We start from the raw sequence: 53,288 nt of genomic DNA on the forward strand, positions 1-53,288 counted from the left end.
CAACTGCCTGTAAACACACACAGTCCAGTTCAAAGGAAATGATGGCAGGTCCAACTGCCTGTAAACACACACAGTCCAGTTCAAAGGAAATGATGGCAGGTCCAACTGCCTGTAAACACACACAGTCCAGTTCAAAGGAAATGATGGCAGGTCCAACTGCCTGTAAACACACACAGTCCAGTTCAAAGGAAATGATGGCAGGTCCAACTGCCTGTAAACACACACCGTCCAGTTCAAAGGAAATGATGGCAGGTCCAACTGCCTGTAAACACACACAGTCCAGTTCAAAGGAAATGATGGCAGGTCCAACTGCCTGTAAACACACACAGTCCAATTCAAAGGAAATGATGGCAGGTCCAACTGCCTGTAAACACACACAGTCCAGTTCAAAGGAAATGATGGCAGGTCCAACTGCCTGTAAACACACACAGTCCAATTCAAAGGAAATGATGGCAGGTCCAACTGCCTGTAAACACACACAGTCCACCGGGGGTGTATATGAACAGATTTTAATACGATATAATGTTGCAGTTCCACTTTAAATGTAGGCATTCATTCTGAATGGTCAAGTTAAGGGTTAAGGTTTGGGCTGTGGTAGAAAACACACAAACCAAAAAAAGGACTGCCTTAACACTGGGACTGAACAGGCGACAGTCAGAGCAGGGGCTTCGCTGCTTACGCCCATCCACCATCCCCGTCTACAACGTCCGTAGTGAAACCCAGGCATACCTGATGCTGATAGGGCTCACTGTTGCCCCCTAGTGGCAGGTTGTGCAGTCATCAACTAAAGTCCTGCTTATCTGGAAGGACGTCTAATTTCCCAGTGGATGCTGAGAGACCTGGCTGGATAGTAAGATGGTTTAAGGTGCTGCTAAGGTTATGGTATAACGTGATGAGCGTCTTGTCTGGGTAGGTTACATGATACTTCAGTACAGAGGGGATGAAGCCAGAGCAGAGGGAGGTCATCACTGCTGGAGGAGAACACACACACACACACACGCACGCACGCACGCACATACACACACGCACACACACGCACACACACACTAGAGCTAGGGCGACAAACCCGGAAAATCATCGACACCAACCTTACCGATGACTTATCAAAGACATTTGATGATATGGTTCATTACGATAAGTAGCCTATACTAGAGAAATGTGACATTTGAAATGGAATGAAATAGTTGGCTAATTAGGGGGTTGTCAATGGAACAGTTGATGGCTTCAACCATCAAACTAGTGACAGTAGTTTAAAGGGTAACAAAAAATAAAACGATGGTGCAGATGAATGTTATAATCTATGGTGCAGATGAATGTTATTAACTATGGTGCAGATGAATGTTATAATCTATGGTGCAGATGAATGTTATAATCTATGGTGCAGATGAATGTTATAATCTATGGTGCAGATTAATGTTATTAACTATGGTGTAGATTAATGTTATAATCTATGGTGCAGAACAATGTTACAATCTATGGTGTAGATGAATGTTATAATCTATGGTGCAGATGAATGTTATAAACTATGGTGCAGATGAATGTTATTAACTATGGTGCAGATGAATGTTATAAACTATGGTGCAGATGAATGTTATAAACTATGGTGCAGATGAATGTTATAAACTATGGTGCAGATGAATGTTATTAACTATGGTGCAGATGAATGTTATAAACGATGGTGCAGATGAATGTTATAAACGATGGTGCAGATGAATGTTATAAACTATGGTGCAGATGAATGTTATAAACGATGGTGCAGATGAATGTTATAAACTATGGTGTAGATGAATGTTATAAACTATGGTGCAGATGAATGTTATAAACTATGGTGCAGATGAATGTTATAAACTATGGTGGAGGTAAATGTTATAATCTATGGTGCAGATGAATGTTATAATCTATGGTGCAGATGAATGTTATAATCTATGGTGCAGATGAATGTTATAATCTATGGTGCAGATGAATGTTATAAACTCTGGTGCAGATGAATGTTATTAACTATGGTGCAGATGAATGTTATAAACTATGGTGCATATGAATGTTATAAACTATGGTGCAGATGAATGTTATTAACTATGGTGCAGATGAATGTTATAAACTATGGTGTAGATGAATGTTATAAACTATGGTTTAGATGAATGTTATAAACTATGGTGCAGATGAATGTTATAAACTATGGTGCAGATGAATGTTATAAACTATGGTGCAGATGAATGTTATAAACGATGGTGCAGATGAATGTTATAAACTATGGTGTAGATGAATGTTATAAACTATGGTGCAGATGAATGTTATAATCTATGGTGCAGATAAATGTTATAAACTATGGTGCAGATGAATGTTATAAACTATGATGCAGATGAATGTTATAATCTATGGTGCAGATGAATGTTATAATCTATGGTGCAGATGAATGTTATAAACTATGGTGCAGATAAATGTTATAAACGATGGTGCAGATGAATGTTATAATCTATGGTGCAGATGAATGTTCTAAACTATGGTACAAATAAATGTTATAATCTATGGTGCAGATGAATGTTATAAACTATGGTGCAAATGAATGTTATAAACGATGGTGCAGATGAATGTTATAAACGATGGTGCAGATGAATGTTATAAACTATGGTGCAGATGAATGTTATAAACGATGGTGCAGATGAATGTTATAAACTATGGTGCAGATGAATGTTATAAACTATGGTGCAGATGAATGTTATAATCTATGGTGCAGATAAATGTTATAAACTATGGTGCAGATGAATGTTATAAACTATGGTGCAGATGAATGTTATAATCTATGGTGCAGATGAATGTTATAATCTATGGTGCAGATGAATGTTATAAACTATGGTGCAGATAAATGTTATAAACGATGGTGCAGATGAATGTTATAATCTATGGTGCAGATGAATGTTCTAAACTATGGTACAAATAAATGTTATAACCTATGGTGCAGATGAATGTTATTAACTATGGTGCAGATGAATGTTATAATCTATGGTGCAGATGAATGTTATAATCTATGGTGCAGATTAATGTTATTAACTATGGTGTAGATTAATGTTATAATCTATGGTGCAGAACAATGTTATAATCTAAGGTGTAGATGAATGTTATAATCTATGGTGCAGATGAATGTTATAAACTATGGTGCAGATGAATGTTATTAACTATGGTGCAGATGAATGTTATAAACTATGGTGCAGATGAATGTTATAAACTATGGTGCAGATGAATGTTATTAACTATGGTGCAGATGAATGTTATAAACGATGGTGCAGATGAATGTTATAAACGATGGTGCAGATGAATGTTATAAACTATGGTGCAGATGAATGTTATAAACGATGGTGCAGATGAATGTTATAAACTATGGTGTAGATGAATGTTATAAACTATGGTGCAGATGAATGTTATAAACTATGGTGCAGATGAATGTTATAAACTATGGTGCAGGTAAATGTTATAATCTATGGTGCAGATGAATGTTATAATCTATGGTGCAGATGAATGTTATAATCTATGGTGCAGATGAATGTTATAATCTATGGTGCAGATGAATGTTATAAACTCTGGTGAAGATGAATGTTATTAACTATGGTGCAGATGAATGTTATAAACTATGGTGCATATGAATGTTATAAACTATGGTGCAGATGAATGTTATTAACTATGGTGCAGATGAATGTTATAAACTATGGTGTAGATGAATGTTAGAAACTATGGTTTAGATGAATGTTATAAACTATGGTGCAGATGAATGTTATAAACTATGGTGCAGATGAATGTTATAAACTATGGTGCAGATGAATGTTATAAACGATGGTGCAGATGAATGTTATAAACTATGGTGTAGATGAATGTTATAAACTATGGTGCAGATGAATGTTATAATCTATGGTGCAGATAAATGTTATAAACTATGGTGCAGATGACTGTTATAAACTATGATGCAGATGAATGTTATAATCTATGGTGCAGATTAATGTTATAATCTATGGTGCAGATGAATGTTATAAACTATGGTGCAGATAAATGTTATAAACGATGGTGCAGATGAATGTTATAATCTATGGTGCAGATGAATGTTCTAAACTATGGTACAAATGAATGTTATAATCTATGGTGCAGATGAATGTTATAAACTATGGTGCAAATGAATGTTACAAACGATGGTGCAGATGAATGTTATAAACGATGGTGCAGATGAATGTTATAAACTATGGTGCAGATGAATGTTATAAACGATGGTGCAGATGAATGTTATAAACTATGGTGCAGATGAATGTTATAAACTATGGTGCAGATGAATGTTATAATCTATGGTGCAGATAAATGTTATAAACTATGGTGCAGATGAATGTTATAAACTATGGTGCAGATGAATGTTATAATCTATGGTGCAGATGAATGTTATAATCTATGGTGCAGATGAATGTTATAAACTATGGTGCAGATAAATGTTATAAACGATGGTGCAGATGAATGTTATAATCTATGGTGCAGATGAATGTTCTAAACTATGGTACAAATAAATGTTATAACCTATGGTGCAGATGAATGTTATAATCTATGGTGCAGATGAATGTTATAATCTATGGTGCAGATGAATGCAATAAACTATGGTGCAGATAAATGTTATAATCTATGGTGCAGATGAATGTTATAAACGATGGTGCATATGAATGTTATAAACGATGGTGCAGATGAATGTTATAATCTATGGTGCAGATGAATGTTATTACCTACGGTGCAGATGAATGTGATAATCTATGGTGCAGATAAATATTATTAACTATGGTGCAGATGAATGTTATAAACTATGGTGCAGATGAATGTTATAAACTATGGTGCAGATGAATGTTATAAACTATGGTGCAGATGAATGTTATAATCTATGGTGCAGATGAATGTTATAAACGATGGTGCAGATAAATGTTATAAACAATGGTGCAGATGAATGTTATAATCTATGGTGCAGATAAATGTTATAATCTATGGTGCAGATGAATGTTATAATCTATGGTGCAGATGAATGTTATAAACGATGGTGCAGATAAATGTTATAAACGATGGTGCAGATGAATGTTATAAACGATGGTGCAGATGAATGTTATAATCTATGGTGCAGATGAATGTTATTAACTATGGTGCAGTTGAATTTTATAATCTATGGTGCAGATAAATGTTATAAACTATGGTGCAGATGAATGTTATAATCTATGGTGCAGACCAGTGTTATAAACTATGGTGCAGATGAATGTTATAATCTATGGTGCAGATGAATGTTATAAACTATGGTGCAGATGAATGTTATTAACTATGGTGCAGATGAATGTTATAAACTATGGTGTAGATGAATGTTCTAAACTATGGTACAAATAAATGTTATAACCTATGGTGCAGATGAATGTTATAAACTATGGTGCAGATGAATGTTATAAACGATGGTGCAGATGAATGTTATAATCTATGGTGCAGATGAATGTTATTACCTATGGTGCAGATGAATGTGATAATCTATGGTGCAGATAAATATTATTAACTATGGTGCAGATGAATGTTATAAACTATGGTGCAGATGAATGTTATAAACTATGGTGCAGATGAATGTTATAAACTATGGTGCAGATGAATGTTATAAACTATGGTGCAGATGAATGTTATAATCTATGGTGCAGATGAATGTTATAAACGATGGTGCAGATAAATGTTATAAACAATGGTGCAGATGAATGTTATAATCTATGGTGCAGATAAATGTTATAATCTATGGTGCAGATGAATGTTATAATCTATGGTGCAGATGAATGTTATAAACGATGGTGCAGATAAATGTTATAAACGATGGTGCAGATGAATGTTATAAACGATGGTGCAGATGAATGTTATAATCTATGGTGCAGATGAATGTTATTAACTATGGTGCAGATGAATTTTATAATCTATGGTGCAGATAAATGTTATAAACTATGGTGCAGATGAATGTTATAATCTATGGTGCAGACCAGTGTTATAAACTATGGTGCAGATGAATGTTATAATCTATGGTGCAGATGAATGTTATAAACTATGGTGCAGATGAATGTTATTAACTATGGTGCAGATGAATGTTATAAACTATGGTGTAGATGAATGTTGTAAACTATGGTGCAGACCAGTGTTATAAACTATGGTGCAGATGAATGTTATAATCTATGATGCAGATGAATGTTATAAACTATGGTGCAGATGAATGTTATTAACTATGGTGCAGATGAATGTTATAAACTAGGTTTCAGAATTGTTATAAATGTATCGATATTTTTATCATTATCGCATCAATTCAGGAAATGTATCGCAATATGGATTTTTCTCCATATCGCCCATATCTAACACACACACACACACACACACACCCTGGTCTCCCACAGGACCATTAGAAGCATTTGACAGATTCTTTTTCAGCACAACTTGGCTACACAAATACATATTACACACACACACACACACACACACACACACACACACACACACACACACACACACACACACACACACACACACACACACACACACACACACACACAGTATAATGTTTTTGGGGGCGTCTTGTCATTGCAGAGTGCTCTCTCATATTGTTGTGTGTGTTTCCTGAGGTTCTCTCCATCTCCTAGTTAAGTAATGATGGCAGACAGATTTAGGTCAGGCATCAAATGTCCACGGTACTCAAACACACACACACACACACACACACACACACACACACACACACACACACACACACACACACACACACACACACACACACACACACACACACACACACACACACACACACACACACACACACCTCCAGCCCTCTCCCTACTCTCCCACACCCAGCCCTCTCCCTACTGCCCCCCACTCTCCCAGCATCACACACCCAGACCAGGCTGAGGACAAAATCCAGCCCCTGGTCAAAGTCTGGCCTAAATGGAGACAGAGAGCACAGGACACAGAAGAGAAAGTAAGACTGAATACGATAGAGAAGGAGAGAGGAAGGGAGAAGGAGAGAGGAAGGGAGAAGGAGAGAGGAAGGGAGGAGAGTGAGAGGGAGAGAGAGTGAAGGAGACTAGCCTCAGGATGAAGGACATTAGGACACAATAAAGGGACACAAAGACATGCTGGACGAGAGAGAGACTGTGTGTGTCTGTGTCTGTGTGTTAGTGAGTGAGCGTGTGTGTGTGTGTGTGTGTGAGCGCGTGTGCATGTGTGTGTATGGGTGTGTGTGTGCGTGCGTGTGTATGTTAGTGAGTCAGTGTGCGTGTGTGTGTATATTGTAGGTACATATGTAAATAGTGGTATAAGGGGACCCTACAGGTTTTATTTTCCTGCCTGATTTCCCTTGCAGACTGTATAAGACCCAACCAAATAAGCAGTGTGTGTGTGTGCGTGTGTGTGTGTGTGTGTGTGTGCGTGCGCGCGCATGTGTGTGTGTGTGTATGAAAATGAGATGTTTGTATCTGGTGGTTGATGTAAATGAATGGTATACTGGTTAGGTTTGCTTTGTTTTCCTATGACAGGCACACACACACACACACACACACACACACACACACACACACACACACACACACACACACACACACACACACACACACACACACACACACACACACACACACACACACACACACACACACACACACACACACACACACACACGCTTCTGCCTTCCTCTCTCCATCTATTTCTTACTATCCTTCTACCTTCTCTCTTCTCTTCCTCACCTCTCCACCTATAGTATCTCTCCCTCTTCTCTTCTCTTCCTCACCTCTCCACCTATAGTATCTCTCCATCTTCTCTTCTCTTCCTCACCTCTCCACCTATAGTATCTCTCCCTCTTCTCTTCTCTTCCTCACCTCTCCACCTATAGTATCTCTCCCTCTTCTCTTCTCTTCCTCACCTCTCCACCTATAGTATCTCTCCCTCTTCTCTTCTCTTCCTCACCTCTCCACCTATAGTATCTCTCCCTCTTCTCTTCTCTTCCTCACCTCTCCACCTATAGTATCTCTCCCTCTTCTCTTCTCTTCCTCACCTCTCCACCTATAGTATCTCTCCCTCTTCTCTTCTCTTCCTCACCTCTCCACCTATAGTATCTCTCCATCTTCTCATCACTCTTTTCCTCCCTTTCCTTCATCTTCATTTTCTCTTTCTTCCCCATCCAAGTATGTCTCTCTTCCCCTCACATCACCTGTCTGTATTCCATTTCATTCTTCTCCCACCTTTTCTGTCTCTCCCCTCTCTATATCTTTATACCTATCTCTCTCTCACTCTCACTCACTCTCTCTCTCACAATTCAATTTATTGACATGTGAAACATTTGTTTACTTTGCCAAAGCAAGTGAAGTAGATAATAAACAAAAGTGAAATGAACAATAAAAAATGAACAGTAAACATTACATTCACAAAAGTTCCAAAAGAATAAAGACATTTCAAATGTCATATTATTTCTATATACAGTGTTGTAACGATGTGCATATAGTTAAAATACAAAAGGTAAAATAAATAAACATAAATATGGGTTGTGTTTACAATGGTGTTTGTTCTTCACTGGTTGCCCTTTTCTTGTGGCAACAGGTCACACATCTTGCTCCTGTGATGGCACACTATGGTATTTCACCCAGTAGATATGGGAGTTTATCAAAATTGAATTTGTTTTCTAATTCTTTGTGGGTCTGTGTAATCTGAGGGAAGTATGTGTCTCTACAATGGTCATATGTTTGGCAGGAGGTTAGGAAGTGCAGCTCAGTTTCCACCTAATTTTGTGGGCTGTGTGCACATAGCCTGTCTTCTCTTGAGAGCCAGATCTGCCTACAGCTGCCTTTCTCAATAGCAAGGCTATGCTCACTGACTCTGTACATAGTCAAAGCTTTACTTCATTTTGGGTCAGTCACAGTGGTCAGGTATTCTGCCACTGTTTACTCTCTGTTTAGGGCCAAATAGCATTCTAGTTGTCTCTGCTTTTTCGTTAATTCTTTCCAATGTGTAAAGTAATTATCTTTTTGTTTTCTCATGATTTGTGACTCATCACCTGGATCAGGTCTTCAGAAGCATAATGTGAAATTGTGTTTTTTACATTGGATAACACTAGAGACTCAGAGCTACAAAATGGTATATCATGCACTGCATTTGAGGAACAATGGGGAAGTAATTCTGCTTTGAAAGTTGATCAACTTGTAAACTCACTTTTCAGAAAATCGCCTTGGTATCTAGTGAAGAGCTCTTCTTTGTCTACACCCATTCATTTTGGTATCTAGTGAAGAGCTCTTCTTTGTCTACACCCATTCAGCATCGTTCACACCCTCTTAAGCTTTAGCCCCACCCATCTTGTTTCGCACTCGGAGAACATACTTGACGAACTGGCCAATGATTTGTTTACCTCCAGATAACATAAAAACTGCCTAACCAGCTCTGCTGGTAACAATTTCATGACGTTTTTTTGCAGACATTTACTGACACCGGCCATATTCAACGGGTGTTGTACACAACGTTAGCTAATGAGCCAGCCAGCTAACGTCAGTTAGCTAGTTAAACAACAATGAACAAAGTGTCAACAATGCCACAGTGCAGGGAGCTAATCAACCAGGTTCAATGTTAGCTAGCTAACATTAGGCTCTAACTAGAAAAGAAAACGGCTCTGGGAAACAAATAATAATATCAGCTAGGGAGCCAGCCAGCCAAAGTTAGCTAGCTAGCTAACAGAAGCTTGAAATGAAACCACTTTCTGTCAAAATTAGAAACTGTCACGTCTGCTCCCGCTTTTCCCTTCCCTGGCGCTTGAGGGCGCCAGATTACCCTGCATCACACGCGCCTGCCATCAATCATGCACACCTGCCTTCCCTCGTCACTCGCATCAGCATTATTGGACTCACCTGGACTCGCTTATCTCCTGTTTATTTTCTCCCCTATATTTGTCAGTTCCACAGCTCTGTTCCCCGCTGCTGCATTACTTGTTTTTCGTCTTAGTTTCTGTTTGCTGACGCTGTTCCTGTCTCGTTATCTGTTCGTTATTTATTAAATGTTACTCCCCGTACCTGCTTCGTCTCTCCAGCGTCAATACATGTGACAGAATACAGCAGCCAAACATATGAAGCATCGGGGAGTACTGGCGTTCCAGTTGGAATGGTGGCAGCGGCTCTGGGACACCACCGATGGAACCGGGGATGCCTAGCCAGCTCGTCGGGCATCCACGCCCTAGCTGACTCGAGAAGTTTCCTTGCCCCGGTTGGCTCGGATGGCACCCATCCCACGTCGCACCTCAGCTGGATCGTCAGTTCTTATTCGCCCAGCTGGTCCAGGAGTTTTTGTTTTTTATTTTGTTGGTGACGTCGGGGTGGATCCCGCCACCGATGGAACCGGGTGTGCCTAAGCCAGCCCGTCAGGCTTTCACGCCCTGGCTGGCTCGAGAAGTTTTTCTGACTTGGCGGCTTCCCATCCCACGTCACACTCCACTGGATCATCGGGCTCCTCTTCTGCTGCGGGATCGACAGGCTCTCACGCTTATGCCGGTTCGTCGGGTTTTCACGCCCCAACCGGCTTGCCCAGCGTCCGTGTCTCGGCCGGTTCGCCCAGGGAGCCAGCCAGCTAAATTTAGCTAGCTAGCTAACAGGAGCTTGAAAGGAAACCACTTTCTGTCAAAATTAGAAACTGTCACGTCTGCTCCCGCTTTTCCCTTCCCTGGTGCTTGAGGGCGCCAGAGTACCCTGCATCCCACGCGCCTGCCATCAATCATGCACACCTGCCTTCCCTCGCCACTCGCATCAGCGTTATTGGACTCACCTGGACTCACTTATCTCCTGTTTATTTCCTCCCCTATATTTGTCAGTTCCCCAGCTCTGTTCCCATTTTTTAAAAAGCTGCGTTCGGCAGGATTACCAACACAGACTGACCAATCCTCTCTCCTCTCTCGGCATGTCCAGCCCACTAATTATCTCAGCCAATCATGGCTAGTGGGAAGGTTTTTGACTTTTTCTGTGGCTTAACCAACCAGGCTCGTAATTTAACAATTATAGTCGTATTTACAGATGGCATACAAGTTTGTTATCCTGTTAGGGCTAGGGGGCAGCATTGACACGGCTGGATAAAAAACATACCCGATTTAATCTGGTTACCACTCCTACTTAGTAACTAGAATATGCATATACTTATTACATATGGATAGAAAACACCCTAAATTTTCTAAAACTGTTTGAATGGTGTCTGTGAGTATAACAGAACTCAAATGGCAGGTCAAAACCTGAGAGATTCCTTTACAGGAAGTGGCCTGTCTGACCATTTGTTGAACTTCTTTTCCATCTCTATCATTTACTAAGGATCTCTGCTCTAACGTGACACTTCCCACGTCGTCCATAGGCGCTCAGAGCCCGGGAAAAAACTGAATGTCGTCATTCCAGCCCCAGGCTGAAACACATTATCGCCTTTCTCAAGTGGCCCATCAAGAGACACTAGCTTATGCGCGTGACCCCGACCGCCCCCGCTTTTGGGATTTTTTTCCTCTGTTTGCCGAAAAGGAGATTCCCTGTCGGAATATTATCGCTTTTCTACGAGAAAAATGTCGTAAAAATTGATTTTAAACAGCGGTTGACATGCTTCGAAGTACGGTCATGGAATACTTAGAATTTTATTGTCACGAATTGCGCCATGCGCGTGACACTTCTTTACTATTTCGGATAGTTTCTGGAACGCACGAACAAAACGCCGCTATTCGGATATAACGATGGATTATTTTGGACCAAACCAACATTTGTTATTGAAGTAGCTGTCCTGGGTGTGTATTCTGACGAAGACAACAAAAGGTAATGACATTTTTATAATAGTAAATATGATTATGGTGAGTGCTAAACTTGCCGGGTGTCTAAATAGCGAGCCCGTGATGCCTGGGCTATGTACTTAGAATATTGCAAAATGTGCTTTCACCAAAAAGCTATTTTAAAATCGGACATATCGAGTGCATAGAGGAGGTCTGTATCTATAATTCTTAAAATAATTGTTATGCTTTTTGTGAACGTTTATCGTGAGTAATTTAGTAAAATGTTAGCGAATTCCCCGGAAGTTTGCGGGGGGTATGCTAGTTCTGAACGTCACATGCTAATGTAAAAGCTGGTTTTTGATATAAATATGAACTTGATTGAACAAAACATGCATGTATTGTATAACACAATGTCCTAGGGTTGTCATCTGATGAAGATCATCAAAGGTGAGTGCTGCATTTAGCTGTCTTCTGGGTTTTGGTGACATTATATGCTGGCTTGAAAAATGGGTGTCTGATTATTTCTGGCTTGGTACTCTGCTGACATAATCTAATGTTTTGCTTTCGTTGTAAAGCCTTTTTGAAATCGGACAGTGTGGTTAGATTAACGAGAGTCTTATCTTTAAATGGCTGTAAAATAGTCATATGTTTGAGAAATTGAAGTAATAGGATTTTTAAGGTTTTGAAAATCGCGCCACAGGATAGCCGTGGCTGTTACGTAGGTGGGACGAATTCGTCCCGCCTAGCCTAGAGAGGTTATTAAGGCACATGAAAGTTCACATTTTGGAGAAGGCATTTCTGCCCCCCAAAAAACAATGTTCAAATTCCTCTCCTGTGAAGATGTGACTTGCGACAAATGCCTAGTTTCCTGAATCGGGTCACATTTGGTTGGGTCTAATTGTGTTGCTGTCCTGGGGATCTGTTTGTGTTTGTGTACAGAGCCCCAGGACCAGCTTGCTTAGGGGATTCTTCTCCAGGTCCATCTCTCTGTAGGTGATGGCTTTGTTATAGAAGGTTTGGAAATCGCTTCCATTTAGATGGTTGCAGAATTGAACGTCTCTTTTCTGGATTTTGATCATTAGCAGATTGCACAAATTCTGTTTTTCCAGAATTCTGCATGCAGAGTGTCAATTTGGTGTTTGTCCCATTTTGTGAATTCTTGGTTGGTGAGCGGACCCCAGACCTCACAACCATAAAGGGATCTCCGTGGCGGAGATCTTTGTGGGCTATACTCGGCCTTGTCTTAGGACGGTAAGTTGGTGGTTGGAGACATCCCTCTAGTGGTGTGGGGGCTGTGCTTTGGCAAAGTGGGTGGGGTTATATCCTGCCTGTTTGGCCCTGTCCGGGGGTATCATCGGATGGGGCCACAGTGTCTTCTGATCCCTCCTGTCTCAGCCTCCAGTATTTATGCTGCAGTAGTTTATGTGTCGGGGGGCTAGGGTCAGTCTGTTACATCTGGAGTATTTCTCTTGTCTTATCCGGTGTCCTGTGTGAATTTAAATATGCTCTCTCTAATTCTCTCTTTCTCTCTTTCTTTCTTTCTCTCGGAGGACCTGAGCCCTAGGACCATGCCTCAGGACTACCTGGCATTATGACTCCTTGCTGTTCCCAGTCCACCTGGCCGTGCTGCTGCTCCAGTTTCAACTGTTCTGCCTGCGGCTATGGAACCCTGACCTGTTCACCGGACGTGCTTGTTGCACCCTCAACAACTACTATGATTATTATTATTTGACCATGCTGGTCATTTATGAACATTTTAACATCTTGACCATGTTCTGTTATAATATCCACCCGGCACAGCCAGAAGAGGACTGGCCACCCCTCATAGCCTGGTTCCTCTCTAGGTTTCTTCCTAGGTTTTTGGCCTTTCTAGGGAGTTTTTCCTAGGGAGTTTTTCCTAGCTACCATGCTTCTTTCACATGCATTGCTTGCTGTTGGGGTTTTAGGCTGGGTTTCTGTACAGCACTTTGAGATATCAGCTGATGTACGAAGGGCTATATAAATAAATTTGATTTGATTTGAATGGGTTCTATAACTGAATCAAGTATTTTTAGCCAGATCCTAATTGGTATGTCGAATTTGATGTTCCTTTTAATGTCGTAGAAGGCCCTTCTTGCCTTGTTTCTCAGATCGTTCACAGCTTTGTGGAAGTTACTGTGACGATCGTCAAAAGGAGTAGACCAAGGTGCAGCATGGTTAGTGCTCATGATAAATTTATTTTAACTCAGAACACTAAATCAAAACAATAAACAACAGAAAACGACCGTCACATTCTGCAGGCTAAACTGAGCTGTACAAAAACAAGATCCCACAACTGAAGGTGGAAAAAAGGGATGCCTAAGTATGATTCCTAATCAGAGACAACGATAGACAGCTGCCTCTGATTAGGAACCATACTCGGCTCAACACAAAGAAATAGAAAACATAGAATGGAACATAGAAATTTACCACATAGACTGCCCACCCCACACCCTGACCTAACAAAATAGAGAAATAAACCGTCTCTCTCAGGGCAGGGCGTGACAGTTACCTGTGGCGCTGATGTTTAGGCCGGGGTACGTATAGTTTTTTTGTTTGACCTACGAGCCTGCTGTTAACCTCTATGGGACCGGCGGGACGAATTCGTCCCACCTACGTAACATCCACTGCCAGCCTGTGGCGCGATTTTCAAAATCTTCAAAATCCTATTACTTCAATTTCTCAAACATATGACTATTTTACAGCCATTTAAAGATAAGACTCTCGTTAATCTAACCACACTGTCCGATTTCAAAAAGGCTTTACAACGAAAGCAAAACATTAGATTATGTCAGCAGAGTACCAAGCCAGAAATAATCAGACACCCATTTTTCAAGCCAGCATATAATGTCACCAAAACCCAGAAGACAGCTAAATGCAGCACTCACCTTTGATGATCTTCATCAGATGACAACCCTAGGACATTATGTTATACAATACATGCATGTTTTGTTCAATCAAGTTCATATTTATATCAAAAACCAGCTTTTACATTAGCATGTGACGTTCAGAACTAGCATACCCCCGCAAACTTACGGGAATTCGCTAACATTTTACTAAATTACTCACGATAAACGTTCACAAAAGCATAACAATTATTTTAAGAATTATAGATACAGACCTCCTCTATGCACTCGATATGTCCGATTTTAAAATAGCTTTTTGGTGAAAGCACATTTTGCAATATTCTAAGTATATAGCCCAGGCATCACGGGCTCGCTTATTTAGACACCCGGCAAGTTTAGCACTCACCATAATCATATTTACTATTATAAAAATGTCATTACCTTTTGTTGTCTTCGTCAGAATGCACACCCAGGACGTCTACTTCAATAACAAATGTTGGTTTGGTCCAAAATAATCCATCGTTATATCCGAATAGCGGCGTTTTTGTTCGTATGCGTTCCAGACACTATCCGAAATAGTAAAGAAGTGTCGCGCGCTTGGCGCAATTCCTGACAATAAAATTCAAAGTATTCAATTGCCGTACGTCGAAGCATGTCAACCGCTGTTTAAAATAAATTTTTACGTCATTTTTCTCGTAGAAAAGCGATAAAATTCCGACAGGGAATCTCCTTTTCGGCAAACAGAGGAAAAAAATCCCAAAGGCGGGGGCGGTCGGGGTCACGCGCATAAGCTAGTGTCTCTTGATGGGCCACTTGAGAAAGGCGATAATGTGTTTCAGCCTGGGGCTGGAATGACGACATTCTCTTTTTCCCGGGCTATGAGAGCCTATGGACGACGTGGGAAGTGTCACGTTAGAGCAGAGTTCCTTAGTAAATGATAGAGATGGCAAAGAAGTTCCAGAAATGGTCAGACAGGCCACTTCCTGTAAAGGAATCTCTCAGGTTTTGACCTGCCATTTGAGTTCTGTTATACTCACAGACACCATTCAAACAGTTTTAGAAAATTTAGGGTGTTTTCTATCCATATGTAATAAGTATATGCATATTCTAGTTACTGAGTAGGAGTGGTAACCAGATTAAATCGGGTATGTTTTTTATCCAGCCGTGTCAATGCTGCCCCCTAGCCCTAACAGGTTGATGATATTGTAGAGGATTTTCCCAAGGTTGCTATTGACGCAAATCCCATGGTAGTTATTGAGGTCAAATTTGTCTCCACCTTTGTGGATTGGGGTGATCAGTCCTTGGTTCCAAATATTGGGGAATATGCCAGAGCTGAGGATGATTCTAAAGAGTTTAAGTATAGCAATTGGAATTTGTGGTCTGTGTATTTTATCATTTCATTGAGGATACCATCAACACCACAGGCCTTTTAGGGTTGGAGGGTTTGAATTTTGTCTTGTAGCTCATTCCATGTAATTGGATCATCCAGTGGGTTCTGGTTGTCTTTAATAGTTGATTCTAATATTTGTATTTGATAATGTATATGTTGTTGCTGTTTATTCTTTGCTATAGAGCCGAAAATATTGGAGAAGTGGTTTATCCGTACATCTCCGTTTTGGATAGATAACTCTTCGTGTTATTGTTTGTTTAGTGTTTTACAATTTTCCCAGAAGTGGTTTGATTCAATGGATTCTTCGATAACATTGAGCTGATTTCTGACGTGCTGTTCCTTCTTTTTCTATAGTGTATTTCTATATTGTTTTAGTGATTCGCCATAGTGAAGGCGTAGGCTCAGGTTTTCTGGGTCTCTATGTTTTTGGTTGGATAGGTTTCTCAATTTCTTTCTTAGGTTTTTCATTCTTGATCAAACCATTTGCAATTGCTGTTAATTTTCTTCGGTTGTCGGCTTGAAATTGTTAGATTTGATAGGGAAGCTGAGAGGTCAAGTATACAGTTTAGGTTTTCTACTGCCAAGTTTACACCTTCACTATTAGAGTAAAACGTTTTGTCCAGGAAGTTGTCTAAATGGGATTGAATTTATTGTTGCCTAATTGTTTTTTGGTAGGTTTCCACACTACATTCCTTCCATCTATAGCATTTCTTAATATTATGCAGTTCCTTTGGCTTTGATGCCTCATGATTGAGTATTGCTCTGTTGAAGTAGACTGTGATTTTGCTGTGATCTGACAGGGGTGTCAGTAGGCTGACAGTGAACGGTCTGAGAGACTCTGGGTTGAGGTCAGTAATAAAGTAATCTACAGTACTACTGCTAAGAGATGAGCTATAGGTGTACCTACCGTAAAATTCCCCTCGAAGCCTACCATTGACTATGTACAGACCCAGCGTGCACTTTACATTCTGTTTATAATCTCTTTGTCCACTGGTCTTTACTTCTCCCCCGTGAACTCTCTTTCCACCATCATAGTCCCCAGTCAAAACATACTGACACACAAACACACACACACACACACACACACACACACACACACACACACACACACACACACACACACACACACACACACACGCTCCCTACAGAATACCAACACAGAGATAACACACTCGTCAAAGAGTTGTAACACAATCATCACACCAACACACGCGCACGCACAGACACACAACATACATAGAAACACACACGCATGCACAAACACACACACACACACACACACACACACACACAAACACATTGATTTGAAATTTGATTAGAATGCATTTCAAAATCATTGGGACAGGAATGGGAGTGATTCACCACTCAGTAAGACAGCCTGTCAGTAAGCAAACCCCCTACTATCCCTCTTATCATCCTACTGTCTATTTGTCAGAAAACAGAAAGAGGGAGAGATTCTGAATGCCTGTTGGAATGTTCCATGGTGCATTAAAACAACTCACACACAGCAGGAGACGCCACTAGTCAACATGTGTATGACACACACACGCACGCACGCACACAGGAGTGTACATGCATGCGCCATACTGACAGGCCAAACCGTAGCCTGAGTCGTATATGTGTGGGAGTGTGTTTGTGTGTGATTGTACAGACCAAACCGTTCTTCATACATGTACCCTACCGTCGCCATTATTCCCGCTTACCTCGAACGCTCGAGTCTCCCTCCTCCTCCTCTGTCGGTCACTGCGTCTCCTCCTTCATCCCGCCTCTCCTCTTCTCTCCTCCGGTCCCCCAATCCTTCCCTCCCGTTGTTTATCCTCGGTTCTCGCTCCCTCTCCTCCTTGCCGATGCAGTAAAAATAAGCCCGTGTAATAGGCGACCCGGTTGCTCCCGGGCGAGGCCACGCGCACCGTGTGTGTGAGAGCGAGATGGAATAAAGAAGGGAGTCAACCGATCCCTGACGTGGGAATTATCCGACAACGCGAGCGTATCCTCCTCGACGAAAAACACACCACATGAGGAAAAACAAGCCACTTTAGCGTTACACATACGCTCAATCTCCCCTAATAGGACTCGGCTGTCTTTCCCGCTGTTGCACGTCACGTTGCACTAAAGTAGCTTATTATAATGATATCTCCCTCGGGTTCCTATGGCGATGACTGTAGCCTATTCTACAGGCTAGTACAGTTGGATGACAAATACAAACGTACAGATATAACATATAGCAAATGGAAGTCATATTATATTCTTTTTCGTCGATTCCAGTCAAAATGCAGTCGCACTGTTGAGGCTGGGCTATTGGCCAATGTAAAACACTTCAGTAGCGCATAGCCTAGTAGGCGACAGCATCCTTCCTCTCTCTAGCCTGGAATGCGGTGGGCTCCAAGATTACACACGGAGAGATATTATCCAGCACATTTAAAGAATGTAGGCCTGATAGTCCGTAATGCTCCATAAACCTCACGACAGAATAGAGTTGATATGACCGACGATCGAATGTATGGAATCGTTAGATACGCTAGCGTAATAGCGGAAAGTAACGTACGCACTGTTTCTCAATGGCACCGATTTCCGTTAAACGCGGCCTCGTCTAGCTCTGTCTCGCTCGCTCGCTCCCCCCTCTCTCTCTCCTCTCTCTCTCTCTAATTTTCATCAAACCAACAAATCTACACTTTCACATAGGCCTAGTGGTAATCAGACAGTATAGGCTCTAATTGTAGTCTATGACACAAAGTTATTTTTATTATTTTAAAACTAATATTTATAAGGCTTGAATCTAGGAGTCAGGAGAAAGCCTGGACCTAACCAATCCAATGCAAATTATATGTAAGATCACTTAAAGAGCTTGTTACAAAAACCAAGCGTATTGTAGTCTACAGTACACATACAATATGTTGGCCTATACTGCATATGTTGCCTTCAGACAGTATTCATGCCCCTTGACTTATTCCACATTTTGTTATGTAACAGCCTGAATTTAACATTGATTCAATTGATATTTTGTGTCAGTGATCTACACACAATACCCCATAATGTCAACGTGGAATTTTGTTTGTGGGATTTTATTTTATTAACAAAAAATTCAAAGCTGAAATATCTTGAGTCAATAAGTATTCAACCTCTTTGTTATGTCAAGCCTAAATAAGTTCAGGAGTAAAAATGTGCTTAACAAATCACATAATTAGTTGCATGGACTATTCCGTGTTCAATAATAGTGGTTAACATGATTTTTGATTGACTACACATTTACATTACATTTACATTTAAGTCATTTAGCAGACGCTCTTATCCACCATCTCTGTACCCCACACATACAATTATCTGTTAGGTCCCTCAATTTCAAGCACAGATTCAAACACAAAGACCAGGGAGGTTTTTCAATGCCTCACAAAGAAGGGTCCCAATTGGTAGATGTGTGTAAAAAAAAAAAGCAGACGCTGAATATCCCTATGATCATGGTGAAGTTACTAATTACACTTTGGACGGTGTATCAATACACCCAGTCACTACAAAGATACAGGCATCCTTCCTAACTCAGTTGCCGGAGAGGGAGGAAACTGCTCAGGGATTTCACCATGAGGACAATGGTGACTTTAAAACAGTTACATGGTTGAATGGTTGTGATAGGAGAAAACCGAGGTTGGATCAACAACATTGTAGTTACTCCACAATACTAACCTAAATGACAGAGTGAAACGAAGGAAGCCTGTACAGAATTAAAATATTCCAAAACATGCATCCTGTTTGTAACAAAGGCACTAAAAACATACTGCATAAAATGTGGCAAAGAAATTTACTTTTTGTCCTGAATACAAAGCGTTATGTTTGGGGTAAATCCAACACAACACATCACTGAGTACCACTCTTCATATTTTCAAGCATGATGGTGACTGCATCATGTTATGAGTATGTTTGTCATCAGCAAGGAGTAAGGCATTTTATAAGATAAAAAGTTGCTTACCAAGATGACATTGAATGTTCCTGAGTGGCCTAGTTACAGTTTTGACTTAAATCAGATTGAAAATCTATAGCAAGACTTGAGAATGGCTGCCTAACAATTCTCGTGTCTTTGGGCATCATTAAAACCGAAGACTTATTTTTATCAAATAACTCTCTGTAATTATTATTACGCGATTAACTGATTAATCGTGTAACTGTAATTAACTAGGAGGTCGGGGCACCAAGGAAAATATTCAGATTGCACAGTTATAATTTTCCTAATATAACTTCAGATATCATAATATCTGATCTGAGTCTTCTGATTTATGATGTATTCTTTACCTCGCGTCAGTCTCATTCCAAATGTCGTAAATTGTTGTTATCTGCACGAACCCAGTCTTCACTAAGTCATCCATACATCAATTGTCTTAAAATCATTTATTTACTAAACTAAGTAATTCACAGAAAGCATACAAAACACTAGGTATCGTTACAAAGCAATGGTAGAGGAATGTGCCCTAGTGGGCTAAACCAAAGACTTGTTATTATTCTGTATCGATAGTTTAACCACGTGGTATGGTTAAAGTTCAGTAGAGGAATGCATGGTCAAACCAGGGCCCTCTCTTCTCGAGGTAAGCTGGTCTGGAGAAAGAAACCCTGGGTGGGGGTTCATATACTGAACGTAGAAAAGGCTGTCACATGACGCCTTGTCCTGTCTGTGTCCCTGGGGGCGTGCCGGTGACTTGTTAAAACTTTAAGCAGAAAATACAATTCTCTCACATTAACATCTTACAAGCATCCCAACATATTCCAAATAGGTTTATCCTTATTCATTAATTGTATACAACCATTTAGATGTAAGAATCATAGCTGAGGCTATTATATAAACATTATTATGGTAATATGGCAATATTGTCTCTCATGAGTTTCATACAATTGTACCAAACGGACCAGTTCGTAGCTGGATTCTTCACCGATCTTTTATACCTTCTCCAGAACATAAATGTCGTTCGGTTCTCCAATTCTGTGAGGTGGAAGAATCCTTTGTTCTCTCCATGAAAACACTCTCTTTATACTGTGGCCATGAGGCAGGACATTCTCCTTTGGAATTTTACGACCCCTCTCACAGGGCCTTGGTAGGGGGGAGTAGGTAGGGGGATGGTGCATAGAAAACCCAGAGGGCAACGTCATGACACAATGATCAACAACCAATTTGACAGAGCTTGAAGAATTGAACAAATAATAATGGTCAAATATTGTACAATCCAGGTGTGCAAAGCTCTTAGAGACTTACCCAAAAAGACTAATCGCTGCCAACGGTGCTTCTACAAAGTACTGACTCAGTGGTGTGAATACGTATATCTGAAATCAGGATCACCGTCGACAAAATGTATCTGTTACAATGTCCATATCTAAAGTCATGATCACAGTCAACAACATTTATCTGTTACAATGTCCATATCTGAAGTCATGATCACTGACAACAACATTTATCTGTTACAATGTCCATATCTGAAGTCATGATCACTGTCAACAACATTTATCTGTTATAATGTCCATATCTAAAGTCATGATCACAGTCAACAACATTTATCTGTTACAATGTCCATATCTAAAGTCATGATCACAGTCAACAACATTTATCTGTTACAATGTCCATATCTGAAGTCATGATCACTGACAACGACATTTATCTGTTACAATGTCCATATCTGAAGTCATTATCACTGACAACAACATTTATCTGTTAAAATGTCCATATCTGAAGTCATGATCACTGTCAGCATTTATCTGTTACAATGTCCATATCTGAAGTCATGATCACAGACAACAACATTTATCTGTTACAATGTCCATATCTGTATTCATGATCACAGTCAACAACATTTATCTGTTACAATGTCCATATCTGAAGTCATGATCACTGACAACAACATTTATCTGTTACAATGTCCATATCTGAAGTCATTATCACTGACAACAACATTTATCTGTTAAAATGTCCATATCTGAAGTCATGATCACTGTCAACATTTATCTGTTACAATGTCCATATCTGAAGTCATGATCACAGACAACAACATTTATCTGTTACAATGTCCATATCTGTATTCATGATCACTGTCAACAACATGTATCTGTTACAATGTCCATATCTGTAGTCATGATCACAGTCAACAACATTTATCTGTTATAATGTCCATATCTGTAGTCATGATCACTGTCAACAACATTTATCTGTTACAATGTCCATATCTGTAGTCATGATCACTGTCAACAACATTTATCTGTTACAATGTCCATATCTGTAGTCATGATCACTGTCAACAACATTTATCTGTTACAATGTCCATATCTGTAGTCATGATCACAGTCAACAACATTTCTGTTACAATGTCCATATCTGAAGTCATGATCACTGTCAACAACATTTATCTGTTAGAATGTCCATATCTGTAGTCATGATCACCGTCAACAACATTTATCTGTTACAATGTCCATATCTGTAGTCATGATCACCGTCAACAACACGCCATCCTGTCACATGGTTGAGTTAGAACAGGTGTTCCTCCAGGACTCAGGAGTCTACTCTACCTGGCACAGGGACAATGAAAAATAGCCTGGCCACATGAACTAAACCCTGGGTAGAGGGGCTCAGCGAATGTGGTCTGGAATGTGTACAGGTGGGTCATTATGTTAGAGTAGACCCTGTAGAAGGACAGACTGCCGGCCAGCCAGTCCAGAAACACTCCTACTCTGGGGGGTGGGCAGCAGGAGGACTGGTCTTTCTTGCGTTTACGAGGGCTGATGAGGGGCAGAGTAGATATATGAGTCTTTTCATTATTGTGGAGGGCATAGTAATGATCCTCAGTGCAGTACAGACTCCAGGACCTGTCATTGGTTCCAAAGTCACTGGCAGAACCATCTTCTTTTCTGCTGTTGCCTTTATATGTCACTCCTATGGCAGCCCACCCACTGCACTCTACCTCCCAATAACAGCGTCCAGTCAGACCCTCTCCACACAGCACCTGGGGATGCAACTGAAATCTCTCTGGGTGATCAGGATACGGCTGCTCCTCTTTAACCCTCTTCACCCTTCTGTTCCCCTCAGACAGAGAGAGGTTTCTGTGTGCTGTGTTTGGGTCCAGTGTGAGATCACAGGCATCTGCAGACAAGAGGACAAGTTAGAGGAGAGGGAATTGGCTAGAATTTGTCAGAGTGTTAAATAATACGATAGTTTGTCAAATGTATTGGTCAATAAACGGATTCATTATAACTAGCACACTTACATTTCTTCATCAGCTGTGGTTTAACCCAGAACTCTTCATTATGGTCTACACTGTGGGAGACACAGAGGAACAGACAGAGTGAGTGACACACAGTCTGTATGAAGTGTAGTCCAGTCCAGCCTGTATGAAGTGTAGTCCAGTCCAGCCTGTATGAAGTGTAGTCTAGTCCAGCCTGTATGAAGTGTAGTCTAGTCCAGCCTGTATGAAGTGTAGTCTAGTCCAGCCTGTATGAAGTGTAGTCTAGTCCAGCCTGTATGAAGTGTAGTCTAGTCCAGCCTGTATGAAGTGTAGTCCAGTCCAAAAGGGGGATAAAGTTTGAGCTCTACACAATATCAAGACCTGACTGTTCTCACATCAGCAAGATAATCTCAAAGAATCTGCAGTTAATCAGTTATAGCATTAATTACAAGACTGTTTGTTTTTCTGTTTCTGGTCAGAAATCAAAGGTGGTGGATGCTACAATTATGAGAGAATTTAATGTACTTACAAAAATATAATAATTTTACAGTATCTGTACTAACTTGAGTTTCTCCAGTCTACAGTGTGGATCCTCCAGTCTAGCAGAGAGCAGCTTCACTCCAGAGTCTCCTGGGTGATTGAAGCTCAGGTCCAGTTCTCTCAGGTGGGAGGGGTTTGACCTAAGAGCTGAGGCCAGAGAAGCACAGCCTTCCTCTGTGACTCTACAGAATGACAGCCTGCAGAGACAGGTCAACATGATTTTACAACAGGACTGCTGCCCTCTAGTGGTGATAGCAGATACACAGTATATACATATTTCCAATAAAACCAATACTGTTTCTAAATACTAACCACAGTTGCTCTAGTTTACAATGTGGATTCTCCAGTTAACCCAGTATTTACCTTATTGGTTGAGCTGACTTGCTGGCTACTGTAATGATGTTGTGCTTTGACACATCATCTTTGTATTGAGCAGGTATGTTTCTAAGTACCAACCTCAGTTTCTCTAGTTGACAGTGTGGATTCTCCAGTCCAGCAGAGAGCAGCTTCACTCCTGAATCCTGCAGGTCATTGTGACTCAGATCCAGCTCTCTCAGGTGAGAGGAGTTTGAGCTGAGAACTGAATCCAACACTTCACAACATTTATCTGTCAGATAACATCCATTCAGCCTAAAGGGGATAATATATTGCAACATGATGAGTAACAAGTAAACAACTTTGAAAACAAAATCAACTAATTAAGATAAAAAACTATTCCATTTAATTATTGCTAATCTACCTGCACTGTCCAAATTACAGTAGCTATTACAATGAAAGAATACCATGCTATTGTTTGAGGAGAGTGCACAGTTTTGAACATGAAAAGTTATTAATAACCTGTTGGGGCTAGGGGGCAGTATTTTCACGGCCGGATAAAAAACTTACCCGATTGAAACTGGTTACTACTCTTACCCAGAAATGAGAATATGCATATAATTAGTAGATTTGGATAGAAAACACTCTAAAGTTTCTAAAACAGTTCAAATGGTGTCTGTGAGTATAACAGAACTCATATGGCAGGCCAAAACCTGAGAAGATTCCATGCAGGAAGTGCCCTGTCTGACAATTTGTTGTCCTTCTAGGGCATCTCTATCAAAAATACAGCATCTCTGCTGTAACGTGACATTTTCTAAGGCTTCCATTGGCTCTCAGAAGGCGCCAGAAAGTGGAATGAGAGCTCTGCAGTCTCATTCTCAAAAAGCAGGAGTTTTTGTGAGTGGTCAGGCAGGGAACACTGACACTGGAGCGCGCGTGCACGAGAGGACTCCATGTTTTTCTTTATCTCTTTGAACGAATACAACGTCGCCCGGTTGGAATATTATCGCTATTTTACGAGAAAAATCGCATAAAAATTGATTTTAAACAACGTTTGACATGCTTCGAAGTACGGTAATGGAATATTTAGAAATGTTTTGTCACGAAATGCGCCCGCACGTCACCCTTCGGATACTGACCTCAACGCACAAACAAAACGGAGCTATTTCAATATAACTATGGATTATTTCGAACCAAAACAACATTTGTTGTTGAAGTAGAAGTCCTGGGAGTGCATTCTGACAAAGAACAGCAAAGGTAATCCAATTTTTCTTATAGTAAATCTGAGTTTGGTGAGGGCCAAACTTGGTGGGTGTCAAATTAGCTAGCCGTGATGGCCGGGCTATCTACTCAGAATATTGCAAAATGTGCTTTTGCCGAAAAGCTATTTTAAAATCTCACACTGCGATTGCATAAAGGAGTTCTGTACCTATAATTCTTCAAATAATTGTTATGTATTTTGTGAACGTTAATCGTGAGTAATTAAGTAAATTCACCGGAAGTTTGCTAGTTGCTAGTTCTAAACATCACATGCTAATGTAAAAAGCTGGTTTTTGATATCAATATGAACTTGATTGAACAAAACATGCATGTATTGTATAACATAATGTCCTAGGAGTGTCATCTGATGAAGATCATCAAAGGTTAGTGCTGCATTTAGCTGTGTTTTTGGTTTTTGTGAAATATATGCTTGCTTGAAAAATGGCTGTGTGGTTATTTCTGGCTATGTACTCTCCTAACATAATCTAATGTTTTGCTTTCGCTGTAAAGCCTTTTTGAAATCGGACAATGTGGTTAGATTAACGAGAGTCTTATCTTTCAAATGGTGTAAAAATAGTCCTATGTTTGAGAACTTTGAATTATGACATTTTGTGGTTATAAATTTGGCGCTCTGATGTGTCACTGGCTGTTGAATAGTGCGGGACGATTTCGTCCCACCTACCCTAGAGAGGTTTTAATAAACAAATTAGGCACATTTGGGCAGTCTTGATACAACATTTTGAACAGAAATGCAATGGTTTAATCCGGCTAATCTATTTAAGTGCATTCTATGCAAAGAAAGCCTCTATGGGTAGTGAACATGAGGTGTCAAGGCTATCAAAAGTTTTAGTCTGCTAGTGTTAATATGCAGTTATACCTGTAGTAGGTATTCATCTTTGGACCAGAAAATGTATCTGCTCTCGGGTGACAATTTTACCTTTACAAACTGTACAACAATAAATGAGTTCTGGTCATGTGTGAAACTCTCCCAAAGTACTGACCTCAGTGTCTGTAGTTTACAGTGTAGATACTGACCTCAGTGTCTTTAGTTTACAGAGTAGATATTGACCTCAGTGTCTGTAGTTTACAGTGTAGATACTGACCTCAGTGTCTGTAGTTTACAGTGTAGATACTGACCTCAGTGTCTTTAGTTTACAGTGTTGATACTGACCTCAGTGTCTGTAGTTTACAGTGTAGATACTGACCTCAGTGTCTGTAGTTTACAATGTAGATACTGACCTCAGTGTCTGTAGTTTACAATGTAGATACTGACCTCAGTGTCTGTCATTTAAAGTGTAGATACTGTCCTCAGTGTCTGTAGTTTACAGTGTAGATGTTTCAGAGCAATCAAGAGTTTCAGATGGTAACACATTTAGTACATCAACTCTTATTGAGGTACATCTGGTATGTAGTCATGTCTGTAGGTATGTAGTCATGTCTGTAGGTATGTAGTCATGTCTGTAGGTATGTAGTCATATCTGTAGGGATGTAGTCATGTCTGTAGGTATGTAGTCATGTCTGTAGGTATGTGGTCATGTCTGTAGTTGTGTGTCTGTAGGCATGTAGTCATGTCTGTAGGTATGTAGTCATGTCTGTAGGTATGTAGACATATCTGTAGGTATGTAGTCATATCTGTAGGGATGTAGTCATATCTGTAGGTATGTAGTCATGTCTGTAGGTATGTGGTCATGTCTGTAGTTGTGTGTCTGTAGGCATGTAGTCATGTCTGTAGGTATGTAGTCATGTCTGTAGGTATGAAGTCATGTCTGTAGGTATGTGGTCATGTCTGTAGGTATGTAGTCATGTCTGTAGGTATGTAGTCATGTCTGTAGGTATGTAGTCATGTCTGTAGGTATGTAGTCATGTCTGTAGGTATGTGGTCATGTCTGTAGGTATGTGGTCATGTCTGTAGGTATGTGGTCATGTCTGTAGGTATGTAGTGATGTCTGTAGGTATGTAGTGATGTCTGTAGGTATGTAGTCATGTCTGTGGGTATGTGGTCATGTCTGTAGGTATGTGGTCATGTCTGTAGATATGTAGTCATGTCTGTAATTGTGTGTCTGGAGGCATGTAGTCATGTCTGTAGGTATGTAGTCATGTCTGTAGGTATGTAGTCATGTCTGTAGTTGTGTGTCTGTAGGCATGTAGTCATGTCTGTAGGTATGTGGTCATGTCTGTAGGTATGTGGTCATGTCTGTTGGTATGTAGTCATGTCTGTAGGTATGTAGTCATGTCTGTAGGTATGTAGTCATGTCTGTAGATACGTAGTCATGTCTGTAGGTATGTGGTCATGTCTGTAGGTATGTGGTCATGTCTGTAGGTATGTAGTCATGTCTGTAGATATGTAGTCATGTCTGTAGTTGTGTGTCTGTCTGTAGGCCTGTGAATGAGTATTACAATAATTGAATAAATAATAATAAAGGTTAATTTTTACAGATCATTTTACTCCAACAAACTGTCCAACAATGTTTAGGCTATTGTCATGTGATCAACCCTCCCATAGTACTAACCACAGAATGTGTACTTTACAGTTTGGATGTTTCAGAGCAGCTAAGAGTTTACTCCCACCACCATCAGACAGCTGACCGTTCCTCAGGTCCAGTTCTCTCAGATGTGAGTCTGCTGATTGGAGAACGGAGGCCAGTGATCCACAGTGCTCATCAGAGAGTCTAAAGCCACCCAGTCTGTAGAAACAAAGACAATATGACTCAGAGTGTGATGTAGTGCAGGTCAGAGACACATAACAGCATTATTCAGCCCCTGAAGTGATTTATCAACTGCATGGAAGGATTTCTCTGTTTTGTCTTAGGAATGGCTCTTTATCTCTCCAAACCCCATTCTGTCTCACCTCTGAGAAGCAGAGGTTCTGCTGTCATTACATCCTGAAGGTCTGATATCGGTTTGGAGGTTAAATTTACATTAGTACTTTTGGTAAACAATTCAGATTTTGAATCCAAACAACTCAGATGTTATAAAAGCATCTTAGATTCATTATCTATTTCTCTTTTTTGTTTTTTGTTTTTTGACCTGTGCTGGTGAGATACCAACACTCTCTCTCCACCCCAGGGACTGTTGGGGCATGACCTTTCAGGGCCAATTCGTTGAAGAAGGTGAGGCTTACGCTGCATCCTTGTCGCATCGGTGTGTTTTTTTCAAATTTTAATCGCACACTTGTTGTTTGTATACATTGATTTTACAATTATGTATGTTTTTCCCCAACACTACTTTCATCAATTTATATAGCAGTCCCTCATCCCAAATTGAGTTGCTGTTGAAGCATATCCCACGGTAGTTATTGGGGTCGAATGTCTCTCCACTTTTTTGTATTGGGATGATCAGATTTTGGGGAAGATGCTAGAGCTAAGGATGATGTTAAAGAGTTTAAGTATAGCCAATTGGAATTTGTGGCCTGTATGATACTATCAACACCCAGGCCTTTTTGGGTTTGTATTTGGTCCTGTACAGATGTCGGATCTGCTCTATAGGGCCATAAGCAAACAAGAAAACACACACCCAGAGACGGTGCTCATAGTATGTAATAATGGCCAGTGACTTTAACGCAGAAAATCTGAAATCCGTTTTAGGTAATATGTACCAGCATGTCACCTGTGTAACTACAGGCTACTCCACACACACAGAGATGCATACAGTACAAATCTCTTCCTCACACTCCATTTGGGAAATCTGACTCTATCCTCCTGATCCCTGCTTACAAGCAAAAATTTATGTAAGTACCAATACAGAAGTGGTCCGAGGAATCATATGCTAAGCTACAGGACTGTTTCGTTAGCACAGACTGGAATCTGATTCACCATCACATGTACTGGAAATTGATGTTAAATTATTAGTATTGAAATGTTTTAATTATTCCAATGTTGTAACGGTTGTCGTCGGGAATGGAGGACCAAAACGCAGCAGGAATGTGGATGCTCATTTTGTATTTATTTTAAATAAAAGTGAACACCAAAAAAACAACAAAAACGAACAACTCACGAACAACTCACGAACAACAAACAGTCTTGTCAAGCTCACACACACAAAACAAGAAACAATCTCCCACAAACACTACACCAAACAATTACCCATATATAGGACTCTCAATCAGAGGCAACGAGAAACACCTGCCTCCAATTGAGAGTCCAGCACCCAAACTTAAACATAGAAAACCTAAACTAGACAGAATGCAGAAAAACAACCTAGAACATACTAACCTAGAACATACACCCAAAACCCAGGAACACATAAATCAAACACCCCTCTACAACACACACAAAACCCCCACCATACAAAACAAACATCCCTCTGCCATGTCCTGACCAAAATACTAAACAACTACTCCCTCTGCTGGTCAGGACATGACAAATGTCTCGAGTACCAAATATCTTTATGAAATTGAGCTCATTGATATTAAGTAAATTTTGAATGACCGTAATAAAACCTGTACAGCCTATGGACTTTGTTTAATGTCAGTCTTCATTGGAGACGGCCTATCTGCCAGATGGTGCTGGCAGGCTTAAATAATACAATTTGAATGTCAAATCAATTGCACTAAGCTGTTGTCCTTTTTGTTTGCTATCACAGTTGACCAAATAAGGTGTAAAGAAATTACTATACAACATTGGTAACCAGTACTTAAGTACTTTTCTGACCGGATACTTTTTCACTCTTACTTGAGTAGTTTCTTAAGCGGGCTACTATTACATTTACTTGAGTAGTCTCTTAAGAAGGCTACTATTTCATTTACTTGAGTAGTTCTTAAGTGGGCTACTATTACTTTTACTTGAGTAGTGTCTAGCAGGCTTCTATTACTTTCACTGAGTAGTTTCTTAATAAGAAGGCTACTATTATTTTCACTTGAGTAGTTTCTTAGGAAGGCTACTGTCATGACTCTCCTGTAAACATCTGAAGGATTAGGTTACAGTGGGTCCACTCTACAGCGCCCTCTCTCTCCCGCAGAGGGGGAGAGGTGGAGCAGGCCACTTCATGGAGGTCATAAATACTTTGCCTTTGGGCTCTGTAGTATTGGGATTGGAATGTGTCACTGTGGGACACAGAGAGAGACTTGCCAAAACTCCTACATCCCCCAAAATCGGAGAATAAAACAATATTAATATTTTTGAGAATGTGGAACCGGTCAGTGGGAAATCAAGGAACAGTCATGTCGAGTTTGTTTCATTTGTTGACCACATTAAGGAGGGGAGACACACATTACTGTATCTTTGTTTGTATACACTTCTCAGTTATGGGGTTTGCATCTGAATGTTGTATAAAATACATGATTAAGTATAAGAAAGACAATGGGATGTTAGTCTTCTATAAGATAATCGTTTTTCCTAGTAACTTATGCTCAGTCAGTGGCCACACCTCCGTGAAGCACAGACATTATACCCAAACGTCATGGAACGCCCCCTTTCCACTGAGTTAATAAAAGGACTCGTGACAATTTACATTTAGTCAAGAGAACGCAGGGACGAGGTCCCCACGTTGAAATGGCTACCACTCTTTAGACCAAGCAGACTAAGGAGTGAGCCGGATGATGGAAAATGGTTTAAACTACAACTCTACTGAAGGACAAGACCAGAGGATGTGGGGATCATCCCCACACTGAAATGGTTAAGAAATCTACAAACTAAAGGCCAATTATTCAATCTGGAGCTATTTAAATCCATTTAGTCTGGTAAACGCATCCGTTCAAACGACCGAATGGTACTCTGACGTACCCATTGTAACAAGCTACAACTACGAAAGACTTTCATCTCTGGTGGACGAACCAGAGACTTTCTGTCGACTGACTATCCAGCAGATGGACCGGCGACCACAGAGATAGACAAAGGCATACACTCATAAATATTTTTTTGAATGAGCTGCTGTGCATGTTCAAAGCATTAACATTTCCGTGAGTTTAGTCAACTGTATGTATCTGGGTCCACTCTGAGTTTCCCGCTCTTGTCTGTCCCCACACCTTTCCTTTGTCTAGCAAGCCGTCATATCGGTTTCGTCCACAAGGGACTTTTCTTTGTGTCATGTTGTAACCAATGTATGACCTATTGTGTGTGTTTATGTAATTCTGTGATTTGATAAGTTAGTTAGTAAATAAATATCTAAGCCAATTTGTATATCGCTGATTCATTTATATTAGGGTTCCAGCAGATATCCAAGGGTTTGCGACCTTAAGGAATGAGACTGATGAGGTAATAATACATTAATAAGTGACTGTAATAGATAAGATATGAACATATCTGAAGAGTTAATTCGGGAAATAGAGACTCTTTAAATATTTTCTCGTGGTGCCCTGACTACCTAGTTAAAGTTTACATGATTCAATTAATCACAAAAGGAATAATTACACATAGAGAATTGATTTTATAATATAACAGTCTTCACATTCCCACACTACGACCCTACTATTACTTTCACTTGAGTAAATTACAATCTATTTAACAGTACTTTTATTTAAGTACAGATTTTCAGTACTCTAACCACCTCTGCAAATTATACATAGCCTAACTATAAACCTGGGCGAGCATCAACACTGCAGGAAAATGTATTGTTCCACAGGAGTAACATTAAAACAGAGTAATATGCCCCACCAACATTAGACAAATATACAGAAAACCCTCCAATTGCTGAAATAAGTAAATTAAATATATGATGAGAGAATAGTCAGATTAACTAATAACTAAAATAGCAGTGCAGATGGCACTCTTTTGATAAGTGCAGATATGTATTATAGGTAGTTCATCTGTAGGGGACTTCTGAGAATGGTACAGACTTTGTGGTGCAGCAGAAAGATCAGAGTACCCCAACTGCAGAGGTTGTGCATTCAAATCCCAGGTGAGGTCATATTGAAAAGTCAGCACTAAGTGATCATGTTAAATATCATCATATTGTCATTGATTAAAGAATTTTACATTATTTTAGCTTAACATTTTCACATAAGAAAACACATGAAATCATGGCGAAACATGTTTTTAAAACACTTTATATGACCATGTTTTCACATGCGCTTACTTATGTCTGAAATCTATCGTTACCCCTAAAATGTCTACTTTGACTGCATTTAGACCTGACCCCTTAGTCCCAATATCTCTGCCCCAGAATGTCCAATTCTCACAAGGTAAAGTGCTTATTGTTCAGAAGTATCTTTGAGTAGTTAAAGGGAATCTACACTGTCTGAGAAAAGTATACTTTTTTGCTAATGCCCAGGTTTGACAAATGCTGGAACAGATTATTTTCTGTATACTTTTATGTCTTAAAGCATAATAACTGTATGAAAAGTAACTATTTCATTTATGCCCATTTTCACCAGATTTTACCTTAGACCCCTAGAAAATGGCCTTTAAAATGTCACTTGAAATCTGAAATCTGTTTAACGTTGGTGGGGTTTTAGTGTTACTCCTGAATCACTATGACAAATAATAATTTTTCTTGAGTGTATTTTTAACAAAACTGAGATTAACTTTGAAGTCCAAAGTGTAGGAATACAGGTGAAATCAGATACTGATACAGACATGGTGGCGTAGCAGGAATGCCATAAACCAAGAAGTTGTGAGTTCAAATTCCAGGTGAGGATATGTTGAATAATAATTACTGCATAAATAAACACACACTACGTCAAAATGTGTCAAATATGTAAGTTGAAAACACTGCGGCTATTTTGAGACACTCTAATGACTCGTCTTTGTTTGAAGGACATCACCTGTGAAACCTCGTGAAAATTAGAATTTTGTGTGAAAGGTTATGCGATCATATGTAAAAATCCACATGAATTGTGATTTTCCAACAAGACCTTATAGTTTCCCTTCGTAATTCGACTTATTATGGGTGAATGTTTATTTTTGACACATTAATTCTGCATGGTTAGATGGTTGAAACAGAAACAACTCAAAGGGTTAAGTTTAGGCATTAATAACTAGTGGTTAAGATCCGGGCTATGGTTTGGTGAAGGCTTAAAACAACATAATAAAAAACACGACGCACTATTACCATCAGGTATCGTCAAATACTCTCACAGCTTGCTAGAGCGCTGTGTACTCCGGTAGCGCTGTGTACTCCGGTAGCGCTGTGCACTCCGGTAGCGCTGTGTACTCCGGTAGCGCAGTGATCTAAGCAGCGCGCTACAACTCCGAGCGTCACGTGCACAGTGCTGGACAATGGTTTTTATTTTTTGGGTGAGTGCCGAGGAAGGAATATATTGAAGTTCTCAGCACCTATGCAAACACTTCACATGTGAACATATTTTACATGAAGTTGATTATGTTTGTCTTTAACGTAAGGGTTAAAGTTTACAACAACAATTGGTGGCAATTAAGAACAGCTGTGTGGGTGATTCTAGTGTGTGTTGATGGTTTAACGAGAGATTGATAGTTATTGGTGACTTTGACATTATGATATTACTTACTTTGCCTTTCTGCATTTCCTCACAGCTGGGAGCAGTATCTTCATTGATAACGTGTTGAATTTGTTCAGGTCAATCTCATCCAGCACACCCTTTGACATGAGCAGTGCGTTGGCCAGTGATGAAAAGTGTGTACCTGAGAGTTCTTTTCCTGTTTGATTTCCTGACTTCAGGAACTTCTCAATGTCCTCATGTACTGAATCATCTTTCATCTCAGTCAAGCAGATGAGTAGATTGATGTACCTATCAGGTGAGACTTGCTCTACGTTCGGCTCCCTGAGGTATTTCTTAATTTCATTAACAGTCTCTGAGCTGATCTCTGTTTGTGGCAGTAGGTCTTGTAACAGTTTCTGGTTGGATTCTGTTGAGATGCCAACAAGGAAGCGGAGGAACAGGTCCAGGTGTCCATTCTCACTCTCCAAGGCTTTATCCACCATCATCTTCAGCAGCTCATGCAAGGGCAGCTCTGATGACACATCCCCAATGAAAGACTCCAGGGCCTTGATGTTCTTGCTCACACAGCAGTGGAACACGTACAGAGCAGCAAGGAACTCCTGGAAACTCAGGTGAACAAAGCAGTACACCTCCTTCCGATACAACCCATAGTCTTCCTTCAGGATTTCTGTGCAAAACCCAGAGTATACTGAGGCTTCACTGAAATCAATGCCACACTCTTCTAGGTCTTTCTTAGAGAATATGAGATTGTGCTTCACCAGCTGTTCAAATGCAAGTTGTGCCAGTTTGAGAATGGTTTCTTTGTTTTGTGTTATGATTATGTGCAGATCTGTCTCATTTTTCTCATCATACTTCTTGCTTTTCAGGTTTGTCTGAATGAGCAGGAAGTGATTGTACATCTCAGTCAGAGTTGTGATCTCTCCACTCTCATCATCACTCAACATTTGCTCAAGAACCCTGGCAGTAATCCAACAGAAGACTGGTATGTGGCACATGATGTGGAGGCTCCTTGATGTATTAATGTGTGAGATGATTCTGCTGGCCAGCTTCTCATCCTCAACATTCTTCTCAAAGTACTCTTCTTTCTGTTTGTCATTGAACCCTCGTACTTCTGTCACCTTGTTGATGTACTTACGGTGGACCTGATTGGCTGCTGCTGGTCTGGAGGTTATCCAGAGGAGAGCTTCGGGGAGTAGATTCCCCTCAATGAGGTTTGTCATCAACCTGTCAACTGATGACATTTCAGTTAGATCAGTCAACTTCTTGTTCTGATGAAAACCTAATGGTAGTCTGCTTTCATCCAGACCATCAAAGATGAACATGACTTTGCAAGTATCATATATCTTTGCCTCTTCTATCTCTGTAAGTTCAGGGTGGAAGTCACACAAAAGTCCATGAAGACTGTACTGGTTATCTTGAATCGAATTCAGCTCTCGGAGTGGGAGCACAAAGATGAAATTAATATCCTGATTAGCTTTTCCTTCTGCCCAGTCGAGGATGAACTTCTGCACAGAGAATGTTTTTCCGATGCCAGCGATGCCCTTCGTCAGCACAGTTCTGATGGGTCTCTCCTTTTCTCTCTTTTCTCCAGATAAGGGTTTGAAGATGTCATTGTAGTTGATTGGAGTGTCTGTATTTTTTTTTGTCCTGGGTGTATATTCAATCTGTCGAATCTCATGTTCGTTATTAACCCCTTTACTATCTCCGTGTATGATGTAGAGCTGTGTGTAGATACTGTTGAGGTGAGTTCGATCCACTGCAATGCCTTCAAACACAAATCCAAACTTCTTCTTCAGACTGGTTTTATGTTTCTCTTTAACTCTTCGTGTGTCGTCATCCACTGAAAAGAACAACACACTTTAAAACTTCCATAAGTAAGGTTACAAGAGAAAGTGTGTATGTGTGTGTGTCTGAGGAAGTCCCGAAGCATCATCAAAGACCCCACACACCCCAGCCACGAGCTGTTCACTCCCTTACAATCAGGCAAATTGATACCAACAGGTTTAGAGCCAGTTTCTATCTACAAGACCGCTGAACTGGACTGACTACCTGCACTCACTCACTCACTCACTCACTCACGCACACACCCACCCACACACACACACACACACACACACACACACACACACCACAACCGCTTAATTATTATTGCTAAATACTGCACAATTTATACACTTATCCCCTCTTCCCCAAAACACGTGTAAATGTTGTACTATAAATTGTGCCTTCCTGTATTATAATTGTGCTAAAATGTTTCTAATAAACTGGGTGGTTTGGGTTCTGGATGTTAATTAGATGAAAGCTGTGCTATATTATACATTATAAACTGGGTGGTTCGAGCCCTGAATGCTGATTGGCTGACAGCCGTGGTATTACAGACCGTATACCACGGGTATGACAAAACATTTATTTTTCCTGCTCTAATTATGTTGGTAACCAGTTTATAATAGCAACAAGGCACATTGGGGGTCTGTGGTATATGGCCAATATATCACTGATAAGGGCTGTATCCAGGCATTCCACGTTGCTTTGTGCCTAAGAACAGCCCTTTGCAGTGTGGTATATTGGCCATATACTACACCCCCTCGGGCCTTGTTGCCTTATTCTATTCACCTTCACCATTTACTTTATGTCTTAATCTTTTATTTATTGTTGTTGTTGTATACCATGTGTATCCCTTACATAGGACTAATACAACTTGTGGGTGTGTGCAGTTAGCATTGTGTGATGTTAGCCTTAACAGACATACCTCTCCTCTGCCCAATGCTCTCAGTCTGTCCATTGCAATCCACCTCTTTACAGACAGACCCACCGGGAAGGGAAGAAGAATATATTTTACTGTAATTCAAACAGACTTCAGTCAGTGGTACCTGGTTTAGAGGACACTGATGAGAGAGAGTGAGAAAGTTAGAGAGAGAGTGAGAGAGACAGACCTAGCTCCTGGATCAAATTAGTCTCTTTCTCCTGGAGGATCCTGTAGAAGGCTGATTTGACTTTAACTGAGTTTAAGGCCTTGTACAGCTCCCTCATCTGGTCCTGTGTGGTCCGGGCAGTATCGATGTTAGAGTACGCCTCCTCATGGATCATACCCAACTGGACCAGTTTATCTGATATGGCCATCACGTTGGTAACCTTCTGAATGAGTTTAGCCCTGTGTCTTTCCACAAACTTTGCATCTATGGTGGAGAAATGGACAGGTGTATTACACACACATGCACACACACACGAGACAAAAACATGCATGTGTTACAAACAAATCCAGGTAAGAAACACATCAAAACATTATAAATATATAGACTCATTTAAAATAGAAAATATAGAAATAGAAGAAAGATAAAGCGATATTCAGTAAAATAACCATTACTTCATAAGGAGACCATTTCTGGTGTTTCACCTCAGATACATTACTTCATAAGGAGACCATTTCTGGTGTTTCACCTCAGATACATTACTTCATAAGTAGCCCATTTCTGGTGTTTCACCTCAGATACATTACTTCATAAGGAGGCCATTTCTGGTGTTTCACCTCAGATACATTACTTCATAAGGAGACCATTTCTGGTGTTTCACCTCAGATACATTACTTCATAAGGAGACCATTTCTGGTGTTTCACCTCAGATACATTACTTCATAAGGAGACCATTTCTGGTGTTTCACCTCAGATACATTACTTCATAAGGAGACCATTTCTGGTGTTTCACCTCAGATACATTACTTCAAAAGGAGCCCATTTCTGGTGTTTCACCTCAGATACATTACTTCATAAGGAGCCCATATCTGGTGTTTCACCTCAGATACATTACTTCATAAGGAGCCCATATCTGGTGTTTCACCTCAGATACATTATTTCATAAGGAGACCATTTCTGGTGTTTCACCTCAGATACATTACTTCATAAGGAGACCATTTCTGGTGTTTCACATCAGATACATTACTTCATAAGGAGACCATTTCTGGTGTTTCACCTCAGATACATTACTTCATAAGGAGACCATTTCTGGTGTTTCACCTCAGATACATTACTTCATAAGGAGGCCATTTCTGGTGTTTCACCTCAGATACATTACTTCATAAGGAGACCATTTCTGGTGTTTCACCTCAGATACATTACTTCATAAGGAGACCATTTCTGGTGTTTCACATCAGATACATTACTTCATAAGGAGACCATTTCTGGTGTTTCACCTCAGATACATTATTTCATAAGGAGACCATTTCTGGTGTTTCACCTCAGATACATTACTTCATAAGGAGGCCATTTCTGGTGTTTCACCTCAGATACATTACTTCATAAGGAGACCATTTCTGGTGTTTCACATCGGAGTCAAAGCTTTACTTACCGTTTTCCTCACATCTCTTCTCTGTCTCAATGGAATAAAGAGAGTTGGGTGGTCTGGAACAATAACAAACATGGATACACTGGTAAAAAATGTGCTTGTTGTTGTGAAGTGACTCTTAATCCTATGTCATGACTGTAACTTTCCATCTTACTGTCACAGAAACAGGAAGTGACTATGGGCGCCATTTTCATATAGAAATCCCCCAGACACTCTTTCACACCACGAAAATGGATCCCTATGTGTTCATAACAATGTAACACACTTGATACTTCAAGATATTCTGAATAATATTAATAAGGATTTTTTGTTGTTCAGGAGTGTTTTTCTACAACATACTCAGGTCTATTAACCAATCACATCTCTGTTCTTGTATCTCATACTCAGGTCTATTAACCAATCACATCTCTTTTCTTGTATCTCATACTCAGGTCTATTAATCAATCACATCTCTTTTCTTGTATCTCATACTCAGGTCTATTAACCAATCACATCTCTTTTCTTGTATCTCATACTCAGGTCTATTAACCACTGTGCAAGCGCACCTGACCTTTTTCGACTGACAGTTTGCTGGTCCAATCAGACGGCCGAGTGTGCGTTTCACTAGCCAATCAGCTTTTTGGTAGTGCGATACCGTCTCTGGCTAATCCACGGAGTCTGTCACACAAAATGAGTGACAAAAATGTACAAAAACTGGCCTGATCATTTCAAGTCATTGGTCTCATCTCAAAGTCGAGTCCAGAGTCTTCAGTCTCCAAGTGAAGTTAAATTATTTTATTTTCTATCAAGTCAAGTCATCAAATGTGTGACTCAAGTCAGACGCGAGTTAAAGTCATTAGTCCACACCTCATAAAATCATAAAATGTAAAATACAATCAATAATTAAAACAAAATGCCAAATGACTGTTACACCATTAATTATCATTATCATAAAAATGTGCTAATGTCTCTTGAAAACGGGTGGTATTCGCCCCATAATGCATTGTTGTTGGATGAGAACACTGCCATTTTGCCAAGGCAGAAATGCCTGACAAGAGACCGAGACGCTTACGGGCAGCAATGGATGCATCAATACAGGCTACAAGTGTAGGCAGTGTAAAGTAGCCTTTTGAAGTTATCAGATGAAAACATAATGTCTGGTTGTGTTTAAGCTACATTTAAAGGCTAATACATTTTAAAAGTGAAATGACAAATATTTACTGTTAGACCCACAGAGATCCTTTTAATTGAATAGGAATTATGTCATTCTATGATTAGGCCCATAACAAATCTATGTGTATGCAGAAATAGGAGATGTATTTATATGGTTTAGCTACAACTTTTTAAAGCAGATTATGGGTAACAGTAACAAATCAGATATTGAATATCTGTTTGAGCATGGTCAAGTTAATTATTATGCTGTGGATGATGAATCAAACCACCCAGACACATCAAAGACACAGTCGTCCTTCTGAATTGAGCTGCAGGACAGGAAGCAAACTGCATAGGGATGTCACCATGAGGCCATTGATAAGTTAATTACAATTCACTTTTCACTTTAGCGCCATCTGTACCTAATAGAGCAGATGTAGTCTGACGTGTGGAAGTCAGCCGTCTGTACCTAATAGAGCAGATGTAGTCTGATGTGTGGAAGTCAGCCGTCTGTACCTAATAGAGCAGATGTAGTCTGACGTGTGGAAGTCAGCAGTCTGTGCCTAATAGAGCAGATGTAGTCTGACGTGTGGAAGTCAGCCGTCTGTGCCTAATAGAGCAGATGTAGTCTGACGTGTGGAAGTCAGCCGTCTGTGCCTAATAGAGCAGATGTAGTCTGACATGTGGAAGTCAGCCTTCTGTGCCTAATAGAGCAGATGTAGTCTGACATGTGGAAGTCAGCCGTCTGTACCTAATAGAGCAGATGTAGTCTGACGTGTGGAAGTCAGCCGTCTGGCAGGAGAGACTCATTGGGAGGGAGAAGTTCTGACTGAATGCACATTTGAGAACTAGAACGGTCAATTAACCTTGTGCTTTTTTTATTGACCAATCACAAGTGGGGCGTCCTAATGGGCGGGCCGCCACTGGTCCCAAATATTTCCAGCATCTGAACAGTGGGTGAAACTATCTCACCTGAGAAAGCATCCGAGTGAGCGGTAAAGCGCCCCTCTATCTTACTATATGTAGCCTATGTCTCTGATGCTGTCTGGCCAGAAATAGTATGACAAGCCATACTCTGTTGGTCCAGACAGCATCAGATACATGGTCGACACGTACTGAAACGGAGGGGCGCTGTTTCACTCACTCTGATACTTTATCCGACATGCTGATCACACCGCTCATGTTAGGTGCTCGAGCGTTGCAAAATAAAGGAGGAGAGATCCCTAGAAACAAACCAGATTTACACTTTTATCTTCGGATTAATTGTCAGAGTAGAGGACCTTGTGCATTTCAGGTAAAATAACAACCCAATGTTTATATCCCAGGACAAATTAGCAAGCAACAAGAAGCTAGCTAGCTAAATGGCCATGAATGTTTCATGCGTTTACCTGTCCCCAAATTAATATAGGTGGTCCGTTTTGATATTTCAGCCTGTGCATCCTGGTCGCGTCTGTTGTGGATGGACAAAATCAACATGTGTACGGTGGCGCACGCAGACGCGTGCCCGGTCTAGTCAGCATGCCCGGTCTAGTCAGCCTCCAGTATTTATGCTGCAGTAGTTTATGTGTTGGGGGCTAGGGTCAGTCTGTTACATCTGGAGTATTTCTCTTGTCTTATCTGGTGTCCTGTGTGAATTTAAATATGCTCTCTCTAATTCTCTCTTTCTCTCTTTCTTTCTTTCTCTCGGAGGACCTGAGCCCTAGGACCATGCCTCAGGACTACCTGGCATGATGACTCCTTGCTGTCCCCAGTCCACCTGGCCGTGCTGCTGCTCCAGTTTCATCTGTTCTGCCTGCGGCTATGGAACCCTGACCTGTTCACCAGACGTGCTTGTTGCACCCTCGACAACTACTATGATTATTATTATTTGACCATGCTGGTCATTTATGAACATTTTAACATCTTGACCATGTTCTGTTATAATATCCACCCGGCACAGCCAGAAGAGGACTGGCCACCCCTTATAGCCTGGTTCCTTTCTAGGTTTCTTCCTAGGTTTTTGGCCTTTCTAGGGAGCTTTTCCTAGGGAGTTTTTCCTAGCCACCGTGCTTCTTTCACATGCATTGCTTGCTGTTTGGGGTTTTAGGCTGGGTTTCTGTACAGCACTTTGAGATATCAGCTGATGTACGAAGGGCTATATGAATACATTTGATTTGATTTGATTTATAAAAGGAGCTGAAGGAGCTGATCGTGGACCTCAGCAAACAGCAGAGGGAGCCCACCCCTATCAACATTGACGGGACCGCAGTGGAGAAGTTGGGAAGCTTCTTGGCGTACACACCACTGACAATCTGAAATGATCCACCCACACAGACAGTGTGGTGAAGAAGGCTGAAGAAATTGTGGTTGGCACCACCCGCAACCGCAGGGCACTCCAGAGTGTGGTGTGGTCTGCCCAACACATCACGGTGGGCACACTGCCTGCCTTCCAGGACACCTACATTATCCAATGTCGCAGGAAGGCCAAAAAGATCATTAAGGACATCAACCACCCCAGCCACGGCCTGTTCACCCAGCTACCATCCAGAAGGCGAGGTCAGTAAGGGTACAGCTGGGACTGAGAGACTGAAAACCAGCTTCTATCTCAAAGCCATCAGACTGTTAAACAGCCATCACTAGCTGGCTACCAACCGATTACTCAATCCTGCACCTTAGAGGCTGCTGCTGTATTTACATAGACATGGAATCACTGGTCACTTTAATATTGGAAAACTAGTCACTTTAATAATGTTAACATACTGCTTTACTCATTTCATATGTATATACTGTATTCTATTCTACTGTATTTTAGTCAATGCCACTCCGACATTGCTTGTCCTAATATTTACAGTACCAGTCAAAAGTTTGGACAAACCTACTACTCATTCCATGGTTTTTCTTTATTTTTTACTATTGTCTACATTGTAGAATAATAGTGAAGAGATCAAAACTATGAAATAACACATTGAATTAAATAGTAACCAAAAAAGTGTTAAACAAATCAAAATGTATTTTATATGTGAAATTCTTCAAAGTAGCCACCCTTTGCTTTGTGAAAGTTACCTTTGGTCTAACCTTTGGTCAAAGGATGTTGCTCCACTGTTGTCATTGCCCTTCTCTCCTCCCTTCGGTGATTGCCTCACCTTTCCTCTTCCAAGTGCTCCTAGTCTTTCCATCGTAGTCCCCCTCTGTACAGGCAGAAGGAAAGAAAGACTTCAATCAGGGGTTTAGAGAGAGGGGTCAGGGCAAACAGTTACTTTACAGTATGATGAGAAAAATCTCCAGAATACCATCTCAGTTTAGACACACAGCTTTACCTCTTCTCTTCTCTGTCTCACTCAGATCAAGAGATCGGGTCGGTCTGAAAAATGACAAACATGGAAAAAGTGTTTAGTGTTTGTGAGGGGAACAGAAAATGTAGTTTTGGTACATGGTGTTCTATTTGTGAAAGAGTTGTTAGACTGTTCTGAATGTGAGCTGTGCTGGTAAAGAGTCTTATAGAGGTCACACAGCATAACAGGAAAGAATCATGTTAACAGGAATGGTATATGATCTAATGTATTAATATGTCTTCCCACTTTGTCACACTACTTCGTGAGGCTTTTGGGAAGGGGCAGATGGATTGGTATGTAGAGGGCAGTTGAGTAAAGGGCTGGAGAGAAGAGCGTTTGGGAGGGGGGAGAGTGGGGTTTAGGAGAGAGGGAGGGGTTGGATCTGAGAGAGGAGCTGCTCTGTGTTCTCCTAGTGCCTCCTGAACATGGTCACCACCTACCAAGGGGACAGAGAGCATTAGGATAAAAAATGGTTGAACAAGGGGACAGAGAGCGTTAGGATACAAAATGGTTGAACAAGGGGACAGAGAGCGTTAGGATACAAAATGGTTGAACAAGGGGACAGAGAGCGTTAGGATACAAAATGGTTGAACAAGGGGACAGAGAGCATTAGGATACAAAATGGTTGAACAAGGAGACAGAGAGCATTAGGATACAAAATGGTTGAAGGAGGAGGAATTAAACTTTTCTGGAGCACACCCTGAGTTAGGACTGTAATAAATACTCCATATATACTCATATATTATTTAACACATGTTGTAACTGTATAATTTAATAGTTGAAGACCCATTACTGCCTCTAACTGTCTCTAAACAGTGGTGACTTGTAGTTGGGTTACTGGATTCCTGTTTCTATAGGTTCAGCATCGTCATCTGTGTCCAATACAGGATGCTTTCCATGCCTCTGCCTGGCGGGTTGGAGCGTTGGGCCACTAACCGAAAGGTTACTGGATCTAATCCAAGAACTGACAAGGCAAAAATCTATCGTTCTGCCCCTGAGCAAGGCAGTTAACCCACTGTTCCCCAGGCGCCGAAGACGTGGATGTGGATTAAGGCAGTCCCCCGCACTTCTCTGATTCAGAGGGGTTGGGTTAAATGCGGAAGACACATTTCAGTTGAATGCATTACGTTAACTAGGTATCCCCCTTTCCCTTTCCCTGTAACTACAGCAAAGAGTTACTGTAATTCTGTGTCAGATGAGGTTGCATGTAAAGGTACATTGGCTAACATTGATTTTGGCTGTATAATTAATCTATGGATTATTATAATGAAGTATTTTAGTTTCAGAAACAGCTCATCATGAATTTGCAGTACTAATGAGAAGATTTCAAATGACTGTAACTGACTTTTGTATTCATTTCTGTATGTGACTTCCCTTACAGAAAAAACACATGGTTTTAATTAAGTGAAATTCTCACGTTTTCCACCTGTAAAATTGTATTATATTATTTGAAATCATGTGAAACACTTAACATGTCATAACATTTCACAAGAAGTTTATCATGTGGAGTTTCACATGTGATCACATAACCTTTCACATGTGAAACCATGTGGTTTTGGAACATTTCACATGTGATGATATTTCACAACTGGATTTTTACATGTGATCCCATATCCTTTCATATGAAGATAAACATTTTCACATGATGCCGTGCAAACAAAAAAACTGTCATCAGGATGTCCCCGGAACGTTACAAAATAGCTACAGTGTTTTCAATGTACATATTTGACACACTTTGACATATAAGATTACATTGTGCATGTTTATTTAAACAGTAACTATTATTCAACATGTCCTCACCTGATATTTGAACTGACAACCTTTTGGTTCACGGCATTCCCATCTTCCTGCTATGCCTCCATGTCTGTGTCAATGACTGATTTCATCTGTATTCTTAAACTTCGGACTTCAAAGTAAATCTCAGCTTTGTATAATAACATCAATAAAAACTATGATATTATTATAGTGATTCAGGAGTAACATTAAAACAGAATAACATGGCCCAACAACACCAGACAACTATACAGAAAACCCATATAAACACAAACGTCTAGCAACCCAAAGGTTGGTTGTTCAAATCTCATCACGGACAACTTTAGCATTTTAGCTAATTAGCAACTTAACAACTACTTACTACTATTTAGCTACTTTGCAACTACTTAGCATGTAACCCTAACCCATCCCATAACCTTAACCCTTTAACCTAACTCCTAACTCTAACTTTAACCCTTTCCCCTAACCCTTAACCTTAAACCTAACTTTAACCCCTAACCCCTAGCCTACTTAACATCAGCCAGCTAGCTAACGTTAACATTAGCAACAACCAATTAGAATTCATAATATATCATATGCTTTGGAAAATTCATAACATACAGTATTGTACGTTTAGCAAATTTTGAACATATTGTATACATTGGAATTTGTAAAATACCATACGAAATGGATCATGGACCTCCACAAATGAATACATACCATACAAAACATAACATATAATACTAAATGGAGTGTCCCGGATTTACTGTACAGAATAACACAAAATGCTCTGAGATCACGTTGTAGTCAGATTAACTGATAACTTAAACAGCAGTGCAGATGGCACTATTTTTCTAAATTCTGAGGTAATGAATGTGTAGGGCAGGGATCATCAACTAGATTAACCCGCGGGCCGATTCTTTCTTGTGCCGATGTTCGAGGGGCCATAACATAATTATGCGATTATTTCAGAGGTGGTATGGTATATGGCCAAATCATCACGGCGAAGGGCTGTTCTTATGCACGACGCAACGCGGAGTGCCTGGATACAGCTCTTAGCCGTGGTATATTGGCCATATACCACAAAGGTGCCTTATTGCTATTATAAACTGGTTACCAACATAATTAGAGCAGTAAAAATACATGTAATGTCATACACGTGGTATACGGTCTGTTATACAACGGGTGGGTCTAATCCTGAATGCTGATTGGTTAAAACCGCATTCCAGCCAGTGTCTATTCCGCAAGTTACCACCGGCTAAATCTATGACGTTAAAATGCCTATTTACTCGGTTCCATCTGACTGCGCAATCCACTGTCTAATCAACCCAGACAAGCAATTTATCAACTTGATCTCCACTATAAAAAGCATCTACACAATATCTCAAATTTCTTTTAGACTAACATTTAGTTTTCAACAGCGGAGATTTGTATAAACCTAGCTGTCTGTCTCTCCAACATTTGCAACATTGTTTCAATATTCAAATTCGATTTTCCAACTGTCCCATAGTAATGAACATGTTGAATTGAGACAGGCAGGCAGGCAGTGTTTCTCAGCCAGTCTAAATCATGAATCAGCTGGCATCATATGTATGGGTATATACAAAAAAATGTAACTTAACAAAGCAAATTGTAGCTAGTTTGCAGTCTTTCCAGCTTCAGTTTGAAGTGATTGTGTTAGCTGTGTTGTTGGCTAGCTCCTCTGAACAACAGTGTCCTGATGAGGGAGCACATTTTCTATGCCAGGCATAATAGCGGCTCATTAGCTCCTTGTTGTGGATGTATCAAATAAATGTTTCTTGAAAACAGATTTTGCAGCTTATGCAGCAAATGCAGCTACTTTGCTGTTATTCTGGTTTAACTTTTTGACATGACTGTAAGTTAGCTGTAGTTGGCTAGCTAGCAAGCAAGGGATAAGAACGTTGCCAGCCAGGATGGCAATGGAACATTTAGAACAATCAAATGATTTGGTTGCATCTCTAGCAACCGAACCAATAGAATGAATGAGCAGCCGGCTTGGGTAGCAACCCTAGATTTGTGTCGTGACTATATCTTGAGGAAGGATGAAATAGTATGAATAAATTAATCATAATAACGTATTTAAATGAAAATATGTCAATCATTATTTGAATATGTTGGTAACCCATTGTATAAAAGTGATAATGCCCTCGAAGCCGGTGTTTGTGTCATGCCCTGACCCGAGAGAGCTGTTTTTCTCTGTTTAGTTAGGTCAGGGTGTGATATGGGGTGGGCATTCTATGTATTTTATTTCTATGTTGTGGCCAGGTATGGTTTCCAATCAGAGGCAGCTGTCTATCGTTGTCTCTGATTGGGAACCATACTTAGGCAGCCTTTTCCCACCTGTGTTTTGTGGGTAGTTATTTTCTGTTTTGTATGTGTTTTACCTGAAGGAACTGTTTGGCTGTTTTCGGTTTGTTTCTTTGTTCTAGTGTTTTCATTGTCTAAATAAATATAATGAACACTTACCACGCTGCGCTTTGGTCCCCTCTCTACGACAGCTGTAACAGTTTGGAGGATATATTGCCATGGTTTGCAACACCCATGCCAATTTATCCTCCAAACACAGGCTTCTCGGGAATTATCACTGAAATATACCACGGCTCTCAGCCAATCAGCATTCAGGGCTCGAACAACCCAGTTAATAATTACAAATAATTTGTAGACTGCAAACTGACTGCAAGAAGCGCAAACAGATATGATGTTTGCCTAAAACATAATCATTTCAAACCTTGCTTACATTTGTATACAATTGATATTATGGGTGGGAATACTTGGGAAAAGATTTCTTAAATTAAAATCACTTGGAGCTAATTTCCTGGTGTTTTTACAGTCTTTTATATCCAACAATGAAAAAAATATAAAAAAATATCTATTCATTTTCTTTGCTCAGAAAACTTGGGGGGGGGGGGGGCAAATAAAACCAGCTGTGGGCCAAATTCGTCCTGCGGGCCCGTCAGTTGGGGAACCCTGATGTAGGGGACTTCTGAGAATGCTTCAGACTTTGCAGCGCAGCAGAAAGATCAGCATACCTCAAATCCCAGGTGGGATCATATTGAAATGTCAGTACTAAGTATTTCATTACTTCCCTTACAAAAAACATTTCCAGTTTCACACTTTGAGCTGAAATGTTCACATGTGAAAATAAAAGAGACGCATGTGAGGTGTAAAACCATATGTTTTCAATATAGAATTCACAAATTTCTGCATCATTAAAGGTCCTCATGAACACAGTAACCTCAATCATTCTTAAATGGAAGAACTTTGGAACCACCAAGACTCTTCCTAGAGCTGGCCGCCCGGTCAAACTGAGCAATCGGGGGAGAATGGCCTTGGTCAGAGAGGTGACCAAGAACCTGATGGTTATTCTAACAGAGCTCCACCAATCAGGCATTTATGGTAGAGTGGCCAGACGGAAGCCACTCCTCAACAAAAGGCACATGGCAGCCCGCTTGGAGTTTGCCAAAAGGCACCTAAAGGACTCAAGGCACCTAAAAAGGCACCTAAAGAAACAAGATTCTCTGGTCTGATGAAACCAAGATCGAACTCTTTGGCCTGAATGCCAAGCATCACGTCTGGAGGAAACCTTGCACTATCCCTACGGTGAAGCATGGTGGTTGCAGCATCATGCTATGGCGATATTTTTTAGCGACAGGGACTGGGAGACTAGTCAGGAAAGATGAACGAAGCAAAGTATAGAGAGATCCTTGATGAAAACCTGCTCCAGAGCGCTCAGGACCTCAGAGTGGGGCGAAGGTTCACCTTCCAACAGGACAATAACCCTAAGCACACAGCCAAGAAAATGTAGGAGTGGCTTCAGGACAAGTCTCTGAATGTCATTGAGTGGCCCAGCCAGAGCCTGGACTTGAACCCGATCTAACATCTCTGGAGAGACCTGAAAATAGCTGTGCAGCAGCGCTCCCCATCCAACCTGACAGAGCTTGAGAGAATCTGCAGAGAAGAATGTGGGAAACTCCCCAAATACAGGTGTGTCAAGCTTGTAGCGTCAGGCCCAAGAAGACTCGAGGCTCTAATTGCTGCCAAACGTGCTTTAACAAAGTACTGAGTAAACGGTCTGAATACCTATGTAAATACATTTCTAAAAACCTGTTTTCGCTTCATCATTAAGGGATATTGTGTGTAGATTGATGACACATTTTTTTTATTCAATCAATTTTTGATTATGGCTGTAACGTAACAAAATGTGGAAAAAGTAAAGGGGTCTGAATACTTTCCCGAATGCACTGTATGTAGTTTCATGTTATCACATTAACTTCACATGTGATCACATGAAATCCATGTATTTTTTTCCATAAGGGTTATTCCTACAGAGATTTAATGGAGTATCTTAAGATGACTCACACATGAAGAAATCTTTTTATTTTCGTGTTTCCTCTCATCCTCATGATCAGCTTTCCTTTTACAGGCTGTCATGTGACTGGTCACTGATGGTTTCCATGTGTTGTCAAGAGCACGTTTGCATATTTTGCAACAGAGAACGTCTTCACTCCAAACTGTGTTAGGATACTTTTGTTGAATGTCATTGGCCAATTCTTTGCCCTCATCCTTAGCTTTCTTCATTTGCTAAATGACGGGCTGAAGCCAGATGTGTGTCTATTGATTGCTTCTTTATGTGGTCAAGTATACAGTTGCAAGCGTTGCAAAATAAGTCCATTTTTCTCCTTTGTTCCTCCCTGGCTTTGGGCGATGCACGACTACTGTGACCAACTCTTGGTGTTGTGTTTTCATCTGGCATTTTGTCAATGTTTCTATGGCAGCATTCTTTGTTGATTCAAGAGATTATCCTAGTTATTAAGGTGCGGCATGCCCTTTGTTATCACAAGGAGCGCCTGTTCAGAAATGAGGGCTTGTTAGTACAGTTGTTTCCAAACCTTTCCTCAGGGACCACCAGACGTTTCACCACTTTCTTGTAGCCCTGAACTAGATCACCTGATTCACCAAGTAGAGGACTGTAGGATTAGTTGACAAGTTGAATCAGGTGTGCTGGCTCTGAAATATATAAAATACTTGGAATGGCTGGGGGCCCCTGAGGAGGTTTGAAAACCACTGTGTTAAGATCAGGTGAGGAGCTCCCACACATGGCAAGTCATGCATTACATTACATAGACTACAGTTTCACATGGCAAGTCGTGCATTACATAGACTACATTACATTACATAGACTACATTACATTACATAGGATACATTACATTACACAGACTACATTACATTACATAGGCTACATTACATTACATAGGATACATTAGATTACACAGACTACATGACATTACATAGACTACAGTACATTACATAGACTACATTACATTACATAGACTACAGTACATTACATAGGATACATTACATTACATAGACTACAGTACATTACATAGGATACATTACATTACATAGACTACATTACATAGACTACAGTACATTACATAGGATACATTACATTACAAAGGATACATTACATTACGCAGACTACATTACATTACATAGACTAAAGTACATTGCATAAACTACAGTACATTACATAGACTACAGTACATTACATAGATTACATTACATTACACAGACTACATTACATTACATAGACCACATTACATTACATAGGATACATTATGTTACATAGATTACATTACATAGACTACTTTACATTACATAGACTACTTTACATTACATAGGCAACATTCCATTACATAGACTACATTTTTCAAACCATGATAGGGGAAAAAATCCACATGTTATACACTGTACCTTGGACTGTAATATGGTAAAACTGTGTAGCTTACCTGACAGGTGTGTCCAAGTTTTGTCCAAGCTGTGTGCACATACTGTAAAAAGAATATTGAATGTTTTAATTTAGCCTGTTCTACAGCAAACCAGCCTTAGTTTATTTCATGAACATGACACTGCTTACATGTCCTCAGTTACTGGCAACATTATCACTTTCATATCTGTCCACTTAAGTCACTGTTACCTTGTCACTGGGCGTGACCTTGTGAATATTATATAGGATAGTAAAAGCTAGTAAATGGAAGGCCTGGCTTCCTGTCACATCTGCTGTGTGTTGAGATAAATACATTGTGTTGGGTAATCTTGCGAGGGCTACTTGGCAAACGTTTCTTACTTTATGTTTAATGAAAAATCTTTCTAAAACATTTAAACATGACCATAATGCTAGGCTACTGCTCTAGGTCATGTATCTCGGCAGTGAACAGGGCGGAGCCAGAGCGGTGTCCGGGTGGACACCTCTGACATCTGATTGGACACCCCGGGTGTCACCCCAAAATGTCATTCGCTACTGGCAGTTTGATGCTGATTGACATCTCATTTCACCTCTTGTTGAGGTGAATTTATTTTGACGTTTTCAAACCGAGGACGAGGAAGAGAGAATATTAACGTTGGCTGTGAGATACAGAAGAATAAGAAGAACATACAGAAGAAGAAGAGAGAATATTTCCACAGCTCCACGAACTCTTTTACCGATTGGCGTAAGCATCATATTTGAAGTAAGTTTTAAGGTTTAGCATCGGGTTTAGGTTTCCTGAACAAGTTTTACGAAAGTTGAGTCGCTGTGTAAGTTAACGTTAGACCTTTGGCTCCATTAACAGACAGTTAATCAGATAAGAGAGATCGGTTCCCAATTTAGCCTAACATTATGTTTACATCTGTGCTAGTAATACACGCATACATACAGTGCAGTGTCGTAAGTTACAGTATACGAATGTTTAGCTAATGTGGGGTAACTAGTAGGCTACAGCTGTCAGTGGCAAGTTAACATTCAGCTATTTGAAATCCATTAACTCGGTTAGATTTTTGTACTTGAACTCCAAACGAACAATTGTTATTATCAATCTGTTAACGTTACTCAAAAGATTACCACAATTTGCAGATAGCCTGTTTGCTATCGTAAAGGTGTATTAAAATATAGCTTTCTAAGTTACTGCAGAGTAGTGCTAGCCGTGATCTAACTAGTAACACAGGCTGGTAGTTGATTTTAAGGTACAGTTATGATAATGGGGATTTGTAATAAAGATTGAGATTGGACTAAAATGTGGGTAATTGGATGCTTAGATGTAACGATACTGTCTTATTTGTGCATAGTGTCAATTAGACATGAAAAGAAAGGGTGAAATATCAGACTTCTTTTTAAAGAAGCACAAACAGGCAGATCAGGTGCAAACAGACCCCAGCCCTGGCATCACCACCGGACCCCAGAGCAGCTCTGTACCTGAGGCTAGTCAGAGTCAGTGTGGTCAGACTTCACAAGGACCCAGTCTACCACCACCAGGTCAGAGCAGCTCCCTACCTGAGGCTAGTCAGAGTCAGTGTGGTCAGACTTCACAAGGACCCAGTCTACCATCACCAGGTCAGAGCATCTACCAGGCAGTCAGTCACATGCCCAGTTCAGTTTAGCTTCAGTTTGTAATAGGTGTTTTTGTCAGATTAAGCCTTACTTTAAAATGTTGGTTGTTAATTCATGTGTGTTCTTGTTTTGATGGCTGTGGCATTTTTATTGTGATTCTACACTAATGGTTGTTGTGTTATTCTAATGTAATAGATGTATCAAGGGACGACACAGAGACATCTGGCTCTGAGCAAGACAGTGAGCCAGAGCTGCTGGGAGATGTCATCGAGCCCCTCCCAACTTCATCAAGCACCAGATATGCTGTTCCAAAAGGACCCGGTGGTAGTCCAGGGCTATACCTTAAACTACACTTTTTAGTTAGCAGCTGTTAGTATCTAATCTTGTGGATCCCTTAATTATACATTTCTATAGAGATATGACACATTATTTAACGTGTATTTCAGACATTTCAAGATCCAGAGAAGAGGGTCCTGTACAGCCGTGTTTGAAAACATTTCCCAGAACTCAGCATGGTACGAGGAAAAGGGCTTTCAACAGCTCCTGGTATAAGGACAATTCATGGCTTGAATATTCTATAAGTCAAGATTCAACTTATTGTTTTGCCTGTGTTGGAGAATTTCCAGTACTTTGAAGTTTATCCAGTATCTACTGTATGCTGTTTTCTTCGAAGTAGTAAGCAAAATCAATATAGGGTTAACCATTAGACATATGGAAGCATAATGTAAACAGAATCCATGTGATTCTGCAAAGCTGGATCAACACAGGCCTGGTCATTCTGGCTTGGACTTGTGAAGGCCTTTGGACAGGCACATTAGTTAATCACTTATAGTCACCATTAGACATGCACTTGCATTAGGGGTGTGCATGTCTGTTTATGTTTGTGTCATTGCAATGGGCACGCCACCAATAGAATCTATGCCCTAATGTCTGAGACAGTAAGAGAATGGAAACTAAACAAGGCAAAAAGATAAGGGTGGCCAAGGCTAAAGAGTACTCATAATTGACATAAAGTGGAGTGACTATGTTATGTAAAGGTAAAACTGTATAAAGGGAGAGTGCTGAGACTGAAAATATCACTTGTTCCATGGAATTGCTCGGCTTCTGTTACTTTTGTAATAAAGTCTAATTGAATTTACAAGTTCCGGTATCTGAAAAATATTTGATTTAATATTTCCACAACACCTGTAGGCATTTTTCTCTGCCTAATACACCTGCATCTGCATTCACATCACTGTCAGGTTTTTGTAACTGGAAAAAGGCGCTGTTTAAAGATTCTGGGTTTAAGCTCCATTCGAAGGCAGAGCATCATATCAATGCTATGTATGCTTGGAATCAGAATTAAAGGGCTATTGACAGCAACTCATTAATGTTAGACGTCATAAATGAGGACTGGAAAAATAAAGTGGAGGAAAACTGTACTTACATTAAAACAATTGCAGATCCTATTAACTGCCACTCAAAATAAAGCACAGAGAGGTCATCGAGAGTCTGATGACTCTCACAACAAGGGTCATTTTTTTACAATCTTAGAAGAAATAGCAAAGCATGACCCTCTCATAGAGAAAATGATGAATGCATGTGGCAATGATAAGTACACAAGCCACCAAATCCAGAACGAAAGAAAAAACAACAAATGTCTTTAGTTGTAGGTACTATTACAATGGGACCATCCAGAAAAGC

General features: G+C 40.2%; 2 protein-coding genes and 1 long non-coding RNA gene across 8 annotated transcripts in view; 1 reads left to right on the plus strand and 2 right to left on the minus strand.

Moving 5' to 3' along the window:
• The window catches only part of LOC106593267 (adhesion G protein-coupled receptor L1), a 65,288-nt gene extending 46,645 nt beyond the window's left edge, over positions 1-18,643 (minus strand). For all 5 annotated transcript variants that reach the window (XM_045709907.1, XM_045709905.1, XM_045709906.1 and 2 more), the window contains exon 1: positions 17,734-18,643. The gene's annotated coding sequence lies outside the window, so the exon portion shown is untranslated. The remainder of the gene's footprint in view (positions 1-17,733) is intronic.
• Positions 18,644-22,418: 3,775 nt separating this feature from the next.
• LOC106593291 (NACHT, LRR and PYD domains-containing protein 3) lies at positions 22,419-50,206 on the minus strand. 2 transcript variants are annotated; one of them, XM_045709912.1, is made up of 12 exons: positions 50,029-50,206; positions 42,451-42,494; positions 42,197-42,321; positions 38,027-38,079; positions 36,619-36,861; positions 36,435-36,479; positions 33,734-35,525; positions 27,843-28,016; positions 24,214-24,387; positions 23,781-23,954; positions 23,260-23,309; positions 22,419-23,135 (listed from the first exon to the last, which is right to left on the minus strand). In XM_045709912.1, the coding sequence occupies exons 3-12, from the start codon at positions 42,307-42,309 to the stop codon at positions 22,561-22,563; spliced, it is 3,393 nt and encodes a 1,130-aa protein (XP_045565868.1). In that variant the 5' UTR covers positions 42,310-42,321; positions 42,451-42,494; positions 50,029-50,206; the 3' UTR covers positions 22,419-22,560. The 2 variants fall into 2 exon arrangements, with proteins under 2 accessions (XP_045565868.1, XP_045565870.1); XM_045709914.1 differs by having other exon boundaries at positions 42,209-42,321; positions 50,029-50,181.
• A 208-nt stretch (positions 50,207-50,414) lies between these two features.
• Positions 50,415-52,743, plus strand: LOC106593310 (uncharacterized). The gene is made up of 3 exons (XR_001325837.2): positions 50,415-50,748; positions 51,801-51,929; positions 52,052-52,743. It is a non-coding gene; the product is annotated as an uncharacterized lncRNA (long non-coding RNA).
• The last annotated feature ends 545 nt before the right edge of the window (positions 52,744-53,288 follow it).

This window comes from Salmo salar, chromosome ssa02, assembly GCF_905237065.1.
Source record: "Salmo salar chromosome ssa02, Ssal_v3.1, whole genome shotgun sequence".
NCBI lineage: Eukaryota > Metazoa > Chordata > Actinopteri > Salmoniformes > Salmonidae > Salmo > Salmo salar.

What these genes read in the sequence shown, in the direction of transcription:
- LOC106593291 (XM_045709912.1), bottom strand. Translation starts at nt 42,309, where the DNA reads ATGGAAAGACTAGGAGCACTTGGAAGAGGAAAGGTGAGGCAATCACCG. An exon ending in GACCAAAGGTTAGACCAAAG is followed by an intron (nt 38,080 to 42,196) that starts GTAACTTTCACA and finishes TTATTGTTCCAG; the next exon opens with ACCACCCAACTCTCTTTATT. An exon ending in TAATTTGATCCAGGAGCTAG is followed by an intron (nt 36,480 to 36,618) that starts GTCTGTCTCTCT and finishes CTGTCTGTAAAG; the next exon opens with AGGTGGATTGCAATGGACAG.